The sequence below is a fragment of the Mobula hypostoma genome, chromosome 7 (assembly GCF_963921235.1).
Source record: "Mobula hypostoma chromosome 7, sMobHyp1.1, whole genome shotgun sequence".
NCBI classification, from domain to species: domain Eukaryota; kingdom Metazoa; phylum Chordata; class Chondrichthyes; order Myliobatiformes; family Myliobatidae; genus Mobula; species Mobula hypostoma.
Genome location: NC_086103.1, coordinates 177917984 through 177990072, shown reverse-complemented (window position 1 = coordinate 177990072; position 72089 = coordinate 177917984). Strand labels below are relative to the sequence as shown.

Below are 72089 nucleotides of genomic sequence, written 5' to 3'. Positions count from 1 at the left end.
TGCCTTATTAAAGTCCATGTAGATATCATCCACTGCCTTGTCTTCAACTTTCCTGGTAGCTCCCTCGAAAAACTCTATAAGATTGGTTAAACATTAGCTACCATGCACGAAGACATGATGACTATCCTTAATCATGTCAGGCTCTGGGGATCTATCCACCCTGATTTGACTCGGGATAATAAACACCTCCTCCTCTGTATGGGGTCTATGAAGTTGGTGGCACTTTGCCTCACTTCTATAGAGTCTGTAACCATCTCCTGAGTAAACACAGATGCAAAGAATTAATTTAAGATCGCCTCCATCTGTTTTGGCTCCACACATGGATTACCATTCAGCTCTTCCTGAGGACCAATTTTGTCCCTTGCAATCCTTTTGCTCTGAACATATCTGTAGAAACCCTTAGGATCCTCCTTCACCTTGTCTGCTAGAGCAACTTCATGCCTTCTTTTAGCCCTCCTGATTTCTTTCTTAAATGTTCTCTTCCATTTCTTGTATTCCATAAGCACCTCATTGTTCCTACTTGCCTATACTTGCAATGCACCTCCTTTTTTCTCTTAACCAGGGCCTCAATATTAGATTATGAGAACACTCAGTCCTCTTTTAATGTCATTTAGAAATGCATACATGCATTAAGAAATGATACAATGTTTCTCTGGAGTGATATCACAGAAAACAAGACAGACCAAAGACTAACACTGACAGAACCACATAATTATAACATATAGTTACAGCAGTGCAAAACAATACCATAATTTGATAAAGAACAGACCATAGGCACAGTAAAAAAAAGTCTCAAAGCCCCGAGTCGATCGGCTCCCGAGTCCCCGATAGCAGGCGGCAAAAGGGAGAAACTCCCTGCCATAAACCTCCAGGCACCGTCAACTTGCCGATACCTTGGAAGCAGCCGACCCCAGTCGACCCTGAGTCCATCCGTTCGAAAACTCCGAGCTTCCAAACAGTCTCTCTGATACAGCCTCCCGAGCGCCATCCTCTGCCGAGCGCCTTCGACCTCTCCCCGGCCGCTGAAACACACAAAGCCGAGGATTTCGAGGCCTTCAGCTTCGGAGATTCCAGTTACCACACAGTAGCAGCAGCAGTAAAGCAGACATTTCAGAAGTTTTCCAGATGTTCTGCTGTGCTTTCACATCTGTCTCCATCAAATCAGGATTGTGCACAGTCCCCTACTTGACAGATAACAGATATTCATCACCGAAGTGACCGCGCGCACTGTCATAGCGCCACCATCTTCTCCCCCCTCCCAGGAGGATTTCAATATCTCTTGAAAACCAAAGTTGCCTACACTTGTTATCTTTACCTTTTATTCTGACAGGCACATACAAGCTTTGTACTCTTAAAATTTTGGTTTTGAAGGCCTCTCATTACCAAGTATACCTTTGCTAGAAAACAACTTGTCCCAGTTCACACTTGCCAGATCATGTCTGATATAATCAAAATTGGCCTTTCTCCAATTTAGAAATTCAACCCATATTTGCACATTTGAAACTAATGGCATTGTGGTCACTGGATGCAAAGTGGTCCCCTACACAAACTTCTGTCACCTGCCCTGTCTCATTCCCTAACAGCGGATCCAGTATTGTACACTCTCTCATTGGGACTTCTCCGTACTGATGAAGGAAACTTTCCTGAACATATTTGACAAACTAACTCTACCCCATCTAGTCCTTTTACAGTATGGGATTCCCAGTCAATATGATGAAGGTTAAAATCACCTACTGTAAGAACCTTCTGTTTCTTGCAACAGTCTGCAATCTCTTTACAATTTATTCCTCTAAATCCCTAGGACTGTTGGATGGTGTGTAATATAGCCAGGGCCAGGGCCCCTGGGCTGGAGGCCCTGATGGGCCCCTGCTGACACCATAAGATGCTGCTGTACCAAGCAAAAAAAGGCAAGAGCAAGAGCAAAAGTCTAAATATCAAAGCTGTGGACCAAGACATTGGTTTAGGCTATAAACGTACAGGCCTTAAGACGAAGGACAGAAAGTAATGCAGATTCTTAGTTTGAAGGACAGCATCTAAAACACTCAAAAATTGACCTAGGCTTAGTTGGCTTAGTAAAGTTATAAGGGAGACAAGTATGATGTACCCAATCTTAAATCTTTATTTAGCTATTGCTGCACATACCTCATTTGTCCTTACTTCTCAAGCAATGCCAAAGCATTTTTATCTAGGTATTTTTCTCAACCGTGTGTTCTGAGAAAGTAAAGTGGAAATGAGAGACAAAAAGGCCAAGAGAGATGGCACTTTGGCAAACTAGGAAGCTTGACAATACTCCAACAATCTTTTTGAAAAATGAGATCTAGCACATACTAACCTATTGCTGTACTGTGTGGCTTGCAGAGTAAAGACCACTTATTACTTACTAGGTTTGTAAACAGTCAACTATTAGCCTATTGCCACAAAACCAGGAACAGCATTGACACACAAGCCTAGATATTTACAAAGCCAGATGCTCGTTTTTCAAAATTAAAGCCTAGTTCTTCTGGATTTCTTTGCAGCAAAGTCCTTGATCAGATCACTAAAATCCAGTTTCCGAACAAGATCACTTTCAAGTGACATCAGAGTAAGATGATTCAGTCTGCCCTGTCCCATCATGGATCTGAGCCTATGTAGTTGCCGTTATCAGGCCTGCCAAATATGTCACTGAAGCCTCGGATAGCCAGTCCCCTCTTGACCAAAAACTTCACAACCACCAAAACTCTTCTCAATACGTCGGTCCAGTAGACACACACTGACTCGAACTGTTTTTGCAGTTCTGTATCTATTCTTCAGCTGTCAGACGCTAGTGTAACATAGGTCAGTATCGTTTTACTGCGATTTTCGCTATTTTCATGCTCTCCTATCCGTTCAGCGGCATGTTTCCAGTCGCTAAAACCAGTTTCGAAGATGGACTGACAGTTACCATCACTGAGGATGCGGCATGCAAAACAAAACACACAGCCGGTGGAAGGGGAATATAAGAGCCATTACCTTGATATGGACTCACCATTTACGAGTTTGCGTTTCAAGTGAGATTTGGAGGAAAAAACGTCTCTGCTGTTTGTATACTCGTTCCGAAGCTTTGATATCCACATCCTTATTCTGGCAGGACTCCGGCCCTTTCTTAGCCCAGTACGCTCGGACTGAATCATCTCACGTTTCCTTTCCCCAGTGAGCAGGATCACTGCTGTAAGGATCCTCAGTAGCGGTAACATTAACATTAATGGCGGCCCGACTTGGTTGTTCAGAGGCCTCTGTGGTCGGGAATCCCAAAGTGATGCTCTCTGCCTCTTCAATGTTAGCTGCTGACTGTGGCAAGGACGGTGGTCCTGTGCTAACGCTGGTGCTAGCGCTAGCTGTTGAACAAGTCTCCTTTTGTCCACCGGTCTCAGACTGTGACAACAGCGAAGGTACTGCTGCTTCATCGAGAACAGGTTTTAAAAATTCTGTCAATTTCAATGTCTTTTTTAATGCTTCTTTCTCACTGTCCTCTTTTTCTTGTTTCTGTTTTCTTTTCTGTGCTCCACTCCCGTATTTTTTTTTGTCATCCATGATGATAGCTACCTATTTTGGGCCCCTCTGCAGCTCTGGCCCCTGGGTTGCAGCCCGGCCTAGCCCTGCCTAAAGTCTGGCCCTGAATATAGCCCCATTAACATGGACATACCTTTCTTATTTCTCCGTTCCACCCATAATGTCTCACTAGTCAAGTTTGCCGGTTTGTCTTGACGGAGCACTGTCGTGACCTTTTCCCTGACTAGTAATTCCACCCCTCTTCCTTTAATCCCTTCTGCTCTGTCATATACGAAACAATGGAACTCTGGAATATTGAGCTGTCAGTCCTGCTCTGCCTGCAGCCAAGTCTCACTAATGGCTGCAATGTCATAATTCCAGATGTTGATCCATGTGCTGAGCTCATCCATCCTTCCTACGATACTTCTTGCAGCTCAGGACACTAGTCGCACCATGCTCCACCTCTGGATTCCTGACTTTGTCTGAGGTCTTAGCACCATCTGTTCCCAGGACCTCTCTACTAACTGTTGTGGTGCTCTGGTTCCCACCCCCTTGCAACTCTAGCTTAAACCCCATCATGCCACATTAACAAATTTTCCTGCTAGGATACTAGTGCCCCCCCAGTTCAGGTGCAAACCGTCCCTTCTGTGCAGGTCCCACCTTCCCTGGAAGAGAGTCCAATGATCCAGAAATCTTACCAGATGTGCTAATTCTCCCTGGACAGCCCATACACCCCTTCCTACCAAAATGCAGAACATAATTCCTCACGTTACTCTATATCCACCATCTTCTTGCTGCCCTGTTTAGGCTGCCTCTTCCTTTTGTGGCTTCTTCAGACACCGTGTCCCTTTGTGGCTCCCTCAGTACTCACGTTCCCACCCTGCATTGTATTATTAGGAAATGTTACACTCTGTACCTACGTTGTTAATATAAACTGAAGCCAGGACTGGTCCCTGTGGAATCGGCAGTGAATAGACTGCCGAATTGAAATTTGTTCACGAACAGCTTTGGTTAATCCTGTATCCATGCTAATATATCACCTCAATCCCTGGGCCCTTACTTTAAGTCAAAGTGTTTAGTTTTTAAGTGGAGTTTAAATCCAAAATTTTAAGTGCAGTGTCTTATCATAGGAAACCCAATAGTTATGGACAAGACCTAATTTATTTTTTATTTAGAGATACAGCGTGCGCAGCTCTCTGGTGAAGTGATATCGTATTTGTAAGTAGGATGCTGTGCACAATTCTGATTTGATGGAGACAGACGTGGGAAGGCACAGAGGAACATCTGGAGAAATTTCTGAAATGTCCGGTTCGCTGCCGCTGCTACTGTGCGATTGAGAATCTCCGGAGGGAAGGCCCTAAAATCCCTGGCTTTGCCTGCTGCTAGCGACCGAGGCTGAGGTCGAAGCGTTCGGCAGAGATGGTGGTTGGTACTCTGTGTCGGAGGGCTGATCGGAGCTCGAAGTTTTCGGACAACTCAGAGTCGGACTGTGGTCGGGCATGGCAGGGAGAGTTTTCTTCCTTCTCCCGTCTGCGTGAGATGTGGGACTTCCGAGAGACTTTGAACTTTTTTACTGTGCCCATGGCCTGTTCTTCATCAAGTTATGGTCTTGTTGCACTGTTGTAACTATATGTTATAATTATGTGGTTTTTGTCAGTTTTTCAGTCTTGGTCTATCCTGTGTTTCTGTGATATCACACCGGAGGAATATTGTATCATTTCTTAATGCATGCATAACTAAATGACAATAAAAGAGGACTGCGTGTCCTCAAAATCTAATAACAGGCCCTTCTGGCTCAACGAGCCCTCGAAACACAATGACACCCATATGGCAAATTAACGTGGGGGAAAACCCGGGCAGTCACAGGGAGAATGTACAAACTCCTTACGGACAGCAGAGGAACTGAACCTTGGTCACTGACGCTGTAATAGTGTTTTGATAACTGCTATGCAATCGTGCTACCCAATTGTATGTATTTACTTATGTTGTGTAGGAGGCCATTGGACCCATCAGTTCTGTGCCAGATCTAACATATCATTCTCCCTGCTCCCTTACTTCTCTTTACTCTTGCAACTTACAGTACTGTGCAAAGGTCTCAGGCAAATATATACAGATAGGGTGCCTCAGACTCTTGCAGAGTACTGTACTTGTCAACGTGGAGCAGAGAGCGAGTTTGTAAATCTGACAGGAGCAAAGGATGTTGGCAATGGTGAGGGTGGAGTGCCAAGGGAAGGGTGGCAGAGAAGGAGTGCCAGGTGCAGGAGTGGTTGCGGGTGCAGACACACCCAGGCCTGAGAAACCAGGGAAGGCCATTTGATTCCAAACAACTGGTTTATTGCAAACACAAGGAAATCTGCAGATGCTGGAATTTCAAGCAACACACATAAAAATTGCTGGTGAACGCAGCAGGCCAGGCAGCATCTCTAGGAAGAGGTACAGTTGACGTTTCGGACTGAGACCCTTCGTCAGTACTATCGTTAGGGTCTCAGCCCGAAACGTCGACTGTACCTCTTCCTCTGGATGCTGCCTGGCCTGCTGCGTTCACCAGCAATTTTTGTGTGTGTTAGTTGGTTTATTGATCATTACAGAATGTCTCTCTGGTGTTTCCCTCTCCCTCACCTCTCCCTTCCCCTTTTCTTAATCATGATTCCCCTCTCCCTGCCCTCTTCCCACTCTCAGTCCACAATAGAGACCTATATCAGAATCAGGTTTATCATCACTGACATATGTCACGACATTTGGTTTTTTTTGTGTCAGCAGTACAGTGCAATACAGAAAATTACTGCAGTGTTGTGCAAAAGTCTCTGGCAACCTAGCAACCTAGGACTTTTGCACAGTACTGTGACCCTCTTGCATGGCCATAAACTCCCCATTAATTCTTTGCCCACTTACCTAGACTAAACAGGGGCCAGTTAACCAAGCTGCTCATCTTTGGCGATGACATGCTGATGATCCTCATGAAGGGTTTCGGACCGAAACATCGACTCCTTAGTCATTTCCATCGGTGCTGCCTGACCTGTTGACAGCATCTCCAGCATTTTGTGTGTGCACATTATTGGGATGTGGCAGAGATTGATCAGGGCATGAAGGGATACGGGGGGAGGGGCAGGAGATTGGAGCTGAGAGGGAACATGGATCAGCCATGATGAAATGGTGGAGCAAACGATGCACCAAAAGGCCTAATTCTGCTCTTGTATCTTATGGTCTTATGTTCAGACAGAAGCGATTCAGTTTAATACAGCATTATATTAACAGAGACATCGCAGCTGAAGATTAGTTCCTGTGCTGTACAAAGTTCTATGTTCTATGCTTAACACTGTCCTCCTGTCAAAGGTTGGTAACCTATAATTCAATATTTCCAGGGTGAAGTGGGCCATCAGTCACATTCAATGCTCTATTATGCTGCTGTGTGGATACCAGGTGTGAATAAAACCAGTTTCAGCTTCACACCTCAGGAGACCAAACTCCCAATTGAGTTTAAGCAGCCTGTTTTGTGCCGTACTATAAATAAACTGGTATCTCGACGACAGGAGGTGTGAAATGATTGTGAATCTCAGTCTGTCATTTCATATTCATGGTCCTCAAGGTTGGAAAGGGCAGAAGAATGAATAAAAGTGATCAAATGTAGCGTGAAATTTGTGACTGGGCTCTGTGGAAACTGCAAGGCAGGTAATGCACTGCAGGACAGCGACTCCATGGATAGTGTGAGGAAACTATCCATACCATCTGGCAGTATGCCTCATCACCAAAAGGCACCAGGTCCTTGTGTGGCTAGTGTGAGAGATATTTACACAGGTCCACCACAGGCACATCACTCTCCACCTTTGCAATCAGATCTTTCCTGTACAGCCAAAGTCACCAATGCCTCTACTTCCTCAGAAAGCTGAAGAAACCTGTTACGTCCCGGTCAACCCCTACCAATTTCTATTGATGCACTGTAGCAATCTTCCTATTTCAAAGTTAATTTATTATCAAAGTATATATATGCCGCCAGCTATGGATAAATAGCTCCACTGCTTTGTGGGCAGCCGTGGGAGAGACAAAGGCTATGGGAGTAAACCTCGGCAGCAAATCCTGAGTGGAGCCCCTGAGGTGGCTGGACGTCATTGAACATCCTTCTGGCAGCTCCTGCGGCCAAGCTGGTGCCAAACGTATTGCTTCACAAGCTTTCTTTTGGACTAAACGAGTGAGGCCGTGAAGGGGACCTTGACGAATGGCCAACTCGAGATCTCCATACTTTCTGCCCAGACTTGTGATGATGATTGTTATATGATCATCATCAACCATTGTCCTTCGGGACAGACGAATGCTGACCACCAACATGCCACCATATACTACCCTGAGATTCATTATCTTGTGGGTGTTCACAGTAGGACAAAGAAATACAATAGAGTCAATGAAAAACTACACAAAGACTGACGGACGACAAATGTGTAAAATAAGACAAAATTATGCAAATAAAAGATATAATACATAAACTAACAAACAAACAAAGAAATAATACTGGGAACACGAGCTGAAAGTGAGTCCATAGGTTGTGGAATCAGTCCATCATAGAGATGAGTGAAGTTATCCATGCTGGTTCAGGAGCTCAATAGAAACATAGCACAATACAGGCCCTTCTTATCCGGGAGTCTCTTAAAAGACCCTATCGTTTCCGCCTCCACCACCGTTGCTGGCAGCCCCTTCCATGCACTCACTACCCTCTGTGTATAAAACTTACCGCTGACATCTCCTCTGTACCTACTTCCAAGCACCTTAAAACTGTGCCCTGTTGTGCTAGCCATTTCAGCCCTGGGAAAAAGCCTCTGACTATCCACATGGTCAATGCCACTCATCATCTTATAGACCTCTATCAGGTCACCTCTCATCCTCCGTCGTTCCAAAGAGAAGAGGCCATGTTCACTCATCCTATTCTCATAGGGCATGCTCCCCAATCCAGGCAAGGTAATAACTGGAGCGGGATGCATCATGGCTTGGTACAGCAACTGCTCTGCACTTGAACGCAACAATCTGTAGAACATTGTGGACACAGCTCAGCATATCATGGAAGCCAGCCTCACCTTCATGGACTGTGTCTACACCTTGCTGCCTCAGTAAAGCAGTCAACATAATCAACCCATCCTAAACATTCTCCCTTCTCCCCTCTCCCACTGGGCAGAAGATACAAAAGCCTAAAGCACATACCACCAGGCTCAAAGACAGCTTCTACGTTTTTGTTATAAGATTATTGAAATATTCCCTGGTACAATAAGATGAACTCTTGACCATACAATCAACCTTTCACCTTATTGTTTACCTGCACTGCTCTTTCTCCGTAGCTGTTACACTTTATTCTGCATTCTGCTATTGTTTTACCTTGTACTACCTTGTTGCACTGTGTAATGATCTGATCTGTATGAACAGTACGTAAGACAAGCCTTTCATTGAATCTCAGTACATGTGACAACAATAAACTGATTCCAATTCCAATCCCAAAATATCATCCCTAATGCATGCTACACTCGGAAGAGGTTGTCGCCCACCTCTTTGAAGACTGAGTATTTTGCCAAGAAGGAGTAGAGTCTCTGTTTTGGTTCATCTCAAGCAGCTATGTAACTGAGTACTCTCTCTGATCTATGAGCTGTTCACACACTATGCTTGTTGGTCTTCCAGCACAATGAGATATCCAAAAGGGAACACTGCAGACTGGCACGTTCCATACTTCAGGAGTGTGTTCTGAGTGGTGTACTGAAGCTCAGTATAGCCAGCTCAAAGGCTCTGTGGGGAAAGACCATAGTCCTAGGCTCTCCCTGCTACTGGACCTGGAGGGGCTGAGTCGGGTGGAAGCCCTTCAGACATTGAATGGATGTATCACCTGTGTAGCAGTGGTGTTCTGATTTAGGACGTCAGGCTTCTGCACCTCCTGCCTGATGGTAGCTGTGGGGAGAAGGCACGATCTGAATGGTGAGCATTTTTGGTGTTGCTTTCTCGAGGCCTACTGTAGTTACTATCGAAGCTGTCTTTAACCTCTATAACTGCTTTGTAGCTACTGCACACCTGTTGTGTTAGCAAGTATAACGCCCTGGGAAAGGTTTCACTGCTAATGTAATGGTTTCTCTGTAGGTGCAGTGTTTGGGTTATGACTAGAGATAACAGGGGCTTTGGAGTGTGCACTGGCCAGTGAGGGGAGGTGATTTCCTGTCTTCTGTGCCCAAGAGACGGGATTTGCGGGCTTTTGTTCAGCAGAAGATAGAGAGAGAAGATGCCAGAACGGGGAAGTCGTAGACTGCTGGATGGAGTGGACTTGGAATGGGATCGGGAGTCGACGATGCCCAGGGGAAATCGATGGAGAACAAACAGACGGGACAACCGTGAGCTCCAACGTGCACATTAGACTGATTCATTACAATGGACCCTTTACTAACCCGATAGTCAAATTAAGAATTATAAAGCTCAACCATTTAATTGTATATTGTGTACTGTCTGTTATTTTGTGGTACAGATTTGTAACGGAGAAATCATCACGCAGCATCCACCCAAACGAGACTTGGGGTACAGGAGACTGTCTTCCCCTAGACTAACGCCGGCGGCCGAACCTGAGGGTTACATAGGCTTTGCATTTTATTTCAGAAATAAACTTTATTCATAATTAAACATAAGCTCCCTTTATTAGGTACATCTGGTCATTAATGCAACTATCTAATCAGCCCATCATGTGGCAGCAACTTAATGCATAAAAGCATGCAAACACAGAAATACAGAAAACCTACAGCATCATACAGGCCATTCAGCCCACAATGCTGTGCCGAACATGTCCTTACCTGAGAAATTACCTAGGGTTACCCATTGCCCTCTATTTTTCTAAGCTCCATGTACCTATCCAAGAGTCTCTTAACTGACCTTATTGTATTTGCCTCCACCATCATCACCAGCAGCCCATTCCACGCACTCAGCACTCTCTGCGTAAAAAAACTTACCCCTAACATCTCCTCTGTATCTACTTCCAAGCACCTTAAAACTATGCCCTCTCATGCAAGCCATTTCAGCCCTGGGAAAAAGCCTCTGACTATCCACATGGTCAACACGATATCTTACATGATTAAGAGATTCACTTGTTGTTCAGACCAAGCATCAGAATGGGGAAGAAATGTGATTCAAGTGACTTTGATCATGGAATGATTGTTGGTGCCAGATGGGGTGGTATGAGTATCTCAGAAACTGCTGATCTCTTGGGATTTTTACGAATAGCAGTCTGTAGAGTTTACAGAGAATGGTGAGAAAAACAAAAAGCATCCAGCGAGCAGCTGTTCTGTGGGTGAAACTCCTTGTTAATGGGAAAGGTTAGAAGAGAATGGCCAGACTTGTTCAAGCTGACAGGAAAGCAACAGCGACTCAAATAACCACACGTTACAACGGTGGTGTGTAGAAGAGCATCTCTGAATGTGCAACACGTCAAACTTTGAAGTGGATGGGCTACAGCAGCAGAAGACCACAAACATACACTCAGTGACCACTTTATCAGTTACAGGACGCACCTAAAACTGAGAGTATAAAAAGAAAGAGAAATGCAGTGCAAACGTCTTTTATATTTTTAGTGTTATTTGGTCAATACATTCCTCGTGCCTGACCTACTTTGCACAGAGCCATGTTGATGATCCCTAATTTACCCACTACTGATGTCAGGCATACCGGCATATAATTTCCCGACTTATTCTTAGAGCCTTTCTTGGACTGACAGTTCTATTTCTGTACTTTGTGACCCTCTGACCCAATGATAAAGCTAACAGCGATCAAGATGGTTCGGGCAAGGAGTGGGAGAGGTATGCAATAGAAAGGAAACAGAAGTAGATGAAATGGGTTTGATGGTGTGAAATGTGCAGTTGTAATTGTCTAATTCTATTGCCAGAGTTCAAAGTTTAAAAGTTCAAAGTTCAAATTTATTATCAAAGTATGTATTTGTCACCATCTCCCACACTGAGATTCATTTTCTTGCAGGCATTCTCAGTAGATATAAAAAATAGAATGTGATCAGTGAAAAAGTACTCACAAAGACAGATAAAGAACCAATTTTCTAAAGAAGGGGAAGTGATGAATCACACAAAATGCTGGAAGAACTCAGCAGGACATGCAGCATCTCTGGAAAACAGAAAGCAGTCAGCTTTTCAGGCCAAGATCCTTCTTCAAGAGGAAGCTATGATCAAGTTTTACACATGCGCTGATAGAACCAGATTAAGTTCTACCCCAAAAGAATAAAAATAAGCAGTTAATCTGTTATAATAAAATGCACGCTTTACTTTAAACTCAAGACAGCTACTATCCCACTGTAATGAGATGATTGTATGGTCCCCTACTGTAATAAAATGGACTCTGGACCTCATAGTCGACCTTGTTAGGAATTTGCACCTTATTCTTTACCTGCGCTGCACTTTCCCAAGATTCAAGATTGTTTATTGTCACTTAAAGTTTGTTTGTTTATTATTTGCCGTGTTGTATGGCATCATCATTCTGTGCTGCGTCATGTGACACGGGTGACCATGGTTCTTGACCATGATAGCTCTTGACAAATTTTTCTACAGAAATGGTTTGCCATTGCCTTCTTCTGGGCAGTGAATTTACAAGATGGGTGACCCCAGCCATTATCAATATTCTTCAGGGATTGTCTACCTGGCGTCAGTGGTCGCATAACCAGGGCATGTGATGTGCATCAGCAGCTCATGTGACCATCTGTCACCTGATGGCTTCACGTGACCATAATCTGGGGCTAAGCAGGTGCCACACCTTGCCCAGCGGTGTCCTGCTGCCGAGCAGAGGGAAGGAGCGACTTATACCTCCTTTGCTAGAGACGTATCTCCACCCGCCACCCTCCATCCATTTCCAGTGCAGCATTATAAAAGAGAACAAAATAATTGTTACAGCACAAAAAGAAATCACAGTAACATAAAGTGCAATAATAAAAAACACAATAAATATAAATAAATAAGATGGCCTATATACATAGATTGATAGTATGTCCATAAGGTGACTGACAGGATAAAGTGGTGGTGGTGGAAGTGTTGATATCCTTACTGCTTGGGGCATGTAATTGGTTTTAGGTCTGGTGTTACAGTTGGTCCTGTAACTAAACACTTTATTCTGCATTGAGTTATTGTTTTCCCTTGTACTACCTCAATGCACCATTATAATGAAATTATCTCTATAGGTGGCGTACAAACCAAGTTTATCACCGTACCTCGGAACATGGAGCAATAATAAACAGGTTTCTTCTTCTCCTTTAGCCCATCTCCCATATTGAAGCATAGGTCGCTGACAGCAGCTCCACCAGAGTCCTCCGCCCTGGGCCAGCCTTTCAAGTTGTCCCCTGATTTAGCCCATCTTCGAAGATCCTTTCTCTTCCAGGAATGAGATCTTTGGAGCTTCTGTTGGTGTTTCTGTAGCTCTGGGTTTTTATGGGATGGGGTTACCAGCCTCATGCCCAACCCTCCTCCTTTCACAGTCGGGTTTACGGCTGTCCATGGCGGAGTGAAAAACCCATTGTACGAATTTTCAAACATTGAGTCTTCACACTTCTTGTCTGAGGAACAACATGGCACCCTTTGGCGTTTGATTGGTATGGTTTGTGATGAGCAACTTCCCTCAAACAGAAGCAGAAACATAGTTGCGTTTGACAAGGTGTCACACGTGCAGCTGCAAAACAAAATTGGAGCCCACGGTTTTGGGGTGCCACAGATAGCACGACTCGATTACAGCTTGAGTAATTGAATTCAGAGTTAAATTCTGATGTTATCTGTAAGGAATTTGAATGCCCTCCCCAGCAATGCATCCTCCAGGTGCTCCAGTTTCCTCCCAAAGTCCAAGATGAATGGGTTAATTGCTCATTGTAAATAGGGATAAATAGGTGGGTTGCTAAGTGGCATGTCTTGTTGGCCCAGAAGGGCCTGTACTGTGTTGTATCTTTAAATAAATAGGCTAGTTAAGTGGTTAATGGAATCAGAGGCAATGCAGATGAAAGGACACAAGTTTGTTTTGCAAAGTGATGAATATCTGGGTGTGATTACTTAGTAATCTAATCACACAGCAGAAAGAATTTCCATTATCCATGAGGACAAAGTGGCTTGTAAACATAATTTGACCCCCCATATTAAATTACATTATTGTAATCTTTCCCTGCTCTGTAATGCACCTCGATTCAATTCCCCTCTGCTTGTCTGTGTGGCGGGGGAGGGCATTTTAATCAGATGGCGCTCTTCTTCTCTGCTCCACCTTTTGTCATGCCCTTCACTGAGCCTCGCATTCTCGACCTTCACACAGGGAGATTAATGGTTGTGACATTATTCTTGAACATTTATTGCAATGAACCTGAAGACAACTCGGTGCCCTATTCAAATTAGTGAAAGCTTCATTGTTGAGAGATTTCTTTAAACTCATTTCAGAGTTCTTCATTGCCACAGATGGGGAAAATTACAATGTTTAAAAGACACTTGGATGGCTGTGTAGATTGGAAAGGTTTAGAGGGATATAGGCCAAACATAGGGAAATGGGACCATCTTAGATGGGCATCTTGGGTGCCAGGAATTAGATGGGCCAAAGGGCCTGTTTCCATGATATTTAAATCCATGACTCTAATTGCTAATTGGCCTATAATGCCATGACTTTAATTGGTAATTGGCCTATAACTCCATGATTCTAATTGCTAATTGGCCTATAATGCCATGACTTTAATTGGTAATTGGCGTATAACTCCATGACTGTAATTGCTAATTGGCCTATAATGCCATGATTTTAATTGGTAATTGGCCTATAACTCCATGACTCTAATTGCTAATTGGCCTAGAATGTCATGATTTTAATTGGTAATTGGCCTGTTATTCCATGACTCTGATTGGTAATTGGCCTGTTATTCCATGACTCTGATTGGTAATTGGCCTATTACTCCATAACTCTGATTGGTAATTGCCCTGTTACTTACTGGCAATTGGCCTATTACTCCATGACTCTAATTGGTAATTGGCCACTAATGCCATGACTCTAACTGGCAATTGACCTATAACTCCTTGACTCTGATTGGTAATTGGCCTGTTCAGATTATGTGCAGGGATGGATAGTTTACAGATGGTCTGAAGTCAACCCAGCTGAGAGAGGTTTCTGAAAGGAATCACTCCTCTTTGCACAGCATGGGTTGAAGCAATTTTTACATACCAATTCAAGGATGCAAACGGAGGACTCTTAGGTTAAAACTAACTCAGACAGTCATTTTGCTAATTGTTGTTAATGGAGTGTAGTGGCCCTCCACTGGTCAAGCTCGACCATGGATGTTGCATCCTAGCTATCTACATTTTGATGCTGTGCTGTCTAGGGCTGACAAGACTATGCGAGAGAGGCAGTCTCTATTGTGAAAGTCTCATCTATAAATAGTATTAGCTCTACTGGAGCTGTATCTTCCTGCTGCAAGGCGAAGTCAATACATAAGTTGTAGTACACAAGCCAGGGCAGTACAAAATGGAGAGCAAGCTGTTGCCCATGCAGCAGGTCCCCCCTCTCCACACAGCTGGTGAATCCAAAGGAACAATAAGACTGACATAGTTTGGCACCAATGGCGCTGCAGGAATTGCCAGTCAGCATTGAACTGGCATTCATATGTTTTGGACGTGTCCAAGTCTTGGAAAATATTGGAAGGAAGTATTCCAAACTTTTTCTGTACTCTTTAAAGTAAATTTTAAACCTAAGCCTTTGACTGTCCTATTTGGTATTGTTGGAAGGAAAGATATCATTTTGAAGACATCTGATCTGCTCATTCTGGCTTTTATCTCTCTTATGGCTAGAAGGGCGCTTTTGTTAAAATGGAAGGATGCTGTTCCGCCTAATCATGCTCAGTGGTTACGGGATGTTATGGTATGCCTAAATTTAGAAAAGATTTGTTGTTTAATTTCTGAATCTAACCAAGATTTTTAAAATTTGTGGGGGCCGTTTTTAAATTATTTTCATAATCTTTGACTATTCTGTTAAAGTACAGAAGTTGCTTAATAGTATATTTTATCATCTGATAAGGTTTTTTTTTCTTTTTATTTCCCAAACAGCTTCGACTTTGGTCGTGGGTGTAGATCCTTTTTTAAATAAAATTGTTTATATTCTAATACAAGAATGAATCTAATCTATATGAATACAGAGTAAGGAGTTCATTAATATGATTCCATATACTGTATCTGGTATTACTATATTTTTCCTTTCGTTTTATAATATGTATTCTCTTGGACTCTGTATTCTTCTGTATAGAAATCAGTAAAAATATTGGAGAAAGAAAGAAAAGCGTTGAACTCAACGCAGGACTACCTTAGGGACCCCAGTGTCAGATTTTACTCTTGCAATTGACTCCTGAATCTCCACCCCCCTAAGTGGGTATAGCAGAACGGCAGTGGAGGTTTGAGTTCAGAGTTTTCCTTCTAGGCAAGCTGCCACCCACAGCTGTCTGTCTGTCTGTATCTTGTTTTACGGCGGTTGGCATCCAGCTTAATGGTGCATTACCGCCACCCTCTGCTCCGGAATGTGCACTAGACATACATCTAAATCCCTTCACCTAATCGCGTGTGCGCGCGCACACACACACACGCACACGCACACGCACACGCACACACACACACATATATATATATATACATATATATATATACACAAACCTACACTTCACCCTCCCATCTTTGACCATCCTAGTATCCTATTCCTGTTTATTTGTCATATCCTAACCACCCACAGCTGACGAGCCCTAGCTGATGTATAGATTCTATTAACTATTCACACCTGTGTTATTACAGTGTGATCGGTGGCTGATTATGCAAATAACGAAATGGAACATCTACGAGGTCTCCAGTTGGTCAAAATCTGTATCCAACTCACCGACTTTGGTATAAAAATGGCAATAGAAGAGTTTCATGACTGGGCAAGGCTGGCATGGTAGCTTAATGCTTTAGAGTGCCAGCTGTAAGATCAGGGTTCAAGCTCTGTCACTGGAGTTTCTATGTTCTTTCCCTGACTGCATGGGTTTCCTCCAAGTACTCCAGTTTCCTCCCACAGTCCAAAGATGTAAGGCTACTGTTAGTAAGTTGTGGGCATGCCACATTGCTGACACTTACGCTCTGCTCCCAGCACATCCTTAATGCTGTAGGTTTTGATGGACATGTGACAAATAAAGATAATCTTCAAATATTTAATCTTTAACACAAAATGCTGGAGGAACTCAGCAGGTCAAGCAGCATCCATGGAAATGAATAAACTGTCGACATTTCGGGGTGAGGCACTTCTGCAAGACCGGAAAGGAAGGAGGGAAGACATCAGAGTTAAAAGGTGGGGGGAGGGGAAGGAGGACAGCTGGCAGGTGATAGGTGAAGCCAGGTGGGTGGGAAAGGTGAAGGATGGAGAGGAAGGAATCTGACTGGAGTGAAGAGTGGACCATTGAAGAAAGGGAAGGAGGATGGGGTCCATGGGGAGGTGAGAGGCGGGTGAGAAGAAATAAAAGGCCAGAGTGGGGAATAGAAGAAGAAGGGAGAGTAAGGGATCGTTGTTTACTGAAAGGAGAAATCGATATTCATGGTATCCAGGTTGAAGTCTACCTAGACGGAATATAAGGTGTTGCTCCTCCACCCTGAGGGTGGCCTCCTCTTGGGACAAGAGGGACCATGGGCCAACATGTTGGAAATCGTGCTGTTTCTCCTTGTTCACAAGTAAATAAAGTGTGACCGAGGAATGAGTGTGAGTTTTCAATTTCCGTTAATCCGCGATGACAACACTACATCACTGTCATCATCAACCTGATTGGAGTCTCGGCCTCTGACCATAAACACTGGAGAACAGACCACTGAGGACCCTCAACATTCAGCACATTTCCTCTTCTCATTGCTACCACCAGAGAGGAGGTTCAGGAACCCTGAATACACACACTCAATCTTTCAGGAACAGCTTCTTCCTCCACTGCCATCGGATTTCTGAATGGAGATGAACTCATGGACACTACCTCACTATCTTTTTGCTCTCATTTTGCACTACTTACTTAATTTACTAGAAGAGGTAGAATTCCTTTAGACAGTGGGTATTGAATCTGTGGAATTCATTGCCATAGGAGGCTGTGGAGACCAAGTCACTGGGTATATTTAAAGCAGAGGTTGGTAGGTTCTTGATTAGTAAAGACGTCAAAGGTCACAGGGAGAAGGCAGGAGAATGGGGTTGAGAGGGAAAATAAATCAGCCATGATGGAATGCTGGAGCAGACTTAATGGGCTGAATGGCCTAATTCTGCTTCTATACCTTATGGTGTTATAGACTTCTTACTGTAATTTATAGTTTTTGTTAAATACTGCTGTCGCAAAGCAATGAGTTTCACAGCATGTACCTGTGTTACTAAAGCTGATTTTGCTTCATTCCTCTCAATGATGTCAAGTGAGTTTGCAACGGCAGGGAAACCATTTTCTGTCATGCTAGTGGAGATGGTAGATGTAAGTGGGTCAGTCCACTCATTACAAGAACCTTGTGAGCTACCACCTTTATCTGTGTTCACTTTCACGCCAGGAATCTCTCAATGCTGTCAGTCCACGTTCCCAATACAGCACATTAGTGAAATAATAGCCGTCAATCCAGCAGAAAACCTCTGCAGAACTCTGTTATTCAGTGTCAATAATACCACAAAGACTTTTTGGCTGCATTATGCATTAACCCCAACACTGAACTGCTTCCACAACCTATGGAGTCACTTTCAAGGACTCTACATGTTCTCGATATTTATTGCTTATTTATTTATTATTATTGTTTTGTTTTTTTTCCCCTCTTTTGATATTTGCACAGTTTGTTGTCTTGTTGCACTTTGTTTATCCATCTTTTTTTGCGTACAGATTTTCATTGATTCTATTGTGTTTTTTGGTAGTTACCATGAATACCCACAAGGAAATGAATCTCAGGGTAGTATATGTACTTTAAAAATACCTTTACTTTGAACTTTGTTGAACTTTGAAATTGATAAAAGCAACAAGGAGGAAATCTCTATTTACCATAAGCTTTACCGTAAGACCATAAGACCATACGATTTAGGAACAGAATTAAGCCATTTGGCTGATGGCTTAGAAGCTTTTAAGGGGCTCTTAGATGGGCATATGAATGTGCAGAGAGAATTGAGGGATATCAGCATTATGTAGGCAGAAGGGATTAATTTAGTTAGGCACTTAATTACTAGTTTAATTAGTTAGAAACAGCTGAAGCACCTGTTTCAGAGCTGTTGCACTCCATGTTCTATATTCTGTAGATCATTAGACCATAACACATTGGAGAAAATTAGGCCATTGGCCCATCAACTCTGCTCCACCATTCCATAATGGCTGATCTCTTTCAATCCAGTCCTCTGCCTTCTCCCCATAACATTTGATGCCCTTACTAATCAAGATTCACTTTCAGGGACTCTTCTCACATTCTCTATAATTATTGCTTATTTATCTATTATTATTATTATTATATTGTTTTTTTTGTATTTGCACAGTTTGTTGTCTTTTGCACATTGGCTGTTTGTCCATCCTGCTGGGTGTGGTTTTTTTCACTGACTCTTTTATGTTTCTTTGAATTTAATGTGAATGCCCATAAGAAAATGAACCTCCAGGTTTTCTTCGGGTGCTCTGGTTTCCTTCCACAGTCCAAAGAGCTACTGGTTAGAAGGTTAATTGGTCAGTGTAAGTTGTCCCATGATTAGGTTAGGGTTAAATCGGGAGTTATCAGGAGGGTGCTGGGCAGCACGGCTTGAAGGAGTGGAAGGGTCTAATCCACACTGTGTCTCTAAATAACTTAATAAATATATACAGATAGTGATATATACGTACTTTGATAGTAAGTTAACTTTGATCTTTGAACTTTTAAGATTTGAACCTATCAATCTCTGCTTTAAACACACCCAAAGTGTTCATGTGTTGGTGTCTGTGGTTGGGTCACACACAACATCCTGACTGAATATTGGGATGGGAATAGTATGTCACATGTACTGAGGAACAGTGAGAAGCTTCATTTTGCATGCCATGCAGAGAGATTGGTCCAGAAGTAATTACTGTACACTGAGGTATTGAAAAGCAAACAGAATGTAGAAAGTCATCTCCTCAGACAGGGCAGGTAACAACAACTCTGCCATGATGATTTTAAACACTGGTGCTCCACAACATTGCATCCTTAGCCACCCTATTTACTTTCTGTACACTCGTGACTGTGTGGCCAGATTCTGCTCTCAATCCATTGGTCCATGGCACAAAAAAGGTTGGGAACCATCACCTACAAGTTTCAGATGATACCATGGAAGAGGGCTGCATCTCAAATAATGATGAGTCAGAGTACAGGAAGGAGACAGAGGTCTTAGAGACATATTGTCATGACAATGACCTTTCCCCTCAATGTCATCATGAGAGCTGGTCATTGACTTGCTCCTGTCTACATCAACGATCTTGAGGTTGAGAGGGTTGACAGCTTCACGTTCCTGAGACAGGCCAATAGCTTGTCCAGGCCCAACCACATGGATATCACGGCCAAGAAGGCTCAACAGTGCCTCTACTTCTTCAGGAGTCTAAAGAAATACAACATGACTCCATCAACACTTACCAATGTTTATCAATGCACTATAGAAAGCATTCTGTCTGGATGGATAACAGCTTGGTATGGCAACTGCTCTGCATGTTACCACAAGAAACTTCAGAGGGTTGTGGACACAGCTCAGCACATCATGGAAACCAGCCTCCCCTCTAAGGACTCTGTACTTCTTGCTGCCTCAGTAGAGAAGCCTGCATAATCAAAGACCAGACATTTTGATTGCTGATGGGATTGCTCTGTGTGGTCTGCTCAGAGAATGTTACCCAGGTTTCCTGTGCTTTGGATATGGATATGGATATGGACCAGGGACTATAGACCATGGACTTTTTTCCAGTCTCATAGTTTTTTTATATTATACGTTTTCCTTCTGATCTTTCTCATTTTTTTTTCTGAGAGGGACGGAGGTTTGGGGGTTGAAGATCGTGTTGACATTCTTTTCTTTCTTGGTTTCCTGGCTATCTGGAGAAGAAGAGTTTCAGAGTTGTACACTTTGATTATAAATGAACCTTTGAAACTTTTTTCTTTCTTCTTCCCTCTCTCATAGGGCAGAAGATGTAAAGGCCTGAGAGCATGTACCACCAAGTTCAAAGACAGCTTCAGACCTCTGACCAGATCTCTGAGAGTCATAGAGTCATAGAATACTACAGCACAGAAACAGGCTCTTTGACCCAACTAGTCCGTGCTGAATTATTAATCTGCCTATTCCCATCAACCTGCACTCAGACTATAGATATCGTTTCCTCCAATATTTTTTACAGCTGTGCAGCTCAACTATTGTTCTGAGCAGGAATTTTTTACATGGCCAGAAAACCACACAACACTTAAAATTTTCTTTTGTAATATGCACACCATGAATATTTAGAATGAAAATTGAAAAATCACATACTTTTGATTTATTGGTTGAAGGATATAATGAAATAAAGAACAACAAAGAAAATCTTTCACAATTTGTAAACTTTTTCTCATCTGACAACATCACCGTTCTGCAGGCTGACGGTTTATTAACAATGAGCTACCAACTTCCATTCTGTGCTTAATGTTACAATTTGTAACAGTGTTGTAACTTCAAACATTGGCACAACTTAATGCACAGAAGCATGCAGGCATGGTTAAAATGTTCAGTTGTTGTGTAACACCAAATATCAGAATGGAGAAGAAATGTGATCTAAGTGACTTTGACCATGCGATGATTGTTGGTGCCAGATGGGGTAGTCTGTGTAGCTTGCAACTGCTGATATTCTGGGATTTTCATAGACAACAGTGTCTAGAGTTTACACAGAATGGTGTGAAAAACAAAAAGGGCATCCAGTGAGTGGTAGTTCTGTGGGTGAGAATTTCTTGTAAATGAGAAAAGTGAGAGGAGAATGGCCAGACTGGTTCAAGCTGACAGAAAAGCATAAAAGCCAAGGAAAGGGCATATAAGGTAGCAAAAGTGAGTGGGAAATTGGATGATTGGGAAGCTTTTAAAATCCAACAGAAAGTAACAAAAATAGTTATAAGAAGGAAAAAGATGAAATTGTAGTATATATGGATTTTAGCAAGGCATTTGATAAGGTAACCCATGCGAGGCTTATTGAGCAAGTAAGGAGGCAAGGGATCCAAGGGGACATTGCTTTGTGGATCCAGAACTGGCTTGCCCACAGAAGGCAAAGAGTGGTTGCAGATGGGTCATATTCTGCATGGAGGCCAGTGACCGGTGGTGTGCCTCAGGGATCTGTTCTGGGACCCCTACTCTTTGTGATTTTTATAAATGACCTGGATGAGGAAGTGGAGGGATGGGTTAGTGAATTTGATGATGACACAAAGGTTGGGGGTGTTGTGGATAGTGTGGAGGGCTGTCAGAGGTTACAATGGGACATTGAGAAGATGCAAAACTGGGCTGAGAAGTGGCAGATGGAGTTCAACCCAGATAGGTGTGAGACGGTTCATTTTGGTTGGTCAAATATGATGGCAGAATATAGCATTAATGGTAAGACTCTTGGCAGTGTGGAGGATCAGAGGGATCTTGGAGTCCGACTCCATAGGACACTCAAAGCAGCTGCGCAGGTTGACTCTGTGGTTAAGAAGGCATACGGTGCATTGGCCTTCATCAATCGTGGGATTCAGTTTAAGAGCCGAGAGGTAATGTTGCAGCTATATAGGACACTGGTCAGACCCCACTTGGAGTACTGTGCTCATTTCTGTTCGTCTCAGTCCAGAAAGGATGTGGAAATCATAGAAAGGGTGCAGAGTAGATTTACAATGACGTTGCCTGAATTGGGGAGCATGCCTTATGAGAACAGGTCGAGTGAACTCGGCCTTTTCTCTTTGGAGCGATGGAGGATGAGAGGTGACTTGATAGAGGTGTACAAAATAATGAGAGGCATTGATCGTGTGGATAGTCAGAGGCTTTTCCCCGGGACTGAAATGGCTAGCATGAGAGGGCATAGTTTTAAGGTGCTTGGAAGTAGGTACAGAGGAGATGTCAGGGCTAAGTTTCTGACACAGAAAGTGGTGAGTGCGTGGAATGGGCTGCCAGTGGCGGTGGTGGAGGCGGAAACGATAGAGTCTTTTAAGAGACTCCTGGATGGCTACATGGAGTTTAGAAAAATAGAGGGCTATGGGTAAAGCCGAGGTAGTTCTAAGGTAGGAACATGTTCGGCACAGCTTTGTGGGCCGAAGGGCCTGTATTGTGCTGTATGTTTTCTATGTTTCTATGAAATACGCGGGAAGACCAGCCAAAAATATAAAGCGGGATACTAAAATTTTTTTTTATTTATATAAAGAGTAAAAGGGAGGTGAGAGTTGATATTGGACCACTGGAAAATTATGCTGGTACAGTAGTAATGGGAGACAAAATTGGCAAATGAACTTAATGGGTACTTTGCATCAGTCTTCACTGCAAAAGGCACTAGAAGTGTGCCAGAGGTTTGTGAGTGTCAGGAAGCAGGAGTGAGTGACATTGCTATTACAAAGGAAAAAGTCTTAAAGGTGGATAAGTCACCTGGATCAGGTGGAATACATCCAGAGTCCTCAGAGAGATTGCTGAAGAGATAACGGATGCATTGCTCATGATCTTTAAAGAATCACTTGATTCTAGCATGGTCCTGGAGAAGAAGATTGCAAATGTCACTCCACTCTTTGAGAAGGGAGGAAGCCAAAAGAAAGGAAATTACAAGCCAGTTAGCCTAACCTCAGTGATTGGGAAAATGTTGGAGTCTATTATTAAGGATGCAGGTTCAAGGTACCTGGAACCTAATGATAAAATAAGTCAAACTCAGCATGGTTTCCGTCAAGGGAAATCTTGCCTTACAAATCTGTTAAAATTCTTTGAGGAAGTGACAAGCAGGGTGGACAAACGAGAGGCAGTGGATGTCATTTACTTGGATTTTCAGAAGGCATTTGATAAGGTGCCACATATGAGGCTGCTGAACAAGGTAAAATCCAATGGTATTACAGGAAAGATTCTGGCTTGGATAGAGGAATAGCTGATAGGTAGGAGGCAGCGAGTGGGAATAAAAGGGGCCTTTTCTTGTTGGCTGCCAGTGACTAGTGGTGTTCCTCAGGGGTCAGTATTGGGACCGCTACTTTTCATATTGCTTGCCAGTGCTTTGGATATTGGAATTGATGGTTTTGTGGCAAAGTTTGCAGATGATACAAAGATAGATGGAGGGGTAGGTAGTGCTGAGGAAGCAATGTTACTGTAGCAGGACTTAGACAAATTGGAAGAGTGGGCAAAAAAGTGGCTGATGGAATACAGTGTTGGGAAATGTACCATAATATGATAATTAGGAGGAGGGAGGAGAAGATGGCCGCGCGATGTATCGTGCGCAGCTGTTCCGAATGAATATCGTATGTGTTAACTAGGAGGCCGTGCACAATCCGGATTTGATGGACACAGCCGTGAGAAGCACGGAGTAACACCTGGAGAAACTTCTGAAATGCCCTCTTTGCTGTCGCTGCTACTGTTTGATCGAGAATCTCCGGCGGGGAAGGCCCCAAATCCTCAGCTTTGCCTGTTGCCTGTTGCCAGGGCCGGGGTCAAAGCGCTCGGCAGAGATGGTGCTCGTTGCTCGGTGTCGGAGATCTGGTCGGAGGCTCGGAGTTTTCAGACGGACCCAGAGTCGGACTGTGGTCAGATGCTTCCAGGATGCTGCATCGGCAAGTTTGCGGCGCTGGAGGTTCACCGTCTGCGTGAGATGATGGGACTTTCGAGAGACTTTGAGACTTTTACCGTGCCATGGTCTGTTCTTATCAAATTACAGTATTGCTTTGCACTGTTGTAATTATATGTTATAATTATGTGATTTTTGTTAGTTTTTAAATTGGTTTGTCATGTGTTTCTGTGATATCATTCTGGAAAAACATTGTATTATTTCTTAATGCATGCATTACTAAATGACAATAAAAGAGGACTGCGTGTCCTCATAATTCAATCTAATCTAATCTAATCTAATCTAATATATTTTGGCATAAGGAACAATAGTGCAGACTATTATCTAAATAGAGAGAAGGTTCAAACATCAGAGGTGCAGAGGGAGCTAGACGTCCTCGTGCAAGACTCCAGAAGGTTAATTTACAGGTTGAGTTTGTGGTAAAGAAGAGAAATGCAATGTTGGCATTTATTTCAAGGGGAATAGAATATAAAAACAAGGAGATAATGCTGAGCTTTTATAAGACATTAGTCAGACCATACTTGGAGTATTGTCAACAGTTTTGGGCCCCATATCTCAGAAAGGATGTATTGTCATTGGACAGCGTTCAGAGGAGGTTCATGAGGATGTTTCTGGGAATTAAGGGGTTAACATATGAGGAGCATTTGGCAGCTTTAGGCCTGTATTCACTGGAATTTAGAAGAAAGCTGGGGGATCTTATTGAAACCTACCAAATGTTGAAAGGATTAGACAGGGTGGATGTGGAGAGGATGTTTACTATGGTGGGTGTATGCAGAACTAGAGGGCACAACTTCAGAATTGAGGGGTGTCCTTTTAGAACAGAGATAAGGGGGATTTTTTTTAGCCAGAGAGTAGTAAATCTGTGGCATGCTCTGCCACACACTGCGGTGGAGGCCATATCTGTGTGTATTTTTAAGACGGAATTTGGTTGTTTCCTGATTAGTCAGGGCATCAAAGAATATGGCAAGAAAGCAGGTGTATGGGGTTAAGTGAGATCCGGGATCAGCAGAATGGTGGAACAGACTCAATGGGCTGATTGTGCTCCCATGTCTTATGGTCTTATGATCTAAGATGACAGTAACTCAAATAACCACGTGTTACAACAGTGGTGTGCAGAAGAGCATCTCTGGATGCACAACATGTTGAACCTTGAAGTGGATGGGCTACAGCAGCAGAAGACCATGAACATACACTCAGCGTCTACTGTATTCGGCACAGGAGATATTCTATAAGGTGGCCACTGAGGGTATATACTATATTTTGTGCATTGCACTGTAGAGCTGCCTCAAAACAACAAATTACATGACACATTTTAGTGATAATAATCCTGATTCCGATTCTGACACTAACACCTCTACAATGGGTCCCAAGAAGGATAAGCACACCATTGCTTCCTTCTACTCCCTTCAATCTTTGAAGCCTCCTCCAAGAACCCTGCTTAGCTCCAACCCTGGCCTTTGGCTTCGCTTTCCCATCCCCAGATTAGCTGCTGACGATTCCATGGACTGCCCAACTCCCCTGGGGCCATGAAGGATAAGTGTGGGTGTGGGGCAGAGCAGGGGTTGAGCACAAGAAGTGGGTATGCACAATCAGATTCAGATGCATTTATTTTTCATATGTACTTCGAATCACACAGTGAAGTGAATCATTTGCATTGACAACTCACACACCTAAGAGTGTGCTGGGTGCAGCCTGCAAGTATCATCACAACATGCCAGTGCCAACATGGGATGCCACCATGTTCAACACAACAACAACACGAGCAACAATAACAACAGCAAAACAAGCCCCTTTCCCCATTCCTTCCACCCTTCCCCATCCACTCAAACACACAAACAGGCCCCCAGCTGCTGGACAGTCCACTCAGAGCCTCCACGCATTTTTTATGGATTCTCACACACACATATATGCATTTATCCATAGTACTGTTCAAAACTCTTAGGCACCCTAGATATCTTATATGGTTTCAGATGGTATGGCCTCCATAGAGTCTTGATCTCAACATTATCAAGGCTGTCTGGAATTGTCTGGAGAGACAGAAGCAAGTGAGATGGACAAAGTCTGCAGAAGAAGTGTGACAATTTCTCCGAGATGCTTGGATCAACCTACCAGCCGATTTTCTTATAAGACTGCACGACGGTGTACCTAAGAGAATTGTTGCAGTTTTAAAGGCAAAGGGTGGTCACATCAAATATGGATTTGATTTAGTTTTTTACAATTTACTGCTTTTTATAGTAATTTTTTTGATATTTAGAAACTTTTCATTTTATGACAGGTGATTGATAAGTTTGTGGCCTAAGGTAGAAGGAGTCAATTTTAGAAAACCTAACACATTTACTTTTCCTACATTTACACACTTAGCCCAGCGGTCGTGGAGCATACGGATCCCTTCTTTGTAGAAGTTGACGTCTTGGACCTCCAGAAAGTGATCCACAGCAGGGGTGATTGATAAGTTCATGGCCTAAGGTAGAAGGAGAATTATTATTAACTTTAAACTTTCTGCATTTTCACTCAAAGAATTGAACTGCACGTGCATGTAATGAGAGCAGTATAACTCATCTCCTTCCACCTTAAGCCACGAACCTATCAATCACCCTGCTGTGGACCACCTGGAGGTCCAACACGCTCTTGTTACATGCATATGCAGTTCAACGGTGAGTGACAATGCACAAAGTTTGAAGTTAGTAACTCATCTCCTTCTACCTTAGGCCACAAACTTATCAATCACCCCTGCTGTGGACTACTTCTACAAAGAAGGGATCCGTCTGCTCCACGACCACTTGACTAAGTGTGTAAATGTGGGTGGGGACTATGCTGAAAAATAAATGTGCTAGGTTTTCTAAAATTGACTTTCTACCTTAGGCCACGAACTTATCAATCACCCCCGGTATTATTTTTGAAAGCATCTTTGCTTTACAGGATTTTTTTTTTACCTGTACCTAGGTCCTTTGTACAGTACTGCATAGTTGGTCCACCAGGGCAGCTGCTGTTTGTGTTCAAAAAAACAGTGATTTGTGTTGTGTTAGTTGTAAGAAATGAGTAGTAAGACAATTCAGAGCTGTTTTGCTCACCGTGGTTGCAAGCATTCAGGCTTGGAGATGGCAGAGTTGGCCAGTAGAGAAAATGAAGCAAGTTGGAGACTTTGGAAATGAAAATTTGGAGGATGCAATTGTCGATAGCATTGTGTGAAGGCAGTTCATTATCTGCACTAGATGTCCGCACTGATGTTGTTCATTGCATACACTGGATGAACTCCTCCGTCAATAACTATTAGGAACTAATACACAGTTCTATAGAACTCTAGTATGATTGGTAGTGTTCTAATTTGTTCTGTATTTCATTTAAATACATCATTTGTTACTCAATTTGTCTTTTTTAAACCTTTTTAACTATTTCCACGGTTCAGCTAATTGGGGCAGCAAATTCTGGATGATTCTGTTAATTGGGCCACTTCAGGAACAGTATGTTTTGGCTCAATTTAGTGGTGGCCCCAATTAGTCAAAGTTTATATACAATACATGTGTGTGTGTGTGTATATGTGTATATATAATATATAAATAAAAATACGGAGCAATACCATTTATTCCGACTGAGTACACTCCAATCTGATGCATGAATATGGATTTCTCCTTCTGGTAAACTAATTCACCCCCATCCTTCCTCTACTCCCCACTCTAATCTTGTACCTCTTCTCAAATAAAAGAAAATCTGCAGATGCTGGAAATCCCAGCAACACACACAAAATGCTGGAAGAAATCAGCAGGCCTGGCAGTATCTATGGAAAAAAGTACAGTCCACATTGAAATGCTGAGTTCCTCCAGCATTTTGTGTGTTTTACCTCTTCTCACCTGCCTATTGCTTCCCTCGTCCTTGCCTTTCTCCTTTGGTCACTTTCCTCTCCACCACATCTTGACCTTTCCTACCCAACTGGCTTCACCTATTACCTTCCAGACAGTCTTCTTCCCCTCCCCCAACCTTTTATTCTGGCACCTTCCCCTTTCCTTCTCTGTCCTGAAGAAGGGTCTTGGCCTGAAAAGTTGACTGTTTACTCATTTCCATGGATGCTGCCTGACCTGTTGAGTTCCTCCAGCATGATGCATGTTGTCCCAGCCATTTCCACATCCTGGTGACCAAGCCACTCCTGACTTGAGAACGTTGGTCCTAACTAAGCCAAGGTTGCAATTGTTCATTTCTTTTCCTGACTGAAAGTAACTAACTCCTGGATCTTCACAGTTACTGAGTCAACATACAAAAGCATTTTAGCTGTTTAAATCCTCTTGAGAGATGTGTTCAAATCCTATCAGATATAACTGAAATTCAAAACTTGCTTTTCTGTTTAATTTCTTTCATCTGCTCTAAGTTCCTGAAAGGAATTTAATAATGATAATTAGATTTTAATAATAATTGTTTCTCAAATGGCTTCAGTTGCAGAATTAGTGGGTTCAAATGCATGTTTAATTCCTGTGCATCTCTTGTTAAGCTGTATCGGAGAGCATGGGCTGTAATAAAGTCATTACTGAATGATTTATACCAAAGGCTTTGCTTTATTTAGTTAACCCAAGGAATGAAAAAGTTCAAAGTTCACAGTAAATTTATTATCCAAGTATGTATATACTATCATATGCAACCTTGAGATTAATTTTTCAGACATTTATAGGAAATTTAAAGAAACACAATAGAATCCATGAACATCCTCTATTTAAATGCACTCAATCGTTGGGAAGGCTTTGCCTGTGACCGACTGGGCTCTATCCACCATTTCCTGTAGTCTTTTCTATTCCTGGGCATTGGTGTTTCCATACCAATCTGTGATGCTGATGCAGGAAAGCAGCATCCATCATCAGGGACTGCACTCCCCCCCACCACCCTGGTTATGCTCTCTTCTCACTGCCACCATCAGGAAAGTGGTACAGGAGCCTCAGGATGCACACCACCAGGTTCAGGGACAGTTACTATCCTTCAACCACCAGGCTCTTGAACCAAAGGGGATAACTTCTTATTCTTGCCCCATCATCGAAATGTTCCCACAACCTATCAACTCATTTTCAAGGATTCTTCATCTCATGTTCTTGATCATTATTTATTTATTATTATTACATTGTTCTTTTTGTACTTGCATAGTTTGAAGCCTTTTGTACACTGGTTGAATGCCCAGCAGCTGGAGCAGTCTTTCAATAATTCTGTTATGGTTATTATTCTGTGGATTTATTGAGTATACCCACAAAAATGATTCTCAGGGTTGTGTATGGTGACATATATGTATTTTGATAATAAATTTAGTTTGAACTTGATGCAACCAGTCAAGATATGCTGCATTGTGAAGCTTGCCGAAGTTTTTGATGATACGCTGAATCTACACAAACTTCTAAGAAAGTAGAGGTCTACTGTGCTTTCCTTGTGATGGTACTTACAAGGAAGTACCTGATCCCAGGACATGTTGTCTGATATGTTAATGCCAAGCTACTGACCCTCTCCACCTTCAATCGCCTAGCGAGGACTGGCTCATGGATCTCCAGTTTCCTCTTTCTGTGGTTAATAATCAGCTCTTTGGTTTTGCTGGCACTGAGTGAGACGTTGTTGTCGTGAAACCATTCAACCACATTTAAAATGTCTCAAATGTAATGATTCATCACCACCTTTCATTTGTCCAACAGCAGTAATGCTATCAGAAAACGTAAGTATGACATTGGAGCTGTACTTGTGTATGTATGCATTATTTATTTATTTATTTAGCACAGAGTTAAGCCTTTTGCCCTTCAAGCCACTCCACCCCAGCAACCCCACAACTCTGATTCACCCTAGCCTAACCATGGAACAATTTACAAAGACCATTTATGCTACCCGGTACATCTTTGGAGTGTGGGGGAAACTCGGGCATCCGGGGAAAACCCACACATTCCACAGGGAGGATGTGCAGAGACTCCTTGGAGAAAGGAACTGGAATTGAACTCCGAACTCTGGAAAGCCCCGAACTTTAATAGCATCGTGCTAACAGCTACGCGACCATGGCATCCCAAGTAAAATAGTTCTACATAAGGAAATAGCTAGAGGGTGGAGCTATGCATACTTTGGTCAGAGGATGGACCTCCTTAGCTACAATCATAGGTGTAAAGTGAGTAGAGCAAGGGACTTGTGGTGCATCCCTGTGATGATGAGAGTGGGGGAGTTCAAATTCAGATTTCAGATTCATTTATTTACATCAAAACACACACTGAAATGCATTGTTTGCATTAACAACCAACACACCGATGGACGTGCTGGGGTCAGGCCATAAATGTTACCACACGTTCCATCACCAACATAGCATGGCCATCATGTTCAGAAGAACAATACAGAATACAACGAAAGAACACAACAAGCACCCAAGCATCAACAAGCCCCATCCTTCCCTCCCAACCGTCCACACACAGTGACAGTCCTCCAACGCCAGGCCTCTGGTCTCCAGTCTCCACGCTTCGGGTATCAAACTTTGCCTTCCAGACTTCTGATTGACCTTCAGGCTTCTATCTTTGGTATTAACCCCAGGACTACGTGAAGATAGGACCCTGAACTCTAACACCGGGCTTTTTAACTTACTGACCCTCGTGCCTCCTCGTGATACCCCACTCATTGCCTCTGTCTCCCCCTCCCATAGCGTCTTGCTCTCATTATAAGTGGATATAAAGGACTAGACAAGTTCTTCCTCTGCCCAATCTGTATCATTCAATAAATAAAACACTGAATGCCTAGCCACGATTAACAATGGCTGCCGTGTTTCCTATGTTACAATAGTGACTTCTCTTCAATGGTTATAAAATCTTGAGGCCAAAAGTGCTGTTCTATAAATATAGCAAAATCAGGTTAGGGAGCATTTCTGAAGAACAAAAAAAAAGCAATTAGGCTTTTGTCAACTTGCAAGTTGAGTTGGTGGTGAGGAAGGCAAAAGCAATATTAGCATTAATTTCAAGATGACTTGGATAAAAGGCAAGGCTGTAATCATGAGACTTTATAAGGCATTGGCTAGACTACACTTAGAATATTGTGAGAAGCTTTGGGTCTTTTATCTAAGAAAGGATGTGTTGGCATTGGAGAGGGTCCAGAGGAGGTTAACGAGAATTATCCTGGGGATGAAAGGGTTTAAGTACGAGGAACTTTGAGGACTCTGGCTCTGTACTTAGTGGAGTTTTGAAGAATGACAGCGATCTCTTTGAAACCTATCAAATATTGAAAAGCCTAGATAGAGCGGATGTGGAGAGGATAATTCCTATAGTGCGAGAGTCTAGGACCAGAGGGCACAGCCTCAGAATAGAAGGACGTCCCTTTAGAACAGAGATGAAAGGGAATTTCTTTGGCCAGAGGGTGGTGAATCTGCAGAATTCACTGCCACAGATGGTTGTGGAGGCAAGTCATCTGGTATACTGAAAGTGGATGTTGATAGGATCCTGATTAGTCCCTGTCATCATTATGTGCCATGTTATATGATGCAGACGATCATGGTGCCATGACCATGAATTGCTGTTCCTCTCCGCATTTTGTGGCACATCGAGCAGCAACTTTGCTGTTTCTTTAGCATTTCTGTCTGTTGTTTACGAGACCGAGTTGCTAGCTCGATGCTGAACCCAGCATGGATGGAAAGCCTGCAAAGAGCCGGCCGGATTCGAACCTAGGATCACTTGCCACGAATTGCGTTGTAGATGTCACTACACCACCAGCCGGCAAAGACCACGACTGTTCTTGGCAAATTTTTCTACAGAACTAGTTTTCTTGATTAGTAAGGGTGTCACTTAACCACACATTGCTCTGCGATGACACCGGTGCCAAGCTGTATGGGTCTTAATACCCTTGCCTTGGACAACATCGGTAGCGTGGAGAGGGCAGACTTGCAGCATGGGCAACTGCCGGTCTTCCATACAACCTTGCCCAGGCCTGCGCCCTGGAAACCTTCCAAGGTGCAACTCCATGGTCTCACAAGACTAATGGATGCCTATTCAAGGGTGTCAAAAGTTACGGGGAGAAGGCAGAGAACAGGGTTGCGAGGGATAATAAATTGGCCATGATAGAATGCCTGATATAATCGTAACAAAATCAATGGGCTGAATGGATTAATTCTGCTTCTATGTCTTACGGTCTTATGATGTTGTTCTAAAAGGGCTCTGTTTCTCAGATGGGACTGGGGGTAACACAGTCAGTAGGGCCGAAGGGCCTGTTTCCATGCAGTATGACTCTGAGGCTTGGCTATCAGTGTTGTACGGAAGGGTTGGTTGCCATTAACCTCCTTCCTGTCCGTGATAAGTACTTCTGTGTAATTTGCTGTTGCATAAAGATAGCAGAGAAAGTAAAAATATCAATTTAGACTCCACTGATTAAACATAAGGATTTGTAGTCTAAACACAATTTGCCTGACATGATGGCCCAATTAATGTTCTCACTGGCATCTTGCACAGACTCAGACCATATGTCAAGAGATCACTTTACCAATTTTCCCCGCACTATGATTGCAGATACATCCAGGGCGTTATCAACAAGGGTAGCTTATTGAGTGACTTGGTTTCTTTGAAACACTCTCGCCTGTGAGGATCCTCTGACTGTGATACACAACAGTGGAGAAACAAAGCACCCTTGAGTCCTGAAAGCCACCATTATTCTCCCGATATCACAGATCTTTTTTGCTAGCGATTCTCATAGGTCAGGCCAATTTCTATTATTACTTAAAAAAAAGAATGTTATTTATAGCCAGCAAGATATAATAGTGATCCATATTTATATATTTGGAGGCATGTGATTTAATTCCCAGCACTTAAGATATACAGACTCTTTGTTGCTGGGACTAAGCATCGCAGAATTGATAACAAGTCAGTCATTTACTTCAAGCTGAAGTTGGAGAAAGACTGTAGGACCATAAGGTACAGGAGCAAAATTAGGTCATTTCATCATGGCTGATCCATTTTCCCTCTCAGCCCCAATCTCCTGCCTTCCCCCCGTATTCCTTCATACCCTGTCAAATCAAGAACCTATTAATCTCTGCCTTAAATATATCCAATGTCTTGGCCTCCACAGCAGCCAGTGGCAATGAATTCCACAAGTTTGCCACTCTGGCTAAAGAAATTCCCCCTCATCTCCGCTCTAAATGGTCGTCCCTCTATTCTGAGGCTGTGTCCTCTGGTCTTAGACTCTCTCACCATAGGAAACATCCTCTCCACATCCATTCCTGTGGGTCATACCATCTTCTAACTGCTACCATCGGGAGGAGTTACAGAAGCCTGAAGACCCACACCAACAGGTTCAGAACAACCTGCTGCACAGGTTCACTCTGTGGTTAAGAAAGCATATGGTGCATTGGCCTTCATCAATCATGGGATTGAGTTTAGGAGACAAGAGGTAATGATGCAGCTATATAGGACCCTGGTCAGACCCCACTTGGAGTACTGTGCTCAGTTCTGGTCGCCTCACTGCAGGAAGGATGTGGAAACCATATAAAGGGTGCAGAGGAGATTTACATGTCATAAGGAGGTGGCTGGGAACAGACCCAAGTGCAAGACACAGACACTGAAGTACTAGGGACAGGACTAGGATCCAGGCTGAGGGCAAGGACATGGACATGAAAACCGGGAACCCGGAACAGGACTGAACAAGAGAGCTAGAAGCCCAGGCTTGGACTCCGAGCCAGAGACTGGACAAGGACCCAGTACCTGGGTCTTGCCTCTGGCTCGGACCCCAGAACTAGGCAAGGACGAGGCTTGGCAGGCAGGCAGGAGTCTCCAGGCTTGAGGCTAGGCAGGCAGGCAGGAGTCTCCAGGCTTGAGGCTAGGCAGGAGTCTCCAGGCTTGAGGCTAGGCAGGCAGGCAGGAGTCTCCAGGCTTGAGGCTAGGCAGGCAGGCAGGAGTCTCCAGGCTTGAGGCTAGGCAGGCAGGCAGGAGTCTCCAGGCTTGAGGCTAGGCAGGCAGGCAGGAGTCTCCAGGCTTGAGGCTAGGCAGGCAGGCAGGAGTCTCCAGGCTTGAGGCTAGGCAGGCAGGCAGGAGTCTCCAGGCTTGAGGCTAGGCAGGCAGGCAGGCGTCTCCAGGCTTGAGGCTAGGCAGGCTCCTCCTGGGCAGGGCGTGGATCACCTGGGCAGGGCGCGGATCACCACCCGACAGAGGCATGGAACAGGAAGGGACAGAACCAACCACAGGTAACGGCAAGACGGCCTGGGCTTACCCGACGGTGGCAAGGGACAGAACTAACCGCAGGTAATGGCAAGACGGCCTGGCTTACCTGGGTGGAGGCAAGGGACAGGAAGGAGCTAGGTACAGGGTGGCTCCAGGACAAGACTGCAGGCAAGACGAGGCGAGAGTTACCAGCACGACAAGGCAAGGCTTCAGGCGAGGAAACAGAAGGCAGAGGAAGGGATACAAGGAGGAAGGGATACAAGGAGGAAGGACAAGAACAATCCAGCAGCCACGCCCTGGTCTCTGGAGGTATTTATGCAGCCAGCCCCGACAGGCATCAGCTGCCTTAATTAGTGCTTAACAGGAACAGAAACAGGGTGAACAGGAAAAGCTGGAGCAAGGGTCAATGGACTGGACCGTGAACTGGAATATGGATTTCACGGACCGGACCATGACATTACAAGGATGTTGCCTGGTTTGGGGAGCATACCTCATGAGAATAGGTTGAGTGAACTCTGCTTTTTCTCCTTGTAGCGACAGAGGATGAAAGGTGACCTGATAGAGGTGTTTAAGATGATGAGAGGCATTGTTCGTGTGGATAGTCAGTGGCTTTTTCCCAGGGCTGAAATGGCTAGCACGACAGGGCACAGTTTTAAGGTGCTTGGAAGCAGGTACAGAGGAGATGTCAGGGGTAAGTATTTTACGCAGAGAGTGGTGAGTGCGTGGAATGGGCTGCCAGTGACAGTGGTGGAAGCACTTTTAAGAGACTCCTGGATAGGTACATAGAGCTTAGAAAAATAGAGGGCTATGGGTAACCTTAGATAATTTATAAAGTAAGTACATGTTCCACACAGCTTAGTGGGCCAAAGGGCCTGTATTATGCTGCAGGTTTTCTATGTTTCTAACTACTTTCCTACAACCATCAGGGTCTTAAACTGACCTGCATAACCCAAATCCTACCTCAGCAGAGGAACACTGTGAAGCGCCTCTTGCATCACCATAGACTTGTCTCCCATTAAATCGTTGTTTTCTTGAGGAGGAGGAGCATAGGAGGAGACAATGGTGCCTAATGGCGACCACTTTGCTTGCGCATTTTTGGAAATAGCTCTATTTACGTCTTTAATATCTCTGTTTTTTCCTTTCAGGGTTCTTTTGAAGACCCTGACCTGGAGTTACATGCTGACTACAATTTTTTGTGGGAATGGGACCCACACTTGGGGTCTCATGACTGATCGTTATTCGGCATGCCAAGGCACGGCCTAAGAGCTTTGCTCGCCTTTGGAGGTCCAAGATTTTGTGGCTCTGGGGACGGGGGCATCGGAGGTCAGTGTCTGGGTAGGAGATTGGTATGTCATGGGAGATGGAAGATCTAAGGCTGTATTCCTGAGATCTTTGGGGACAGAGCTTGGAAAAAGCGATGCAACAGACTTTTAACATCGTAACCAGTGAGTTGTTTATTATGTCTCCCCTCTCACTGTGAAACGAAGACACGTCTTTCTCCCCTATTAGGGGGAGAGACAGCCTGTGGTATGTCGAATACCGGGTGAATGAGCAGTCTTTCGAGTACTGCAAGTCTGTGTCTTTGCTGTTGCTTTGTACATGCTTGAGTGCTTGGTGGCCAATATCAATTCTTTTTTTTTTGCTGGTGCGGGAGGGAGGAGAGCTGCAGGGGGACTTTAGTAACATTTAACTGTCATTCAGTCTTTGGAGGCACTTCTCTTTTTTGTGGATGGTTGCGAAGTAAAGGCATTTCAGAATATATATTATATACATTTCTCTGACATTAAATTTAACTTTGAAACCTTTGAAATATCTTGTTTTTGGTCAGTCTTTTTTTCAAATGGTTCAATTTAATATCAGCAAATGTTTACAGTTTACAACCTGAAATTCTTACTCTTCACAGACATCCACAAAACAAGAAACCCCATAGACTGAATGATAAAAACATCAAAACCCCGAAGCCACCTCTCCCCGCTTCTACAGCACTTAGCAGAAGCATCAACCCTCCCCCTCCCCCTCCCACCCCACTTGCACCAGCAGAAGCACCGACTCCCCCACCTCACCTTTCACCTTGCAAGCAGTAGCAAAGCCCTCGAAGAGACCATGATCCAGTGTCCAACAAAACCCACACAGTTCATAACCCAGCACTTTGGTATGTCAGACAAACTCTCTCTCTCCAGTGAGGAAGAGAGAGAGAACACTCCTGAAACGTGAGCGGAAGACCAGCAGCTCGCTGTTCCAATGTTACAATCTTCCACATCACTTCTCCAAGCCCCCTGGCTCAAGGATTGAGAGGCTCCCACTCACCATCAAAAGACAGAGAGCGAGAGGGATGGCTCAAGTACAGGGGCCTTCCTCCGACAGATGCGCACATCGCCTGCTGTCCCGATGTCTCAGCCTCTCACGTCACTTCAGATGGCAAAACTGGCGAGGAACTGGGTCATCTCAGGGCTGGTCCCTGAAGGAGGATGTCCTCCAGTCTATTCCTCAAGATAGTGAAGTGCCAGGCTGCACAGCTAGTTCGAGAATGCACTGTTTGTGAAGAGCCGCAGCTTGAACCGCAGATCACGAGCTCCAACAGCACCCCATCTTGGAAAGAAAGAAAAGACATAAGAGAAGAAGAATCTGTTTCGTGGACAAACTGGAAGAAGTCACCCAGTCTGCATAAACTGCTGTTGCTACCTTTTCTAGCTTCTTCTCCCGTGGTATGATGCCATTCTATGTATAATTTGTGTATAGTTTGTATTTTATGTGTTTCTGTATATGTTGTATGTGTCTGGATGCTGCTGTAAGTAATTAAAGAAAATATACCTCTAGCTCATTGTACCATGAAGCAACCAGCACAATCTTAACCCCTACCTCTAGCAACATTGTGACCACTTTGATTACTCTGATCTAAACTGACTTTTTTTTTTAAAAAATTGCTTTAACTGTGGTGGTGTTTTCTTATAAAAACTTTGCATAATTTTTGTTCAGTTCATGATTTTCTTGTGAACCCTGCTTACATCATGCTATGGGCCTGTGATGCTGCTGCAAGTAAGTTTTTTCACACACCTGTGCAGACACGCAAAGTTCAAAGTTAATATATTATCAAAGTGCATACTATACACGTCACCACATACAGTCCTGAGATTCACTTTCTTGTGCACATTCATAGTAAATACAAAGAAACGCAATAGAATTAATAAAAAAAACTACACTCAAAGATGGACAAACAACTAATGTGCAAAAGACAAGTACAAAAATAAAATAATCATAAATAAGTAAATAAATAATATTGAGAACATAACTTGTAGGGTTCGTGAAAGTAAGTCCATAGGTTGTGTATATGACAATAAACTCAAATTTGACTTTGACATATCACAATAAACCTGACTTGACTTTAAAACAATTGATGCCAATAAAAAGGGACCATCTCACAGACAGTTGTCCTTCAAGGCTCAATGGTACTTCCTATAATTTTGGGACGAGACAGACAGAGCAGCTCAAGTTGTCTGAGTCAGTGTTAATACTCCATATAAATACTTGCAAATCATACCAGTGTAGTGCACCACATCTCAAATAGTGATGAGTCAGAGTACAGGAAGGAGATAGGTGTCGTGACAATGACCTTTCCCCTCAACATCAACAAAACAAAATTGCTGGTCGTTGACTTCAGGAAGAGGGGTGACGCAGATGCTTCTGTCAACGAAAGCAGTGCTGAGATTGAGAGTTTCAAGTTCCTAGGTGTGAACATCACCGACAGTCTGTCCTGGTCCAACCACAATAATGTCACAGACAAGGAAGCTCACCAACACCTCTACTTCCTCAGGTGGCGAAAGAAATTTGGCACGTCCCTGTTGGCTTTTACCAATTTTTATTGATGTACCACAGAAAACACTCTGTCTGGATGCAGAATGGCTTGGTGTGGCAATAGCTTTGCAAGTGACCACAAGAAACTACAGAGAGTTGTAGACAAGTCTCAGCACTTCACGGGTACCAGTCTCCTCGCCATGTGTGTTTTGTGAACGACGAGGGTTGCAAAGCCCCAGTGGTAAATCCATTGTAAATCACAACGTGGTGACAGATAGTAACAGGCTAGAAAACTTAGAACACAGAAAACCTACAACACAATACAGGCCCTTCGGCCCACAAAGCTGTGCCGACCATGTTCCTACCTTAGAACTACCTGGGCTTAACCCATAGCCCTCTATTTTTCTGAACTCCATGTAGCCATCCAGGAGTCTCTTAAAAGACCCTATTGTTTCCGCCTCCACCACTGCTGCCAGCAGCCCATTCTACGCACCTACCACTGACATCTCCTCTATACCTACTTCCAAGCAGCTTAAAACTGTGCCCTCTCATGCTAGCCACTTCAGCCCTGGGAAAAAGCCTCTGACTATCCACACGACCAATGCCTCTCATTATCTTGTACACCTCTATCAGGTCACCCCTCATCTTCCGTTACTCCAAGGAGAAAAGGCCGAGTTCACTCATCTATTCTCATAAGGCATGCTCCCCAATCCAGGCAACATCTTTGTGAATCTCCTCTGCACCCTTTCTGCGGTTTCACTTCCTGTAGTGAGGCGACCAAAACTGTGCACAGTACTCCAAGTGAGGTCTGACCAGGGTCCTATAAAGCTGTAACATTACCTCTTGGCTCTTAAACTCAATCCCACGATTGATGAAGGCCAATGCACCATATGCCTTCTTAACCACAGAGTCAACCTGTGTAGCAGCTTTGAGTGTCCTATGGACTCAGACCCCAAGATCCCTCTGATCTTCCACACTGCCAAGAGTCTTACCATTAATACTATTGGGACCATTAAGGCTAGTGGGAATTATCAGTTGTATTCACCAATATACTGAAGAGATAAAGAAAAAAAGATAAAATTAGTTCTATTTGTCACTCGTACATTGAAACATCAAAACACAGAGTGAAATGTGTTGTTTATGTCAAAGTCCAAAGTTGTGCTGGGGACAGCCCACAAATATCAATATAGCCAACAAAGACAGCCCACATCTTACTACCCCTAACCTGCAGGGCTTTGGATTGTGAGAGGAAACCAGAGCATCTGGAGAAAACCCACGTAGACATGGAGAGAACATGCCAACTCCTTATAGGCTGTGGCTGGAATTCAACCCTGATGACTGACCGATAGTGCAGTAAAGCGTTATGCTATCATGCCACCCAATCTACGAACTGGACTGGAGGAAGAGAAGGATCAAGGTTAGAGCCAACACAAGAACCATTTCTAAACTCCCCTGCTTCTGGCTCCATTCATTATATCTTTCAGAACTAATACTAAACTAAAATTCCTATTTTCATGGGGATCTGAGGAGGTGTGTTTTCATCCAGAGAACAATGAGTACCCAGAGGACACTGCCTAATACAGTGGTGCAAGCAGAGTCACTGACAACTTTGAAGACAACAATTGCATAAGTACAATACCATGTAAAAGTCTTAGGCACATATATACAGCTCGAGTGCCCGAGATTTTTGCACAGTAATATAGTAATTTTATGTATTACACTGTACTGCTGCTGCAACAAAAAAAAAATTAATTTCATGACATCTGCGAGTGATGATAAACTTGATTCTGTTATGGATCTCTATTGTTGACTGAGAGTGGGAAGGAGGCAGTGAGAGGGGAATCACGGTTGAGAAAACGAGAAAAGAGAGGGGAAGGGGCGGGAAGCATCAGAGTGACATTTTGTAGTGATCAATAAACCAATTGTTTAGAATCACATCATCTTGCCTGGCGTCTCAGGGCTGGGTGCGTCTGCACCCATGCCACCCCCTCCCGCCCCTGGCACTCCTTCTCTGCCACCTGTCCCACACCCCTCCCGCAGCGCTTCATCTTCGGCATTACCAACATCCTTTGCTCTCGCCAGGTTTACAAGCGCGCTCTGTGCTCCACGATGACAAATACAATACTGTGCAAGAGTCTTAGGCACCCTAGCTACAAATATATACTGTATATTGCACAGTACTGTAGATGGCTAGGTAAGGTTTAGAAGCATATGGGCCAACACAGGCAAATGAGACTAGCTAGAAGGACATCTTGCTCAACATTGATGAGATGGGCAGAAGGGCCTGATTCTGCACTGTATGACTCTACAACTCTAAGTGTCTACATGAACACTTGAGTCACCTAAGTACAGAGGGCTATAGGGCGAGCACTGTAAGGTACAAGAAGGTCCCCAGTGTTCAGTATGAACATGGTTTTCCGAGTGGCCTGCTTCCATACTGTATGACTAGCAATGAATGGCTGATGTGAAGGATCTCACAACATCCTACAAAACCGAACAGAAGAATTATTTAGGGAGATACAGCACAGAACAGGCCCTTCTGGCCCCATGAGTCGCATTGCCCAGCAACCCACATATTTTACCCTCGACCAGGGGTTCCTGTTATGTCTTGTAACTTCAAAACATTAAATTAATTCAAGGGAAACACTGGAGCCTGAAATATTTGTCTTTTGCTTTTAGTGAGGCGTGCACGTATCTTGAGGTAGTGTGAGGATGTACGTATGCAATTAACATATTTTTACAGATAACCCAGTATTAATTATTTGAACGAACAAGAATACTTAATCAAACTATACAAGATTACTCAAATATAACAAACATTAAACACACAACAGTTCCCAACGGTTCCCAGCCTTTTTTATGCCATGGAACAATGCCATTAATCAAGAGGCCCGTGTACTCCAGGTTCGGAACCCCTGCTCTAGACCAATCACAGGTCAATTTACAATGACCAATTAACTTACTAACTGTTATGTCTTGGACTGTGGGAGGAAACCAGAGCATCTGGAGGAAATCGACGCACTCATTGGGAGAATGGTGCCCTACTGAACTCTGGAATGTCCCGAGCTGTAATAGCATCATGCCAACCACTACAATATCCACAGCATCTCAGCTTCTATGTATCCCTTAACTAACATCTGTCAGAAAGGACACGGTAGCATAGTGGTTAGCACAATGCTTTACAGTGCAGGTGACCTGGGTTCAATTCCCACCACTGCCTGTAAGGACTTTGTACATTCTACCTGCATGGGTTTCCTCCAGGTGCTCCGGTTTTCTTCCCACAATCCAAAGATGTATCGGTTGGTAGGTTAAATTGTTATTATAAATTGTCCCATGAGTAGGTTAGGTTTAAATCGGGAGGTAACTGGGGGACATGCTTGAAGGGATGGAAGGGCCTATTTTGTGCCATATCTAAATAAATAAAAACCTTGCAGGAGAATTGCTAGACTAATATTCCCAAATTCATGGGGACCTGGAAGGGTTCTTGTTCATCCAGTGAGTGAAGAACTGCAGTACTTCAAGAAGGTGGCTCTCTACCACCTTCTCCAGGAGTAACAGGAATGTCCCGATGAAGCCTCAGCCCAAAGCATCTTCTGTTTATTCCCCACTATAGAAGCCGCCTGACCTGAGTTGCTCCAGCATTTTGTGTGTGTTGCTCGCAATACCTGGATCATTATCCCATTGTTGCTTTGGGACCATGCCTCCTGTATTACAGCAGTAAACACTATAGCAGATGGACTGTGAAGCCTGAGGTGAGGTTGCAGAAGGAGCAGGAACTGATCATAGTGCTATAACCTTTCGGTCACCTACCTCAGGAAAGATACCAATAAGATTGAAAGAGTGCAGAAACATTTACAAGGATGTTGCTGGAACTTGAGGACTTGAGTTATAGGGAAAGGTTGAATAAGTTAGGATTTTATTCTTTAGAACGTAGGAGAATGAGGGAAGATTTGATGGAGGTGTACAAAATTATGCCGGCTGGTGGTGTTTGGACATCAGCACTGGACTTTGAGGCAAGTGGTCCTAGGTTTAAATCCGGCCGGCTCTTTGCACGCTTTCCATCCGTGCTGGGTTGAGTGTTGAGCTAGCCTCCCGGCCTTGTAAAAAACAAAGTGCCAAGGAAATGGCAAGGTTGCCACCCGATGCGCCACAGGGAGCGGAGAGGAACAACAACAACATACAAAATAATGAGTGTGATAGACTGGGTAAATGCAAGCAGGCTTATTCCACTGAGTTTGGGTGAGACTAGAACTAGAGGTCATGGGTTAAGGACTAAAGGTGAAAGGTGAAATGTTTAAAGGGAACCTGAGGGGAATTTCTTCACTCAGAGGGTGGTACGAGTGTGGACCGAACTGCCGGTTAATGTGGATTTGATTGCATCATTTAGGAGAAGTTTGGATAAGTACATGGATGGTGGGGTAGGGTGGGGTGGGATGGAGGGTCACGGTGTATGTGCGAGTTTATGGGACTTGGCATGGACTAGATGGATTGAAGGGCCTCCTTCAGTGCTGTGGAGCTCTGTGGCTCTATGCCTCTGATGAATGATTCACTGGAAGCTCTTTCTATGCAGAAGAAGAGTAAGTGACAGAGTAATTGGTAAAATTTGCCTTTGGCTATCAGCTCCCTCCCCTCAACCCCTTCCAGCACGCCTGGCTCTATTTCAAGGAATCCAATTCACCTTCTAATTATATTACTTGTTTGTGCACAGTGGCTGCAGCGTGCACAATCTGCAAAATGAACTGCAGTTAGCCGACCAGAGTACGCTGAGGACATCTGCCAAACCCTTGAGCTTCTCTGCCAAGAGTAGCTGGCGCTTGGGGGCACAAACACCGATAAGTCGCTTCGAAATATATCGCTGCTCCTTCAACATCGCTGGGGTGTACATCCTGGAACTTCCCCACTGACAGCAATGTGGGAGTTTCTCTAGCCGGAAGGTCTGCAGTAGTTCAGCAAGGTAACCTGAACATCACCTTCTCCAGGGTAACTGGGTGCCATGGTGGCACATTGCTATTATAGATCGGGGAATTCTGTTGTTTGAAGTTCAATTCTGGCGCCATTCTGAAAGGAGTCTTTGTATGTCCTCCCCATGGAATATGTGGGCTCTCTCCAGATGCTCCGGTTTCCTCTCACAGTCCAAAGACTTACCGGGTAGGTTAACTGGTCATTGTAAATTGTCCTGTGCGTAGGATAGGGTTAATTGGGTTGGTTAGGTTGCTGAAATGGCATGGCTCAAAGGGCCAGAAGGGCCTACTCTGCACTGTATCACCAAATAATTAAAATAGCAAATACATAAAATAATTTAGGGATAAGAGATAATATGGGGCTGAACTGTGGTAATATATAGGTCTGCACGTGTATGTTCAAATCCCATCCTCGTCAACAAATGTGTGTTTACACGGAGCTAGGACTACAATAGTGTCACATAATAAAACATCCTTACAGAGTCATTTTAGTAACAGTACACGCTGAGCAACTTAGAGTGTGAAACTGCGAAATGGCCCAGCTGAGATGAAAACCTGCACACTCAAAAACCCACACCCAAAAGAGTGCTTCTTGTACATAGGATTCACTGTGTGATTAAGTGTACTCACCACATTCTTGCAATCAATCTGATACGGTTCACCCAGGATGCTACTTGGATCAGAGGCATGAACTATAATGAAAGGATGAAAAATCTTGTGTTATTTTCCCTTTGAGCACCGTTAACCATTGAGCACATCTACATGGAGCGCTGATGCAAGAAAGCAGCACCCATCATCAGGCCATGCTGTCTGCTCACTGTTGCCTTTGGACTGGAGGTACATGAACCTTAGGCCCCACGCCACCAGGTTCAACCATCAAGCATCACGTTCCTGAACCAGTGCGGGTAACTTCTCTCACCTGAAATCTGAACCAATTCCTCAACTTAGGCATTCACTTTCAAATATTTTTGCCCGCTGACTTAACCTATTTATATCCCTCTGCAAACTCTCCACATCATCTGCACTGTAACTACTACATTCTCCCAATCGAGGAGAGGTGTGTGTAGTTCATCTTTGTGTCAGAAAGATGGCATGGACTTGCAGCAGAGTGGTGCTCTATCAATACCATCCAGGTATCCTAGTGCAGACTACATTGCTAAGGGATTGTGCAATACTGTATGACCTTCTGACTCAGAGATGAGAGGACTGCATACAGAGCTGCAAAAGACAATCGTATTGACTCTGCCCTCTGCAATGGCTCAGACTAAGGAGTATAACTTGGATATTGAATTGCTCCTGGCTACCTTCTGATGTCTAGATCTCATTGCCTGAATCAATGGAAGACACTGGCCAATTCCAAGGGTACCTCTCCCTCTCCCTATTGTTACCACGCTCACATAACCACTGACTGGGCTCAATCTGATTCTTAAAAGGTTTGAGTGTGGTGCGATGCATAGTTGGTATGGAACTTGAGGAGGACCTGCCAATAACATAATATCTAGTTTAGTGCATTAACCCTGGGGCAAGATATCCATACAGAGAAGTAAACGTGTGGCACTGAGAAACACAACGAGGATTGGAAGACAGGCTAATGCATTATTGATGACCTTGCTCACTACATTCTCAAAGGAAGAATCAGATCTGTACCTTGAGAACAGAACAATTTTATTATAAACCCAAGAACCTCCAAACCATAAACACATGAGAAGAGTCAAGACCAGGGTTAATCTCCAGTAACCAATCTTTCCCAATCAGCAAAGTTCAAAGTAAATTTATCATCAAAGTGCATATATGTCACCATATACAACCCAGAGATTCACTTTCTTGCAGACATTCACAATGAATCCAGAGAAACAATACAACTAATGATAAAATCGCACATAACAAGACGGACAGACAAAGTATAGAAAACAACTATATCAATACAAAAGAAAAGCAACAAATATCCTGTCAATTCTGGTGGGCTTTTAAAAATATCTATTTATTTAATCCTCCAAGAAGAACACAAACTTGTCATAGGGTTTGGAGGGTTGTGTGCATCAATGACCCAGACAGCCATGTTGGCTGGAGTCAGGGCCTTTTGCTTTGGCTCTTTGTAGGGTTATCCATGCCAAACAGGTCAAAGGGTAGAGGCCAGACTAATAGTGGTCTACCAGTTCTCCAGATTCGGGAGTTCAGCTCAGGGCTAATAATCCTGACTAGTCAAAAAAAACTGTTACGGAAACAGCAATGAAAATGGAGGATTTTCATTGCTGCCCTAAGTGCCAGTGGTGTAAAAGGCAGTAACAACACATTTTTATTTAATGAATTTGTTATAAAAGTTTTTGAAACTTTGGAAAAATAATTGACTTTTGGACCCATGAGACCATTCTCTTGTTCCATTTGCTTTTGGCTGTTGGATCCTCCATCTCTAGCTCAGTATCTCTCAATATTTTTTCAGCAAAACCTAGCTTTGGAAAATTTAAATTGACCCATGCCTATGCTAAATACTTTTTCCTAACCTAAGTGGGCTTATTTTCATTTGGGTGAGAAACAGGGATGGAACTTCCTTCCCCAACTGTCTTCACCTCTCCCCCTCTAATTTTTCCACCAATCAACCACTCTGACTGAGCCTTTAGTCATCTGACCTTTATAAAACATAGAACATTGAACAGCATTGCACAGAAACAGGCCCTTCGGTCCAGGATATTTTGTTAGACTAATTAAACTAGTAATTAAATACAAGATTCAGGATCGTTTAATATCATCTCCAGTTCGTTATGTGTCGTATGATGTAGGCGATCAGGGACTTTCCATAACCAAGATTGTTCTCGGCAAAGTTTTCTACACAAGTAGTTCACCATTGCCTTCTTCTAGGCAGTATCTTCACAAGACAGGTGACTCCAACCTTTATCAATACTCTTAAGCGATTGTCTGCCTGCTGTCAGTGGTCGTATAACTTGTGATATGCACCAGCTGCTTATACGATCATCCACTATCTGCTCCTTTGGTCTCACATGACCCTGATCAGGTGCTACACCTTGTCCAAGGGAAACCTGCAGGCTAGTGGAGGGAAGGAGCACCTTATACCTCTTTTGGTGGAGATATATTTCCACCCTGTCACCCAATTTCCTGTACACAAGTGTAAAGGAGAAAAAAATAATTGTTACTCTGGGTCCAATGCTGTACAAAAAACGACAGTAAGAAAGAAAACAATAATAAAAAACACAATAGATATCAATACATAAGATAGCTTATATACCTAGGTTGATAGTTTGCTCATAAAGTGACTTTAAGTAAATGAGTGTGATTCTGACAGGAAATGATAATGTAGTGGTGGTTGGAGGTGTGGAGGGATGGATTAGTGGGTGGAGATGTTGATCAGCCTTACTGCTTGGGGAAAGTAAATGTTTTTGAGTCTGGTGGTCCTGGCGTGGATGCTATGTAGCCTCTTCCCTGATGGGAGTGGGATGGTTGCGTGGTGGTTAGCATATTGCTTTACAGTACCAGTGACCTGGGTTCAGTTCCCGCTGCTGTCTGTAATGAATTTGTCTGTTCTCCCTGTGACCACGTGGGATTCCTCTGGGTGCTCCAGTTTCCTCTACAGCCCAAAGATGCAGCAGTTGGTAGGTTAATTGGTCACTGTAAATTGACTTGTGATTAGCCTAACATTAAATCAGAGGGTATTGCTGGGCAGCGCAGCTCGAAGAGCTGGAGAAGCCTATTCTGCACTGTATCTCAATAAATAAATAAATGAGTAAACAAACAAACTGTCCATGAGCAGGGTGATGGGATTTTTCCTTAGATTGCTGGTCTTTTTTGTCACCTTTCTGTATATATAACCTTGATGTTGGGTTGTCTGGTAGGAGTGATGCATTGGGCAGATTTGACTACCCCATTGTAGAGCCTTCCTGTTCGTCGCATTGCAGGAAATGCTTATCTAAACCATTCCTTTTTGCCCACACAATGCCCACATCCCTCTATCGTTGGTCCATCCATAAACTTTTTAAATGTTTCCGTTGTATCTGCCATCACTACCTTGCTTGGCAACAAATTCCAGACACCCACTGCTCTCTGTGTAAAAGTAACTTGCTCCACAGATCTCCTTTGAATTTAACCCCTCACCCCCTATCTCATCTTGCAATATCTTCTTACTTTGCTTAACTGGTCCAATTTAACCCGAGAAGGATCATGGGCTGCCCTGCCCCATTTCTACATAAACACAAGTTATTAACTAACTTCTTTTAATTAATTAACAACGTACTACTCAGAAACCTTCCAAAAATTGGCTACGGTCCCTGAGGAATGAAAGTTTGTTATCTCTTCCTTAAAGTGAAACTATATTTCTATCTATTGAAGTAGTATTTAATATGCTTTTTATGATATTAAAACTTCTAGTTACTTTTATTTTTACTGAACTTTTCAAAGATCCATCCCTTGGGATCCGCCAGTGTTCGATCCAGCAGAAGATGATTTTTTTTAAAATATGTGCACTGTAGACTATTGAGAATGATCATATATATTTTAACATAATGTTTCCGGAATAATCTTTTAGGAACACATTCTTCCCCTCTGCCATCAGATTTTGAAGTGGACAATGAAGACTACCTCATTATTTTTGCTCTCTTTTTGCACTAGTTATTGGATACATATATAGTACCATGTAAAAGGCTCATACAGTATATAATATAGCTAGGGTACCTAAGACTTTTGCACAGCACTGTATTTGTCAACATGGAGCAGAGAACGAGTTGGTAAATCCGGCGGGAGCAAAGGATGTCGAGAACGGTGAGGGTAGAGTGCACTGAAAGTGATGTTCGTCGGGTGGCGGGGCAGAGAAGTGCCAGGGGCAGGGGTTGCATGGGCACAGACAGCCCCAGCTCTGAGACACCAGATAATAGATTCCAAACAATTGGTTTATTGATCATTATAGAATGTCTCCCTAATGCCTCTTAATCCCTTCCCCCTTTCCTAACCATGCTTCCCCTCTCCCTGCCTCCTTCCCACTCTCAGCCCACAATAGAGACCCATATCCGAATCAGGTTTAACATCACTCACATATGACATGATTTTTTTTGCGGGAGCGGTGTAGTACAATACATAAAATTACAACAGTCCTGTGCAAGGATCTTAGGCACCCTAGCTACATATATATGCCCTAAGATTTTTGCACAGAACTGTATGTCAGTGATAATAAACTTGGTTCTGATCCTGAAGCAATTGATTTAGGAATATTTTGGGGAACTATTCCCTTGAATTTTAGACACCTAAGAATTGAACTGCTGTTTTCGTCAACATGGACCGAAGAACATTCTACCTTGTGCAGGTAAGAGTCTGATCTCTTCTGGTACCTATGATAATATAATTAATTTATCTTAATTTACTGTAGATTGTGGCTTCTTTCCCCATCCTTTCCCGTGCTGGTGAAAGTTCCTGGCCCGAAACATTGACTTTTCATTCATTTCCATAGATGCTGTCTAACCTATTGTTGTTCTCCAGCATTTTGCGTGTGTTGCTCAACATTTCCAGCAACTGCAGAATATTTTGATTTTAAAATCTCCTTTGCAAACTTCAGCATCCTTCCTACAACGAGGTGACTAATTCCTCTGGTTAGTCTTCTGAGCTTTCCTGCATACACACTTGGCTGATTTAATCTTTCCTCAGACAGGCTCTGTCGTTTCAGAAGTCAGTCTGGTAATTGAAGGGCAGTTTAATCAGTCTGACGTGAAGTGTACAAATGTCATATAATATCGATTACACTGTACATTACAGTAATGTTGGAGTTTGATGCAGAAAAGGACACCAGCTTAACGCAATGGCACACTTTGTAAAAGTTGCCTTGAAGCACCAGAAACTGGGGTTCAGTTGTGACATCAGGTGCTGCTTTGCTTGGAGCTAGCATTTTCTCCCTGTGGCCATGTCAAACTCAAAGTAAACTTGTTATCAGTTTACGTATATGTCACCTTGTGATCATTTTCTTGCAGGCATTCACAGGAAAACAAAGAAATACAATAGAATCAAGGAAACGCTGGACACAGCAAAGACTGACAACCAATCTTCAATAGAAGACAAACTGAGCAAATAAAAATATAAATAAATAATACTGAGAAGATGAGTTGTGGAGTCCTTGAAAGTGAGTCCATAGGTTGTGCAATCAGTTCAGAGTTGAGGTGTGTGAAGTTGTCCACCTTGGTTCAAGAACCTGGTGCCTGAAGGGTAATAATTGTTCGTGAATCTGATGGTGTGAGACCTAAGGCTCCTGTACCTCCTTCTTCCTGATGGCAGGAGTGAGAAGAGAGCATGGCTGGGAGGTTGAGGGTTCTTGATGGATGCCGCGTTCTCGTGGCAGCACTCCTTGTCGATGTGCTCTTTCAGGTGCTTCAGTTTCCTCCCACATTCCACGTAGACCCGGCAGGTGAATCCACTACTGTAAATTGTAATAGTTGTGGATGAGTGATGGAATTTCAGCAGAGTTGATGGGAATATGGAGAGAACACAATGGGATGATGTTGGGATTAGTATAAATGGGTGGTTGATGCTTAGCTGTGACTTGTTGGGTTGAATGGCCTATTTTCTTTCTGTAGTCAGTGATTAACACCAAGTAGCAAACGGATTCATTGGGCAAATTTTACCTAATGATTTAATTACTTAATTGTACCTTTTAAAGCATTAATACTTGTGAACTTTGATCAAGAAACCAAGGTGAATGAGGTAGTAGGGCTTGTCTCTTTTAGCCATTAGACCACAAGGCATAGGAGCAGAATTAGACCATTCGGCCCATCAAGTCTGCTCCTTCATTCCATCATGGCTGATTTATTATCCCTCTCAACCCCATTCTCCAGCCTTCTTCCTGTAACCTCTGATGCTCTTACTAATCAAGGACCTATCAACATCTGCTTTAAATATACGCAATGACTTAACCTCCAGTGTTCTGTGGCAATGAAATTCCACAGATTCACCACTATCTGGTTAAAGAAATTCCTCATCTCTGTTCTAAATGGGCATTCCTCCATTCTGAGGCTGTGCCCTCTGGTCCTAGACTGCCCTAAAACTGGTTTCAATGGGATAATTCTCATGAATCTCCTCTGGACCCTCTCCAATGGCAGCACTTCCCTTCTTAGATATTGGACACAAAACACATGACGAGCATGGTCTGACCAATGCCTTATAAATTCTCAACATTACATCCTTGCTTAATATTCTAGTCCTCTTGAAATGAATGCTAACGTTGCATTTTCCTTCCTCACCACTGACTCAATCTGCAAGTTTATCTTTGAGGATCCTGCACAAGGACTCCCAAGCCCTTTGCACTTCTGAGTTTTGAATTTGCTCCCTGTTAAAAAAAAAACATTCTCGGCCTTAATTTCTTCTGCAAATGTGCGTGCCCATACACTTCCCTACTCTGTATTCCATCGTCCACTTCTTTCACATTCTCCTAACTGGTCCACGTCTGTCTGCAAAATCCCTGTTTCCTTATTACTAGCTGCCCCTCCACATATCTTTGCATCATCTTTGTACCTCAAAAAGGTGGTATCTATCATAAAAGGTACCCATCACCCAGGACATGCCCTCTTCTCACTGTTACCTCAGGGAGGAGAAACAGAAGCATGAAGACACTCACTCAACATTTTAGAAACAGCTTCTTCCCCTCTACCATCAAGTTTCTGAATGGGCATTGAACCCATATACACTACCTGATGACTTTTGTTCCTTTTTTGCTCTCTTATTGCACAATTTATTTAATTTATATATTAATTTATCTATCTCTATCTATATAGTTGGTAGGGTAGAGGTATGTCTCTACCAAAGGAGGTGTAAGGTGCTCTTTCCCACTGCTAGCCTGCAGGTTACCCTTAGGTAAGGTGTAGCATCTGCTTAGCTTCCCCCCCCCCCCCCGCGGATCAGAGACACGTGAAGCCATGGGAGAGGGTGGTGGATGGTTGTATGAGCAGCTGGTGCTTATCACCAGTCTGAGTTATGAGACCACTGACACCAGGCAGGCAGTCTCTGAAGAATATTAATAATATCTGGGGTCACCCGTCTTATGTTGTAAGGACTTTTCCCCAGAAGGCAATGGAAAACCACTTCTGTAGAAAAATTTGCCAAGAACAATCATGGTCAAGCCACGTCATACAACACAGCACATAGTGATGATGTATATTTCACATGGTAATTTATAGGTTTTTTAAATTACGTATTGCAATGTACTTTTGCTGCAAAACAACAAATTTCATGACACATGCCAGTGATAAACCAGATTCAGATTCTAATACTGATCAATGCCTTGTTAGAAACATAGGTATCTACAGCACATTACAGGCCCTTTGGCCCACAATGTTGTGCCGACCATGTAATCTACTCTAGAATTTCCCTACTGCATAGCCCTCTATTTTTCTAAGCTCCATGTATCTATCTAAGAGTCTCTTAAAAGACCCTTTAGTATCTGCCTCTACCACTGTCACTGGCAGTGCATTCCACGCACTCATCATCTTCTGTGAGAAAAACTTCCCCCTGACATCCCCTTTGTACCTACTTCCAAGCACCTTAAAACTATGCCCCTCATGTTAGCCACTTCAGCCCTGGGAAAAAGCCTCTGACTATCCACACGATTAATGACTCTCATCATCTCATACAGCTCTTGCAGGTCACCTCTGATCCTCCACCGCTCCAAGGAGAAAAGGCCAGGTACATTCAACATATTCTCATAAGGCATGCTCTCCAATCCAGGCAACATCCTTCTAAATCTCCTCTGCACTCTCTCTATAGTATCCACATCCTTCCTGTAATGAGGTGACCAGAACTGAACACAGTACTCCATGTGGGATCTAACTAAGGTCTTATATAGCTGTAACATTACCTCACAGCTCTTGAACTCAATCCCACAGTTGATGAAAGCTAACACACCATGCACCTTCTTAACAACACTGTCAAACTGTGCAGCAGCTTTGAGTGTCCTATGGACTCGGACCCCAAGACCTCACTGATTCTCCACACTGCCAAGAATCTTACCATTAATATTATATTCTGTCTTCAAATTTGACCTACAGAAATGAACCACTTCATACTTACCTGGGTTGACCTCCATCTGCCACTTCTCAGCCCAGTTCTGCATCCTATCAATGTCCTGCTGTAACCTCTGACAGTCCTCCAGACCCTCCACAACAGCCCCAACCTTTCTGTCATCAGCAGACTTACTAACCCATCCTTCTACTTCCTCATATGGTCTGTACACACCAGATGTGTAGTGAAAAAAGCACAACAGCGCCTGTCACCTCAGACAGTTGAAGAAGTTTGGTGTGGGCCCCCAGATCCTAAGAACTTTCTACAGGGGCACAACTGAGAGCATCCTGACTGGCTGCATCACTGCCTGGTATGGGAACTGTACCTCCCTCAATAGCTGGACTCTGCAGAGAGTGGTGCAGACAGCCCAGCGCATCTGTAGATGTGAACTTCCCACTATTCAGGACATTTACAAAGACAGGTGTGTAAAAAGGACCCAAAGGATCACTGGGGACCTGAGTCACCCCAGCCACAGACTGTTGCAGCTGCTACCAACTGGGAAATGGTACAACATCATAAAAGCCAGGACCAACAGGCTCCGGGACAGCTTCTTCCACCACACCATCCCACTAATTAATTCCTGCTAATACAATTGTATTTCTGTGTTATATTGACTGTCCTGTTGTACATACTATTTATTATAAATTAGTATAAATTGCACATTGCACATTTAGATGGAGATGTAACAAAGATTTTTACTCCTCATGTATATGAAGGATGTAAGTAATAAAGTAAATTCAATTCATCCAGGTCACTTATAAAAATTACAAAGAGGAGGAATCCCAGAACAGATCCCTGTGGAACACCACTGGTCACCGACCTCTATGCGGAATATGAACCATCTACAATCACCCTTTGCATTCTGTGGGCAAACCAATTCGCGATCCACAAAGTAAGGTCTCCTTGGATCCCATGTCTCATTACTTTCAGAATGAGCCTTGCATAGGAACCTTATCAAATGCCTTACTGAAATCCATATACACTGCTCTACCTTCATCAATGTGTCTTGTTACATCCTCAAAGAACTCAATCATATTTGTAAGGTATGACCTGCTCTTGACAAAGCCATGCTGACTATCCCTAATCAGATTATGTCTCTCCAAATGCTCATAAATCCTGCCTCTCAGGATCTTTTTCAACAAGCTGCTCACCACTGTTCTGAGCTGTAATCTCCATGGCTAGGAAATTTAGTTGTGCAGTAATTGAAAATACTCTTTTTCCTGCTGGGAAGATTCACAACCATGGTAAAAAGGATGAGATTAGGTGGGCACCTTGGTTGGCATGGGTGATTCGGGATGAAGGGCTTGGTTTCTTGCTGTATTACTTTAAGACTCTCATCACCTCATAATGTAACCAGCATAATGTAACTCTGGTGTGAGTTACACTTAAATCTTGTTATGAGTTTCCACATCAGGCACATTTCCTCAGGATATTTTGGAGAGATTTATAGAGACATACAGCATGGAAACAGGCCCTTTGGCCCATCACGTTCATGCCAACCAAGATGGAAGTGAAGTTGGAATTGGTTTATTATTAACCCTTCAAGAGGACCATAACCTTGCCGAGGTTTCGGGGCTTGCGTGCCTCAATGACCCAGAGAGCTGTGTGGCCTGGGGTCAAGGTTTTATGCTTTGGCTCTCGGTAAGATCACCCTTGCCAAAAAGTTCAAAGGGTAGAGGTCAGAGTAAGAGTGGTCCACCAGACCTTCAAGGCCCGGGGATTCAGCTCAGGGCTAACAACACTGACTGGTAAAACTAAATTATTATGGAAAAAGCAGTGAAGAATCCTTCTACATCTGAGTGTGACAGTATTGCCGAGTCTCCATCTGGGATTTGCATAACTGACGGTAGTGAAAGCAGAGAGAAAGCTAATGATATGAAGAAGTATGCCCTGAACACCACCAGAGATGGAGAACCTTCATTGCTACCCTAAACACCAGCGGAGTAATGGGCAGTAAGTTATTATAGTCACATGTAACGAGGTACAGTGAAAAAGTTGTCTTGTATAGACCATAAGACCGTAAAACATAGGAGCAGAATTAGGCCAATTGGCTCATTGAGTCTGCTCCGTGACTCAATCATGGCTGATCCTTTTTCTCCCTCCTCTTCAACCCCAGTTCCCGGCCTTCTCCCCGTAACCTTTGATGCCATTTCCAATCAAGAACCTATCAATCTCTGCCTTAAATACACCCAATGACCTGGCCTCCACAGCTGCATGTGGCAACAAATTCCACAAGTGAATACTGTTCATGGGGATCAACTGACAAACTTCATCTCATTCAGAATGCTGCTGCTAGAGTTTTAACTAAAACTAGGATGAAGGAGCACATCGCTTCCATCCTAGCTACTCTGCTTTGGCTTCCTGTAGCTTTTAGAATTGATTTTAAAGTTCTCCTGCTTGCTTTTAAATCTCTTAATGGTCTGGGACTGGATGACATCACAGAATTGCTTTTGTTTTATAATCCTGCTTGAGCTCTTGGGTCTTCTCCTGTCGGTCTCTTAAATTTAAACAAACTCCCTCAAAAGATAATTGACAGGCCAGCTTTTGTGAACTACGCTCCTAAACTGTGGAATTCATTTCCTAAAACTATAAGGGATGAAGACTCAATAGACACTTTTAAACACCAGTATAAAACTTATTTAGTTAACCTTGCTTTTAACTAACATCTTCTTTATCTTTAATTTTCATATTTTTTATTTTCTGTTTTCATGTTTGTACTTTATCCCACTGTAAAGCACGATGAGCAATATTGAGGATATGAAAAGTGCTCTATAAATAAAGTTAATATTACTATTATTATCAGTTTATTACAGAGTGCATTTCATTACAGGAAGCATGTGGAAGCTTTAGAGAAGTTTCAGAGGAGATTTACTGGGTTGCAACATGGAGCAGTGGATGTGTCATGAGAAGGAAGATTAAGCAAATCTGGGCTTTTCCCTTTGGAGCAATGATGAATGAGAAGTGACTTGATAGATGTGTGTGAAATTATGAAAAACATAGATATAGAGTGAACATCTGTCCATTCACCTCCTCCCCCATCTCCATTCATGGCTCCAAATATCCCTTCCAGTAGAGGCAACACTTCACCTGTGAATCTGCTGGGGTTGTCTATTGTGTCCGGTGCTCCCAATGCGGCCTCCTCTGCACTGGTGAAACCCGTGTAAATTGCTGGACAGTTTCGTTAAGCGCCTCCACTCCATCTGTCAAAAGCAGAACTTCCTGGTGGCCAAACGTTATAATTCGGATCCCCATTCTCATTCAGACACGTTGGTCCATGGCCTCCCCTTGTGTGCCAAGATGAGGCTACACTCAGGGTGGAGGAGCAACACCTTATATTCCTTCTGGGTAGCCTCCAACCCAATGGCATGAATATTGATTTCTATTCTGGTAAAAAAACACCCCCTCATCCTTCCCTTTCTCCTATGGTCCACTGTCCTCTCCTATCAGATCCTTTCTCTCCAGCTCTTTACTTTTCCCACCCAGCTGGCTTCACCTATCACTTTCTAGTTATACTCCTTCCCCTCCTCTCCTCAACCTTTTTATTCTGGCATCTTCCCCCTTCCTTCTCATTCCTGAAGAACAGTCTCAGTCCAAAACCTCGACTGTTTATTCATTTCCATGGATGTTGCCTGACCTGTTGAGTTCCTCCAGCATTTTGTGTGTGTCACTCTGTACTTCCATCATCTGCAACCTTTTCCATTTCTACAGAGTGAGCAGCCTTACCTTTTTCCCAGATGGCAATGGCCAATACCAGATAAACATGGTTTAAAGTGAGTAGAAGAAAGATTAGGATAGGCTTTTTACACAGAGATTGGTGGGTGCCTAAAATGCTCCACTGGGAGTGATGGTAGAGGCTGATTCATTCGCGACTTTTAAAGACTCTTTAGTGATTCCAAGTCAAAGTCAAAGTGAATTCATCATCACCATATACTACCTTGAGATTCATTTTCTTGCAGGTATTCATAGCAGAACAAAGAAATACAATCAATAAAATCAATGAAAAGCAGCACACAAAAAAAGTACAAAGTACAAAGTTCCAAGTAAGTTCATTATCAAAGTACATACATGTCACTACATACAACCTGGAGATTCATTTTCTTGTGAGCATACTTATATTCTATAGAATAGGAATATTCCTTTCTGAGAATATGTTGAGTGAACTTGGTCTTTTCTCCTTGGAGCGATGGAGGATGAGATGTGACCTGATAGAGGTGTTTAAGATGATGACAGGCGTTGATCGTGTGGACAGCCAGAGGCTTCTTCCCAGGGCTGAAATGGCTAACATGAAGGGGCATAGTTTTAAGGTGCTTGGAAGTAAGTACAAGGGGGATGTCAGAGGTAAGTTTTTCACACAGAGAGTGGTGGTTATGTGGAATGCACTGCCAATGACAGTGGTAGAGGTGGATACAATAGGGTCTTTTAAGAGACTCTTAGCTAGGTACATGCAGCTTAGAAAAAAGAGGGCAGGTGGTAGGAAAATTCTAGGCAGTTTTTAGAGTAGATTACAAGGTCGGCACAACATTGTGGGCCAAAGGGCCTGTAATAGAAACATAGAAACATAGAAAATAGGTGCAGGAGTAGGCCATTCGGCCCTTCGAGCCTGCACCGCCATTTATTATGATCATGGCTGATCATCCAACTCAGAACCCAGCCTTCCCTCCATACCCCCTGACCCCTGTAGCCACAAGGGCCATATCTAACTTCCTTTTAAACATAGCTAATGAACTGGCCTCAACAGTTTGCTGTGGCAGAGAATTCCACAGATTCACCACTCTCTGTGTGAAGAAGTTTTTCCTAACCTCGGTCCTAAAAGGCTTCCCCTCTATCCTCAAACTGTGACCCCTCGTTCTAGACCTCCCCAACATCGGGAACAATCTTCCTGCATCTAGCCTGCGAATCCTCTCGCTATAAATGCCAGCATACCGTTCGCCTTTTTCACCGCCTGCTGTACCTGCATGCCCACTTTCAATGACTGGTGTATAATGACACCCAGGTCTCGTTGCACCTCCCCTTTTCCTAATCGGCCACCATTCAGATAATAATCTGTTTTCCTATTTTTGCCACCAAAGTGGATAACTTCACATTTATCCACATTAAATTGCATCTGCCATGAGTTTGCCCACTCACCCAACCTATCCAAGTCACCCTGCATCCTCTTAGCATCCTCCTCACTGCTAACACTGCCACCCAGCTTCGTGTCATCCGCAAACTTGGAGATGCTGCATTTAATTCCCTCATCCAAGTCATTAATATATATTGTAAACAACTGGGGTCCCAGCACTGAGCCTTGCGGTACCCCACTAGTCACCGCCTGCCATTCTGAAAAGGTCCCGTTTATTCCCACAGTTGTAGATGTGCTGTAGATTTCCATGTTTCTATAACAGTATCAATGAAAGACTGACAAACAACCAATAAGCAAAAGACAAACTGTGAAAATACAAAAAGTAAGTAAATAATACTGAGATGAATTGCAGAGTCCTTGGAAGTGAATCCATGGATTGTGGAATGAGTTGAGTTGAGACACCTGTTGTGACGGGAGGCAAATTGGAATGGATCCTCTGGCAGGAGTTAATATGCTTCATGGCCAACCTCTCAAAGCCCTTCGTCACAGTGGATGCAAATGCTACTGGATGATAGTGGTCGAGGCACATAATGTAAGAAAATTGGAGGGCTATGAGCTCTGTAGGATTGAAGGCTTAGATTGATCATGGTCTGTAGTGTTCTGGTGCAGTGTGTTGAAACTCTGACTAAACACCAAGTTAGGCCGGAGCCAATGAAGACAGAGTCGTGGTAAGGTTAACCATTTACTGTTCACTTTTCCACATTAACATCGTATGGTGAAAACTGTTGATAAAAGAATACAAACCTATAGAGCGTCTGTTTCATTCCGGAGACGATGCGCGCTCTCTCCTTTTAGCGAGAGTCTCCAGCCGCCCCGAGTAGGAGCGAGAGGGCGGGGGGTCCCGCCAAAACGCCGCCGGGCCCGAGCCCACCCCGCGTCTGAAACTGAAAAGCCGGCACCCGCGCCGCTTCCTTAACAGAAACAGCGCTAATATTTTTACTTCAAATACTTTCATAGGAACTTACGGTGTTGTTTCTAGAATGTTTCTGTGTGGGTAGAAACGGAGCTCTTCGCCATCATGCCGCTCGCATGACACCCGCCTTCACACCTTCCCTAACCGGAAGTTACGCATAAGACGCGGCGAAACCGGAGGTGACGTCATCGCATGCCGCGCTATACCATAGCCAATGGATTTACGTTTGTTATACTGTAACTTAATTATCAACCTTTAACTAGAAAATAGTTACAAACAAATCATTTAAAGCGTAGACCCAACAAAGTCAAATAAATTCCTTAAAGGCAACACACCCACACTGTGCTGTATTAGTCTGTGGTTTCCATGTTCTATGCTCCACTCCAGCATGTTCCATTCCAAGCCCTTACAATTGATAGCAGACCAAAACATAGAACTTGGAACATTTTACAGGGCAGAAACAGGTCTTTCGGCCCACAATGTTGTGCTAAACCAGTTAAAATAGTAATTGAAAGCCAACTAATCTCTTCTGCCTACATAATGACCATATCATCACAGTTTCCTCACATCTATGTGTCTCTCTGAATGTGGCTTAAAAGTTCCTAATGTATCTGCCTTTACCACCACCCCAGGCAGCGCATTCCAGGCATCCACCGCTCTCCGTGTACAAAATGTTGTCCTGCACATCTCCTTTGAAACTACAGCCTCTCACCCAAGTCTGGTATTAGATATTTTGACTCTGAGTAAAATATACTGTCTGTCTACTCTGTCTATGCCTCGCGTAATCTGGTAAACCATCAAATCTCTGCTCCAGAGAAAACAATCCAAGTTTGTCTAACCTCTCATCCAGGTAGCTTTATTGGCCAGACAATTTCCAACGAGTCAAGATAAATGTCCTTGCATTAATTTGACCTGAAATCACTGCTTATTGATGGATCTACTATGATGAATGCTGCAGATGTATGGTGTTTCAATGTCTATCCCCTGGCTAGGTACAATGACCTATTACACGATCAATACTCAGTAATCGACACTGACCCATCCTTTCTGTAATCACTGGTCCCTGCTCAGGTATTGCACATATTAATCATCATTACCTCCTGGATTAAGGCAGACTGTAACAGCCAAATTGAAGCCACTCTGTATTGGATATCATGATCTATCCATTGGTGCTGGAAGCGTGGCGACACTTGTGGGCTGCCCTGCATAATCCTCGCTGATTTGATTTGAAGCAAATGATATATTTCACTATTTTGTCATTTCAATGCATATGTGGCAAATAAAGTTATAAGCTGCAGCTATATAGGACCCTGGTCAGACTCCACTTGGAGTACTGTGCTCAGTTCTGGTCGCCTCACTACAGGAAGGATGTGGATACGATAGAAATGGTGCAGAGGAGATTTACAAGGACGTTGCCTGGATTGGGGAGCATGCCTTATGAAAACAGGTTGAGCGAACTCGGCCTTTTCTCCTTGGAGCGACGGAGGTTGAGAGGTGACCTGACAGAGGTGTATAAGATGATGAGAGGCATTGATCGTGTGGATAGTCAGAGACCTTTTCACAGGGCTGAAATGGCTAGCATGAGAGGGCACAGCTTTAAGTTGCCTGGAAGTAGGTACAGAGGAGATGTCAGGGGTAAGTTTTATACGCAGAGAATGGTGAGTGCATGGGATGGGCTGCTGGTGGCGATGGTGGAGGTTGGAACGATAGGGTCTTTTAAGAGACTCCTGGATGGCTACATGGAGCTTAGAAAAATAGAGGGCTATAGGTAAGCCTAGGTAGTTCTAAGGTAAGGACATGTTCGGCACAGCCTGTATTGTGCTGTAGGTTTTCTATGTTTCTATGTTTAAATCCAGCCACCAACCAATAGAACACTAGTATCTCCCATTCATTCTGACTTTAGAATCTTACTAAAGTCTTAGTAATAGACCATGGCCATATAGAGCCGTCCATTCATAGAGGACCACAACTTGTTGCTGGATTTGGAGGTCTGTGTGCCTCAAAGTGATGAGAGTCCTTGACAAGGATGGCTTGGTATCAAATGCTGGAGTATCCGAGGCTGGGATCGAGAGACGGTCTCAAACTGGATCGAGAATCTGAGCACAAAACAAACACCAGACAAAATTGTGAGTAGGCTTATAATTGGGCATGGAATCTCTGTTCAGGTGCACCTTAAATGCTCAATCCTTGGTGCCCAAAACATGATTGGCAATTAGCGGGACTCTCCTGAATCTTTAAAGGAGCCATGCCAGCTGTCCACACTCAGGGGAGTTAGAGAGTCTAAACCTGAGAAGCTGGCACAGATGGGTGTGTGTCGTAATAGGACCCCCCTCTGCTATGGCTGACTCCCGATGGACCTGTCTGCTCGGAGAGATGGTAATTGCAGTCATGGATGAAAACCAGATCCAAGATGTCTCTTTCAAGCACCCAGCACCTCTCCTCTGGTCCAAATCCTCCCCAGTCCATGAGATATTGCCGAACACTTCGAACAGTATGTGAGCCCAAAATTCTCCTCACGGTGAAAACCTGTTCCCTATCAACCTGCATGGGTTTGACTGGACCTTGAGCAGGTGATGGCTGGTCGTGGCCCAAGATTGGGGAATGGATCAACAATGTGATGAGTCTGGGCTAAGGCTAGCCCTCTTCAACCTCATGGTATAGTCCCACTCCTGCTCTGCTAGACGATTACCGCGACAGATGGACCTGTCGACCAGAGCCACTAAGTTCTCTGCTGGCTCTCCCAAGGCAAGGCTATCCTTCAGTTTATCTGGGAATCCTTAGTACGGCCGAGGCCATCCCGTTCCAACCGCTCTCCTGAGCCAAGGTCTGAAATTCAATCACGTAGTTGTCCGCTGACTGTCCCCCACTGTCGAATCTTCATCAGGAGGTCTGAGGCTCGGCTGTCTCTGGCTCTGATGAAACCTCACTTTAATGGCGGCCATGAAATCCTTCGAATCCGAGCAAATCTCCGACTTGTGTTCCCAATGTGCGGTGGCCCAGGCCGGGGCTCTCTCAGTCAGGAGAGAGATAATGAAGGCCACCTTTCCACTCTCTGAAGGGAACCAGGATGGCTGGAGTTCAAATACTAATGAGCATTGGGAGAGGAAGCTGCGGCAAGAAATTGGGTCACTGTTGAATCTCTCCATGGTTGGAAGATGTACTGGCTCCAGAGCGGGATCGACTGGTTCTCCCAAGCGACTCCAGCTTCCTCCTTGCAAAAGTTGACCGGTGGCTACCTGTAGCTCATGTATCTCGAGGCTCTGTCAGGAAATATCTTCACTGTGGCTGGTCACAGCAGACAAAAGACTCTGATACCCCATTGGGTCCATACTGCCTCATTTGTACCGTGACAAGAGCCCTTGACGAGGATGGCTTGGACCCAAATGCTGGAGTAGCCGAGGCTAGGCTCGAGACACAGTTTCAAACCAGGTCGAGAATCTGAGCACAAAACAAACACTAGACAAAATGGCTTATGATTGAGCACCGAACCTCAGTTCAGGTGCACTTAAATGCTCAATCCTTGGCGCCCAAAACATGATTGGCAAATAGTGGAACAATCCTGAATCATTAAGGGGCTGCACCAGCTATCCACACTCTGGGCAGTTAGAGTGTCTAAATCTCGGAAACTGGTGTGGATGAGTGTGGGTCGTAACACTCAATGACCTGGACTCAGGGCTTTATGCTTTGGTTCTTAGTAAGGGCACCATGCCAAAAAGGTCAAAGTGTAGAGGCCAGACTAAGAATGGTCCACCCATCCTCCAAGTTCGAGGGTTCAGCTCAGGGCTAACAACCCTGGCTGGTAAAGCAATATTGCTACGGAAACAGCAAAGAAGAATCCTTCTACATCTGAGTGTGACGGTATTCCTGAGTCTCCACCTCAGGACAGGCCCAGGACACCTCATTGGAGGAGCTTCATTACTGCCTTAAATGCCAGTGGCATTAATGTGCTGTAAACTCACAGAGTACTACAACACAGAATCAGATCCTTCAGCCCATCTAGTCCATGACAAACTCTTACTCTGCTTAGCCCCATTGACTTGCACCTGGACCACAGCTCTTCAAACCCTCCCATCCATGTGCCAAGCTTCTCTTGTGTTGCAAACAAACCCACATGCACCATTTCCGCTGGCAGCTCGTTCCACACTAAAACCCACGCTGAGTGAACAAGGTCCCCTCATGTACCCTTTAACCCTTTCACTTTTTACCCTTAACCTATGACCTCTAGTTCTAGTCTCGCCCAACCTCAGTCGAAAAAGCCTGCTTGTCTTTACCCTGTCTATACCCCTCACAAGTTTTATACCTGCATCAAATTTCCCATTTTTCTTCTTTGCTCCAGGCAATAAAGTCTTAACCTATTCAACCTTTCCTTATAACTCACGTCCTTGTAAATTTTCTCTGCACTCTTTCAATCTCATTGATACATTTCCTGTAGGTAGGTGAGCAGAATTGCACATAATATTTCGAATTTGGCCTCACCAATACCTTATACGTCAATATAACAACCCAACTCCTGTACACAATAATTTGATTGATGAAGGCTAATGTACCAAAAGCTCTCTCTGCGACCTTGTCTTCCAGTGCCACCACTTTCACGGATATATGTCATGCTTTGAATGTCATGCGAATAGCAAGTTTCATTACTCTGGAGCTACTTGCCCGGGAATAAGGCACTATTCAGAAGAAAAACATGGCACTCTTCTTGTGTACAGCTCAATATTTATTCTTTATGGCAACACAAAGCATTAGAATTTGTCATCAGTAACTGGTAGCTGGTTTGCTATTGCTACGTCTCAAGGTATAGTGAAAAACATCTGTTTGCTTGTCATCCATACAGACCATTTCATGCCCAAGTACACTGAGGTGGCACAAAGGAAAAACAATAACAAAAATCAGAATACACACTCAATTGCCATTTTATTAGGTACCTCTTGTACTTAATAAACTGGCCACTGCGTCTATGTTTGTGGTCTTCTGCTGCTGTAGCCCATCCACTTCAAGGTTCACTGTATTGTTCATTCAGAGATGCTCTTCTGCACACCACTGTTGTAATGTGTGGTTACTTGAGTTACTGTCGCCCTCCTGTCAGATTGAACCAGTCTGGCCATTCTCCTCTGTGTCCTGCCGAAGGGCTTCAGCCCAAAACATTGGCTGTACTCTCTTTCATAGATGCTGCCTGGCCTGCTGACTTCCTCCAGCATTTTGCGTGTGTTGCTTGGATTTCCAATACTTGCAGATTTTCTCTTGATTGTGATTGGCTCATCCTGCCTCTCTCATTAACAAAACATTTTCACCCACAGAAGTTCTGCTTATTGGATTTTATTCTGTTTTTCTCACCATTCTCTGTAAACTCTAGAGACTGCTGTGGGTGAAAATCCTAGGATATCAGCAGTTTCTGAGGTACTCAAATCACCCCATCTGGCACCAACAATTATTCCATGGTCAAAGTCACTTAGATCACATTTCTTCCCCATCCTGATGTCTGGTCTGAACAACAACTGAACCTCTTGGCCATGCCTCCATGTTTTTATGCATTGAATTGCTGCCATATGATTGGCTGATTAATGAGCAGGTGTACAGGTGTCCCTAATAAAGTGGCCACTGAATGTTGTGTTCCAGTTACAGAGAAAGTGAAGTGGAGTTAGACAAGTACAGGGGTATGATGAGGTAGATTGTGAGGTCAAGATTCCATCTTATAGTGCATGGGGGCCATTCAATAGTCTTATCGACAGTGGGATAGCAGCTGTCCTTGAGCTTGGGGTGTATCAAGTTCGGATGCATCCAGATAGAATTCTTTCTATGGTGCATCTATAAAACGTCAATAGGGTCATCGGGGACATGTTGAATTTACTTAGCCCTTCGAGGCAATTTCTTGGCTGGATCAGGATTGAATAGAATTGAATTGAGTTGACTTTATTTCTTCTTTTTCAATACTTTTATTGATTTCTATATAGAAGAAAACAGGGTTCAAGAGAATACATATTATAAAACAAAAGACAAAATATAATAATGCCAGATGTAGTATATTGAATCACATTAACGAACTCCTTACTCTATATTCATATGAATTAGATTAATTCGTATATTAGAATATAAGCAATTTTATTAAGAAAAGAAGATCTACACCCCCTATCAAAGTTGAAGCTGTTTGGGAAACAAAAGAAAAAAAGAAACTTATCGGATAATAAAATATACTATTAACTAGCTTCTGTACTTTAACAAGAAGTCAAAGATTATGAAAATAATTTAAAAATGGCCCCCACAAATTTTGAAAATCTTGGTTAGATTCAGAAATTAAACAACAAATCTTTTCTAAATTTAGGCATACCATAACATCCCGTAACCACTGAGCATGATTAGGCGGAACAGCATCCTTCCATTTTAACAAAAGCATCTCCTAGCCATTAGAGAGATAAAAGACAGAATGTGCAGATCAGATGTCTTCAAAATGTTATCTTTCCTTCCAACAATACCAAATAGGGCAGTCAAAGGATTAGGCTTAAAATTTACTTTATTTCTTACGTCCTTCATATACATGAGGAGTAAAAATCTTTGCATTACACCTCTGTCTGAATTTGCAATGTGTAATTTATAATAAATAGTATGTACAATTGACAATCAATACAGCATAGAAATACAATTATATCAGTGTGAATTATTCAGTCTGATGGCCTGGTGGAAGAAGCTGTCCCGGAGCCTGTTGGTCCGGGCTTTAATACTGCAGTACCCTTTCCCGGATGGTAGCAGCTGCAACAGTTTGTGGTTGGGGTGACTCGGGTCCCCAATAATCCTTTAGACCCCTTGTACGCTGCTGTCTTTGTAAATGTCCTGAATAGAGGGAAGTTCACATCTACAGATGCGCTGGGCTGTCTCCTCCAGTCTTTGCTTGAGGGAGTTTGATTGAGGGAGGTACAGTTTCCATACCAGGCAATGATGCAGCCAGTCAGGAGGCTCTCAATTGTGCCTCTGTAGAATGTCCTTACGTTTTGAGGACTCATGCCGAACTTCTTCAACCGCCTGAGGTGAAAGTGGTGCTTTTGCACCACTCAGCTGGTATGTGTAGACCACGTGAGATCCTCAGGCGTTGGTCTAGTAATCTGAAGGTTGCTAGTTCGAGCCTCATCTGAGGCAGCATGTTGTGTCCTTGAGCAAGGCACTTAACCACACATTGCTCTGCGACAACACCAGTGCCAAGCTGGATCGGCCCTAGTGCCCTTCCCTTGGACAACATCGGTAGTGTGGAGAGGGGAGACTTGCAGCATGGGCAACAGCCGGTCTTCCATACAACCTTGCCCAGGCCTGCGCCCTGGAAACCTTCCAAGGTGCAAATCCATGGTCTCATGAGACTAACGGATGCTTATATTATATCTAAGAACTCGAAGCTTTCAACCATCCAGACTATGCTCTCTTCTCACTCACTGCTGCCATCAGGAAGGCGGTACTTATATCCCACACTACCAGGTTTAGGAATAGTTATTCCTCCTCAGGAATTAGGCTGCTTCACTCATATTAACTCTGAACTGATTCCACAACCTATCACCTCACTCTCAGGGTCTCTACAACTCATGTATTCAGGATTATTTAATTATTTATCTATCTATTTAATCTATCTATCTATCTATCTATCCATCCATATTTATTTATTTATCTATCTGTTTAATCTATCTATCTATCCATTCATTTATAGATTGATTGGTTTGTTTATTTATTTATTTTTGTATTGTAGTTTGTCCTCTTTTGCAGATTGGGTGTGTCGGTATTTGTGTGTAGTTTTCCATTGACTCTTTTGTATTTCTCTGTTCTACCATTAATGCCCGCAAGTAAATTAATATCAGGGTAGTATATGATGACATGTACGTAATTTGATAATAAATTTACTTTGAATCTTCACCTCAGCACCACCGACACTGACACGTATGTGACACATGGTGGCCAATGCGATCACGTTTGCTGTTGTGTGCTGGGGCAGCAGGCTGAGGGTAGCAGACACCAACAGGATCAACAAACTCATTTGTAAGGCCAGTGATGTTGTGGGGATGGAACTGGACTCTCTGATGGTGGTGTCTGAAAAGAGGATGCTGTCCAAGTTGCATGCCATCTATGTCTCCCATCCACTACATAATGTACTGGGTGGGCACTGGAGTACATTCAGCCAGAGACTCATTCCACCGAGATGCAACACAGAGCGTCATAGGAAGTCATTCCTGCCTGTGGCCATCAAACTTTACAACTCCTCCCTTGGAGGGTCAGACACCCTGAGCCAATAGGCTGGTCCTGGACTTATTTCCTGGCATAATTTACATATTACTATTTAATTATCTATGGCTTTATTACTATTTAATTATTTATGGTGCAACTGTAATGAAAACCAATTTCCCCCGGGATCAATAAAGTATGACTATGACTATGACTACTCGTCCACCCTTCCAGCTCTTCTGTTTTGCTGGCAGTGAACGAGCGGCTAGTCGGCTGACTGCTACGCTCTCTGTCTCCTTCCTGCACTCTGTCCCATTATTTTTTGAGATCGGACCCTCTACGATAAACCCAAGCACATGAGGGAAGGGCAAAGTTGAAGAGAGGATAAGGTTAGTGATTTCACAACTCTGGAGTAAGAAACAAATTAAAAGATGGTGTGACCGGCGAGGAATTGGCAAGGCCACTGTAGCCGTTCCTCAGCGTCAGAGCGAGCCTGGGGAAGAATACCAAACCAGATTCCATTCCTTGAGCAAGCAGGGAACTCCAAGGATGAGGTAACCTTGAGGTAGTGGCTGCAGAGGAGCAGCGTCAACGTGATCCTTGCAACAATATAAAATGGGGATTAGCTATAATACCAGGCTAATGAAATGTGAATTGGCATCAGTTATTGCAGGAATAATTACAACCTTAAATTCAATCAAACTCCTCTGTAATAATTTCCAAAATTAGATAACATTATTGCTACCAAGCGAAGGCATTAAACAGGAATTTATATTACCCATTTTAGATGAAGCTTGATGGTATTTTTCTTGGCGAGGGGGTGATTGGAGTGTATTCACTGGAGTTTAGAAGAATGAGGGGTGATCTCATTGAAAGTCCTGGATAGAGCGGATGCTGTTGTTCCTTTTTGCGCACTGTGGCGCGTAAGGGCGGCACTTTGCCGTTTCCTTAGCACTTATCTGTTTTTTTATGAGGCTGAGTTGCTAGCTCGACGTTCAACCTAGCACAGATGGAGAGCGTGCAAGGAGCCGGCCGGATTCGAACCCAGGATACCTTGTCTGGAAGTCCAGCGCAGGTGCCACTGCACCACTAGATGGCATAGAGTGGATGTGGGGAGGATGTTTCCTATAGCGGGGAGTCTAGGACCAGGGGCACAGGTTTAGAATAGAAGGGTGTCCATTTAGAACAGAGTGTAGTGAATCTGTGGAACTTATTGACACAGATGGCTGTGGAGTCCAAATCATTGGATACCTTTAAAGCAGAGATTGATAGGTTCTTGATTAGTAAGGGTGTCAAAGGTTACGGGAGAAGGCAGGAGAAGAGGCTTGAGAGGGATAATAAACCAGCTATGGTGGAGCTGATTCAAAGGGCTGAAGGTCCTAATTCTGCTCCTGTCTTATGGTCTCATTCTGTGCCACGTACTTGGGTCACATTGGTGATTGGTGGCTGAATGAGCTCCTGACAGCAGGAGGGTGTCTGAGGTGGGAGGGGCCCACGATCTTGAGTTTGGGGTGCTGGTGAATCTAAGCTTAGCCCATTAGTCAAAGTAGGTTTACGGAGGCTGCAGAGAGCTGGATTATACACATCGATACTCATGACCTTTTACAGACGAGCAGTGGAGGGTATTACTACTACTCTGAGAGACTACTACACTGAACTGACTCTACAACTTCCAAACTTACTTTTTGCAACTTGTGTACTCAATATTATTATTTTTTATTTCTGAAGTTTGTCCCTTGGACATTGGTTGTTTGTCAATCTGTGTTTAATAAAGGTGTATAAAATCATGAGGGGTGTTGGTAGGGTTAATGCACACAGCTGATCTGTCAGAGTTGGGCGAGCAAGAACTAGACCTCATAGGCTTAAGGTAAGATGGGAAAGATAACTTTTTCACATGGAGTGGTTTGTATATAGAATCAAAATCAAATCAAGTTTAATTATCATTCAAACCATACATAGATAACAGCTCAACATGACAGAGTTCCTCTGGGGCCAAGATGAAAAACATTCAAAAATAGTGAATAACGTGCTTTGAAATATCGAGTAAAGAAGCATATTCCAAGACTCTGGGCGACAATGTCCGGCAATCGATGGTACTGTCTCCCGACCGTGTACAGACGCACGCAATCCAGACTGCCATTCCGCCGCTTGAACGCGGGAGGCCAGCACTGGCGGGCCCCAGGACCCAGCCGAGCTCAACCGCGCTGTAGCGCTCCTGCATCTCTCACCTGGTCTGCAGCAGCAGGCAAGCCTGAGGCTTGAGGCCTAGTGTGCACCTCAACTGAGGCTACACAGCTCCCAAGTCGAATGTCCTTCCACTGGACAAGGGTTACAGGTTTGCGGTAACTTACATTATCACTGTCCAACAGAGTCCTGGGGTCACAAGTGAAATGTCCGAGACAATCTCGCACGGTTATACTGTGCCAACTCTGATGCTTCCGAGTAGCGGGCAGTAACACGGTCTGCAGCCAGGTCAGTTCCTCTGTACCCAAACCAGCTCCTCCAACACATTGGCGGGCTCCTCTGATATCCAGACCAGCTCCTGTGACATCCCGACCAACCCCTTTGGTCCACCGCCAACACCAGTCCAGCTACTCCGATCAACGAGCAGCTCACTGATGGCGTAGCCCTGCAGTACCCGATGCTCTTGGAGTAGAATTGTCTTTGGATCATAAAAAACATATCTTACAAAGAAAAAAGCAACTTTGGTCGTCCCCGAGAGGCTGCTGTGCTCGCATGCTCTGCCATCTTACCGGACGTCACTGGAATGAGCTGCTAGTGGAAGTGGTTGAGGCAGGTTCATTGACAACATTTAAAAAATTCTTGGACAAGTACATAGACAGGAAGTATATAGATAATTGATTGATTGTTTGATTAATACTGAAAACATGAGTTGTAGAGTCCTTGAAAGTGAGTTCTGGAATTAGTTCAGTGTTGGGGTGAATGAATTTATTCACAGTTGTTAGCCTGATAGTTGAGGGGTAATAACTGCTTCTGAACCTGCTGGTGTGGGATCTAAGGCTCCTATTTCTCCCTCCCAATGGCAGCAGTGAGAAGAGAATATGACCCAGATGGTGGGGGAACTTGATGATGGATGCTGCTCTATTGTGCTGGTGATTCATATAAATATGCTCAAAGCTTCAGGAAGCTTTTAGATAGGCATATAAGTGGAGAGATTTTTACCTATTTATTTATTGAGGCACTGTGTCGCCCAGAAACCCTGATTTAATCCTAGCCTAATCACAGATTAATTTATAATGACCAACTAATCTACCAATCGGCATGTCTTTGGATTGTGCGAGGACGCTGGAGCACCCGGAAAAAAACCCATGTGATCACGGGGAGAACGTACAAACTCCTCACAGACAGCAGCGGGAATTGAATTTGGCTCACTGCTACTGTAAAGCATTGTTCTGACCACTATGCTACCATGCTGCCCTTATGGATGACATGCAGGGAGATGGAATAAGTTTAATTTTGAATCATGCACGGAACAGACGTAATGGGCTGAAGAGTCTGTTCTTGTGTCGTACTATCTGAGGTTCCATGTTCCATGCTCTGTGCTCTATGTTCTGTGTGGAAGCCAGCGGCAGGGTTAGGTGCCAAATAGGATCGATGGAAACCACACAAGGCACAACACGCCACTGACACTTCTTGACACTTATGAAGAAAGGAAGAAATACTCGCAGAACCCACACAAACTCTTCCTGAAACCACGCATTGAGATTTCTTCTCCTAGTTTATAGAGTCTCTCAAATTTTTATGCATACTGAAACATACCTGTTAAAATTTAATCGTCCCTCGCCTTCAGTGTTTAATAGCCTTTACACTCTTGAGAATTTTCTGTGAAAATTGGAGTAATTGACTACTTTCAAAATGCTGGAGTTTAAAGAATATATCACTGCTAGCTTAATTAAAATATTTAATTAATGCTAGAAGATCAGATCAAATCAGGCTCCTGGAGTTCTACACCCTCACTCAATGTGTGTTACCTCAGTTTTTCAACATTCAGATTTCCTAGGAACCTCAACTTGTTTACAAAGACATTAATGCAACAGAACCTGTGATGTTGGCACACACGATGGTTCAGCTTCAGCTTCGGTTTATTTATCACATGTACGTTGAAACATACAGTGAAATGCATTGTTTGCATTAACAACCAACACACCCAACAATGTACTGGTGTCACCACACATTCTGGCGCCAACATAGTATGTCCATAACGTCCAGCAGAACAACGCAAGCAGCAGCAACGACAATTGCAATAGAACAAAACAGGCCACTTCCCCATCCTCCCACACAGACTGTTCTCCAACCCCGGGACAGGCAGCCTTGGGGCCTTCAGTCCTTGGCCCTGGACCCTCAGATTTACAAACATTGGCCTTCAACCTCCGGTCCCTGGTCTGGACTCAGAGACTTGACCTTCGGGACTCTTTCTCTGGCCTTTCCAACTTTGGCCTTTGACCCTCAGACCTCTACTTCTGGACTTACCAAGCTCTGGACTTCGATTTTGACTTCTTGGTGGGAAGCAGAGAGAAGCAGAGTACTGTTTAAGTGCTAAACAGAGGAACCTGAGAGACCTTGCATATTACATGGAGGAAGTTAGCACGCATTGCACTTTTTCACTGGCTTTTACACTTTGTTCTGCATTGTTATTGTTTTACCTTGCTGTAGTTCAGGGTTTCCAAACCTGGGGTCCACAGACCCCCCAGTTAATGGTAAGGGTCCATGGCATTAAAAAGGTTGGGAACTCCTGATCTCGTTCAATGCAACATGAAAAGATTTGATCTGTAAATACAGTAATACAGTGATGGGAAAATTGACGGAAGAAAAAGCCTTGATCATGTCGAGTATCTTTCTGCTAATACAACACAGAGGATCTTTATCAAGCGCCTTTATTCTTGCAAGGGGAAAGTTCACTTCCACTTCCACCTGGGATGGTAGGGGACTTCCAATACACCATTTACGAAGCACTCCTTTTATACATAAGGCCGAGATGAGGTTACTATTTCCAGTGAGCTCAGTCTTTCTAATACATTTGTTGTAGTCTGCCATCTGCAGTTAACTTGTCTCTGCTTCTTCCTTATTGTTGCACCATGTTCAGCACATTGGGTGCTTGCAGTCACGTATTCCCTTAGTAAGCACATTTCTTGTGGTCACACACACATACTGCTACATATAAGCTTAGCACTCTGGGATTGTCTACTCCATTTTGTCACATAAAATCATTACAAAAATAATGCAAAGTTCAACACATATTTTCACAGTTGAGAGTGCAAGATATTAATGAGGTACATCAAAGGACGGACATGCAAAAGTTTTGAAGAGCTTATTAGTATTTCTCAGATTAACGCAGATGGAGGGCCATGATCACCCACGTCATTCGACATGGCATATAATCAATGAATACAATATGCAAGCCAAGTTTTTCCTTGTATCTTAGTACATGTGACAATAATAAACCAATACCAATAATGACTTGATCTTCATGAGCAGTATGTGAGAGAAACTTTTCACTATAGATCTGTAGAGGAAGCACCTCTACTTCCTTAGGATCGTGGTGACATATAAAACTTTGATAAACTTCTATAGATAGGTAGTGGAGAGTGTATTGACAGGCTGTATCACAGCCTGGTATGGAAACACCAATGCCCTTGAACAGGAACCCCTACAGAAGGTAGTGGATTTGGCCCAGTACGGTACGTTA

General features: G+C 43.6%; 1 long non-coding RNA gene across 1 annotated transcript; it reads right to left on the bottom strand.

Moving 5' to 3' along the window:
• Positions 1-36435: 36435 nt before the first annotated feature.
• LOC134349097 (uncharacterized) lies at positions 36436-58319 on the bottom strand. The gene is made up of 3 exons (XR_010018586.1): positions 58242-58319; positions 43746-43807; positions 36436-36951 (listed from the first exon to the last, which is right to left on the bottom strand). It is a non-coding gene; the product is annotated as an uncharacterized LOC134349097 (long non-coding RNA).
• Positions 58320-72089: the final 13770 nt, after the last annotated feature.